General features: G+C 37.5%; 2 protein-coding genes across 6 annotated transcripts in view; both read left to right on the top strand.

Moving 5' to 3' along the window:
• Positions 1 to 1903, top strand: part of TMEM196 (transmembrane protein 196) — a 17861-nt gene extending 15958 nt beyond the window's left edge. For 3 of the 5 annotated variants that reach the window (XM_032182609.1, XM_032182608.1, XM_032182607.1), the window contains exon 5: positions 1044 to 1106. In XM_032182609.1, the coding sequence (XP_032038500.1) occupies positions 1044 to 1050 (7 nt within the window). In that variant the 3' untranslated portion in view covers positions 1051 to 1106. Of the gene's footprint in view, positions 1 to 1043 lie in introns of all 5 variants that reach the window. The other 2 variants (XM_032182611.1, XM_032182610.1) reach the window with 1 other exon arrangement.
• Positions 1904 to 23043: 21140 nt separating this feature from the next.
• On the top strand, positions 23044 to 30217 carry TWISTNB (TWIST neighbor). The gene is made up of 4 exons (XM_032183326.1): positions 23044 to 23255; positions 23379 to 23520; positions 26781 to 26989; positions 28383 to 30217. Exons 1-4 carry the CDS (start codon positions 23044 to 23046, stop codon positions 28777 to 28779), a joined length of 960 nt encoding a protein of 319 aa, XP_032039217.1. The 3' UTR covers positions 28780 to 30217.
• The last annotated feature ends 41872 nt before the right edge of the window (positions 30218 to 72089 follow it).

Here is a 72089-nt window from a genome sequence, read left to right as displayed (position 1 = left end):
ATTAGCATAACAGTGGCAACTCTACCTCATCTACGCGAATTCTAAAAAGAATAGCCAAAACTGCATTTTTATTCATGCCTATTCCTCTTGGCATAGTTGGATGTTCTCTGGGATCTGTCATTGGACATAAGCAGCAGATCACTTTATGTTTGCATCCTGATTCAATTTGGTGAGGGGAAAAAAAAAAAAAAAAAAAAAAAAAAAAAAAAAAAAAAAAAAAGAGCTTAGGACTGCTTAAAATTAGGCAGTTCTGAGCATAAACTCCACATGGCTTTGCAGTCTTGAAGGTCAGAGAAGTGCTTAATGAATGTAGTCATCTGCAGGCTTACACAGCTGCTAAGTAGGCATTGTTTGGACTGCAATCTGAGATTTAGAAAATCTAACTCCAAACAAATCTTGTTTTAGGTGCCTTAGGATTCGGACTCATGAGCAGGTCAGCTTACTTTGGGATGACTCATCTGCCACTTGAGCAGCAACTGCTGAACTGCTAAAATTGTAGTCTGGCATATTAAGGGAAAACCAAAATCAGTCCCATCCCAAGGCAAGCAGCCTTTACTCAGGCGTCAAAACCCTTAGATCCTATTTGGATCTAGACCTTCATGCCAAAATGTCTGTCCCAGCCAGCATCAAATGGCATCTGTTTGTAGTATGTCAGCATGGGAAAAAGGTTTGAACAGAAATGAAGACTTAATTACCATCTTTTTCCTTTGTAGATTACTACACAAGTTTAAGTTGAGGCATTTTAAAGGACAGCATCACAAAACTTGCACGGATGCCATCAATGCTGTGTATGTGGTCTGAGAGTAATGTCCGACTCAATCAGTGTCAATGAGTCTAGCAGCTTTCAAATGTACTTAATTTATGTAGGAAAAAATATGATTACTTTCTTTTACAGTGACATTTATGAAGCCAAATAAAAAATGTAAAGTTTTTCTGAATGCAAAACATTCAGAGTTTGTTAGGTATTACAACCTTAGCTAACTAAATTTCAAACATCATAAATTAATTTTAGTTTTAATCAATGTTTTCTATTCTTGTTGCAGGAAATGACAGACAACCTAAGCAATGGCGGCCCACATCTGATTTATAATGGAAGCGTATACTAAAGGGTTTTTTAAAGTTCATTTGAATGAAGTGGTTTTAGAATTTTCTTCAGGAAAAAGAAAATTTACTCCAAGAAGTTGAGAAAATGGAAGTATCTTAGCTTTTATGACTCCAGTCACAACTGTAGAACAGCACAGTTGCATTTCCCTTTCAGAAACATTCAAAATTTGTCTTCTAAACATTTTGCGGATATACAATATTTATTCACTTCCTGGCTACTCTTGTTTTTTTCTTTTTTGTTTGTTTGTTTGTTTGTTTGATGGACTTCTCAAGACTTTTCTCATGAAGACTCAAAAAACAGAAAAAAATAATGAAATAATTCAACTGGACAACTGGACCACATTTAGCCCAGTCACAGGATTCCTGAAGAGAATGGAAGAGGGCAGAGGAAGGATGGCTCAGGGCAATCTTCTTGTCCTCCCCAGTTAGCAGCATCTGATGTAACATGATGGTTTCAGATCACGTGGCATGGTACCAGCAATGCATATGCACAGCCCTCCTCCCCACATTGCAAATGCATCCAGCCTCATTTTGCCCAGTAGATTGTATTAAAAAAAAACAGTGCAAATTATTTCTCCAAAATGCTTCCATTTCACATGCAGAGTGTAAATGAACAGTGTGCTGAAAACAACACCAATGTCTTTGTTTTGAAAGACAGAATGCTCTAAGAACGCCATAAATCAAAACCTCAACAATGCCTTGTTGTAAAGAAATTGTAAATATTTCCAATTTGTGAATGAAGTATATTTCGTAATTTGTTCATAAAAGATGACAAATAAAATGAAGTCCAAAACAGTAATTTTAAATATTTTTTTTCTCTTTAGAAACACCTGTAAGGCTGAACCACCATGCTTGCAGTTTTGCATAACACATTAACAGGTTCCTAAAGGGATGAAACAACCTCAGAAAGGAAGTAAGGTAGTTTGAACAGAAGTATTACCAAGGTCAGGACATTCTGGCTGTTCTCAACACCCACAACAAAGTTTGGGGTCTGATAAATGTTCAGACAGAAACTTTTACCAACTCCAAACTCTATTGTGGGATCTACTGGCTCATATAGTCACAAAAAATGGAAGATGCTTTCTGTAACAGAACAAACAGAGCATAATGTACATATAAGATATTCCTATAAAAACACTTAAATGTTATGCAGTGAGTTTATGACAGCGCTGTAAAGCCCACAACTTCAGAGTCAGTTTGAGATGCAGGCATTGTTGATGACTGGCAACATCTGGTGATATATACCCACATGCCCAGACAGGTGTCAATAGAATCTTTCCTACTACTGGTGCACGTGTTGAATGGACAGCATGTTTTAAAGACACTGTCAATAAGGAATATTCAAAGTTGTATTTTTAGTTGTAAAATAAGTTCCTTTATTATTCTACCCAGGCTGTCTAGAGTAGAGTTCAATTCTTGCCATAAAAACCTGTAGGAATTATATTAAATTGTTTTGTGAATTTACAAAGTATAAATATTTAGAAAAGTAGAAATATTTAATTCAGTTATCTTATGATTTTCTAAGTCTTTAAGGGAGTTTTGCATTCCATTACAACATAAGAAACCACTGTTTTAAGAAACCATTTAAGGCTTTCAGTTATACTTCATGCAAATTATTTGAATAGCTAAGTTTAGGAGCCAAAAACTTGTCTGCCTCATGAGTCTTTCCCTTACGTATCTATCATCTCATCGGGCTTTTGAATCTTCTCTATGCCCCTGACATACTAATATGTATTTTAGCTATTGCTAATGAGATTGTTCATCAAGAACAGGAATACTGTCATAGCAAGCAAATTTGATGCTAAAGCATCTTTGCTCAAGGAAAGTGCTTCCTTTCCAAGGGCCCACCTTGGAAAGACTGCTTCTCTTCCTACATTCCACACTGTTTGGTCTCATTATAACTGCTACCTCCTCTTCAGCTTAATTCTTTTCTTTCTCAGTAACAGGAAACATGGGATATATTTGTCCCCAGCATCTGCCCCTTATGGAGGCACTTCTGCTGCTGTTATGGGCACAGCCTGTCAAGGTATGACTAGTGCCTAAGTGGGTTGTAGAGTTTCATACAGGTTGAAGAAATTCATAACAGACATAGAACCAGACAAGATGGTTCCATAAGAGTCCCTTCCTCATTGCATCAGTCTAAAGAGTGTAAAAGGCCCTTATCAAAGAAAAGCAAGAACAAAATAAAAATGACTCAGAAATCCACCTCAGAACTCTCTGGTTAAGGTTCCTCTTTATCTCTGTAAGACAACTGTAGTTCATACAGAGGCATTGTATGACACCTCAAGTCTAGGAATGGTAGCTTCAGATCCTAGAGTGGTTTGGAATTACAGTTTGGAATCTGCTCAGGAATGACATGAAAGACCATAACATCAACCATTTACTTACCACAAACACTTAATTTCCCAGCATGGTAGTAAGAGTATGTGATGGAGCAGGGAAATAGGTGACTCTTCTATATCCAGCATAGTGTAGTTCAGGGCAGGAGCCACTATCTCATGCATTGGAAAGGAAACGATAACACATTTCCCAGGCTCACAATGTTTGAAGCCTCACTGTAACTTAAGAAATACAACCTGCACCACTTCTGCTATTTTTCAGGGGGTGCAGAGTGAGAAAGAATAAATCTGGACCACAGAGAACAAAATAGTAGTAGTAGTAGTAGTAGTAGTAGTAGTAGTAGTAGTATATTTTTTATTTCTTTTGGTTCCAAGTTGGTAGAATGCAGAAAAACTGGCTGGTACCTGTATTAATAAAAGCCTTGAAAATGCAAAGCTGGAATTCAAGAGACCTATGAAAAAATGTCACAAAAAAGACTACTCCTATCTTAGTCATACAAAGAGAATCAAAATTCTTAAAATCAAAATAAATTACTATAATATACAAATATGTTAGGTAATTCTAGGAAATGTTTCAGTTCATTTAATGAAGTTTTGTTCTATTAATTGCATATTGAGTTCAAATGTAATAGAAGCATTTTCTGAAGGTTTTCTTTTCTGGTGCAGTTGAAAGGATACTCATTCAACTTATCCAACTGCATGAACAACAGAAATTTTCATTTTCATTTAATTTCATTTAAATAAATTTTTCATTTACACCAATAGTTTGAAAGTTGGGCATGCAAATCCATTTTAATCTAAAAAAGATGAAGCATGTATTGGCTTTGATACAGTTATTTCTGATTCCTGTGGCTGTGAAAGCATATACTGGCTCAGATTCCGTCAGAGATATTAATCTGTTATTTAATAGGCCAAACAATCTAACAATCTTCCTGAAGAGGGTTGCTTATTGAACTCTGTGTACAGGACTTAGCTGGTATGTCCTTAACGTGCATCTTTGCTTATATGCTTGTGCATCTTTGCCAGGCTATGCTTGGCATTTCATCGAACTTCAGCCTATGAGAGCATACACATGTTTTGAATTTACAACAGTCAGCAGTTCTTATTCCAAACTGTAGAGAAAATAAGCAGATTAGCACATATGTTAAAAATAATTTTCTTGCACAATATTTAATATATATTAATTGCGGTAGGACATATGAACTTCCCTTCAGATGGTCTGGGAATGTATGAAGAAGAGTGGGGAAAGACAAATTCAGTGTAAAATTTATATGCAGTAAGCCATAATCACTAGTAGTCACATTAATATTGAAATTTTCCTTGAGATTGTGATTTTGAAGATAGATTTAAAAAAGGAAAAAAAAAAAAAAAAAAAAAAAAAAGATTAAAATGGCTTAAGCGATCTTTCGATCTTTACTCATTTCAGGCCCCACAGAGACTAAGGGTTTAAAAGAGGATTTATATAATTTAAAAGCTCAAAGATACCTAAAAGCATATTGGTATCAGACTACTGCATTGTTGTAGACTTAACTTTTCTTCCTAAAATTGTTCTAGCTAGCTTTTACTTCCTGTATCAGAGGCATATCTTCAGCTCTACTATAAACTTCCAAGTTCCATGAGGTTGTTGTACTTGCATCCAGAGACATGTTTTAAATAATATTTTTAGAACTTGTACAAGGGTTAATCAAGTGGACTCACAATCTCCAGAAATTAAATAAATAATTAAGTAAATAAATAATAATAATATAAAATTATTATTAATATTACTACTAATAACAATAAAATTAGTATTACTAATAATAATAATAATAAATTTGGAATGTTTTTTTTGTAAAATAAAATTTGATTGGATTGGAGATGTGAAATTGACCTAATTTAATATTATCAGCCTGAGGAACTCTGAGTGAACTCCAAGTGATGCACAGGAAGACCCTTTTTCCTCCTAATTATAACATTGTGGAAATACAATTCAATGTTCTGACAGAAAAGAGTGAACTGAGTGGGATGAATCAGTAGCTGGAATTTCAGCAGAAAGTTATGTGTCTGGAGAGACTTGTTTGGCTATAGAAATGTGGTTCTGCTTCAGAAAGGAGCAGCTTTGATTTGGAGCAAAAACTCCAGTGAACTGCACCAAGGTCTCTCTTGTCATAGCTCATAGTCAAAGTCATAGCTCATAGCTCACAGTCAAAGAAATAACTAAGGCACAGGATAGACATACCTACTTCTGCCAAGGAACTAATGATAAACTGTGCAGAGCAGCCACCCAGTTGCTCTGTGATGCACATAGTTCCACTGATAAGAAACGGGCATATGATTCAACACAACTTCTCTTTGCATGCCTAAGAAAGCAGGCATGGATCTAAAATGAGCTAAGAGGCATTAGGATTTCCTGCTCACATCCGACTACTAATAGGTAGTGTGAGACACATCAAGTGATGTAACTGAGACCAAAAACTTGTGCAGCTCCTCCCACACATCATTAGGCAACCCCTTTATTCTCTCCCTCCCACTTAATTCCAGTACAAGGTAAGAGGTCATGTTTTGTATCTTCCTTTATCTCTCCCCTTCTGTTAAAATACAACTATATCTTTTAAAGTGTTTAGTATCGAATAAATTCTTACCTCCCCCATCCCAAAAAGGCAAACATAGATCACTGTCTTCATTTAACAGACTACAAACTAGTCAAATCTAAACCTAAACCATGAAGTCCAACCAAACAGATTAAGAACATTTAATTCCTGTAGTTTACACACTTACTGATACCATAGATGTCTTCCTCTGCCAAATCCAGGCATAAACTCCAGGAATGCTAAGAGATAATATTTTTCTTAGGACTGTTTATTAGCTGTGTACCCTGGCACAGTGTGTGTGTCAGAGCTCCTTTGGTAAGCCCTACACATGAAGGATGGCAAGCTAAGATTGGTACCAATACTGTGATAGCAGCAACAGAGATCTTGATGTGGCCCAGGTGTTCTGGATCTAAAACCCACAAAGAGCAGGGAATTCTTTATGATATTCATGCAAGGGATTGTTTGTTTTTATTTTATAACTGCTAAAAATAGGTTATGAAAAGATGAACAACAATGTTAAGGTTGCAATATAAAACATTAAAACATGAAATACCAGAACAGATTCTAAGCATAGAAGGCACCTGTTGACCAACCATGTTTTCCTTTTGTATAGGTCAAGACACAATACTTCATCTCATAATTCTTCTATCAATCACATAACATCTGTGTGACCAACATTTAGAATGAAATCTGCTCTTTATTTAAAGACTTCAGAAGATGGAATCTATCACCTCCTTTATTCCAATGAGTTGAAACTTTCCCACTTTAAAGTGATCTGTTCCTATGCAGAATTATTTGGCTTTATTTCCCAGGCACTGGCTCTCATTATACTATTGTCTGCTAAATTAAGAAGCTTTGCAGAAATTGAGGTCAAGTCATGTCTTAACCTTCTCTTGGGTGAGCTTCTTAAGTTCCCTCACTGTGGGGCAGATTTCCAGATATCACTTTTTTTTTTTTTTTTAATTTTATTTCTTTCCTAAACCCTTTCCAGTTTTTCCATGTAAACTTATTCTTCCCTTCCTGTGCATATGAATTATGACAGTATGTTTAACTAGTTGCCCCATTTATCCCTGTCTTACCAAAGTTACATTAAAACAACAACCAGCAGGCTAGGAACTTTCAACTCATGTCTTTTCCTGCTTAGTTTTAACTAACCTTTGTGCTACAAGGACTTTAAAATTGAGAAGAAATTCATACTCTCTCACTTCTCTTCTCAGTTTCTTCTCAGACAATTGGCTTATTTTACCCCTAGGAGTAATGAGGAAACTACAAAATTTCTTTATGGTTTAGAATCTGTCTCCTTCCCTGACTTCTGTCTATGGATAGGCAGATTTTTTATCTGAGTTTGTTTCAGGCTGGTAAGTTTACTTTAATACCAATGCCTACAGACCAAGGATCTCAAAAGGTTTACACCACCCAGTAAATATATACTAATGTGTAGCAACTCAATTCAAGTCAGTGTTGCAACACTCAACTCTGGTGATTCTATTGCTGTGATGACGAGATTGTGTAGGCACAAATGAACCAATGATACCCCTGTTGCAATGCTGGAATATTTTATTTTTTTTAATAAAAATAATAATTCTGAGAGAAATGGTATAGCTAAGTATTGGAGGTCATACTTTAATGGCAAGAAAAGAACAAAATAATAATTAAAAAAAAAAAGAAAAAGAAAAAAAAATGGAGGTCTGTTCAACATATCTTTAAATTCTTTAATTATAACAACATCTTATGTGTTCTTTTTTTTTGTTTGTTTAATGTGTGACTCCCCTATGCTGTACATAATTATATTCAATATTTTATTTGAAAATCCCACATAATAATTAAAATGATATAAAATTTGTTTGTGCTTTATGAACAGAGGACAGTATATAAACATATCTTGGGGCCCAACTTTTAAAACCCTAAATTAATGTCCATTTGGAGCATTAAATATAAGAAGTGCTTAAGGAAATGCCTACTTAGTCACTGAAAGCAATGGGGCTAAGACTTATGTTTAAAGTTAAACCTAGACAGATATCTCAAGAAAGGACTTTCCTGACTAGTGGCCTAACATTGATATGAGTCCAATGACTTTAATGTTTACTTTTGTTTTGCAGTGACATAAATGTGAGAATCAGGCCTTTAATCTGCATCATCCTGAACACTGCAAAAATAACAACTAGAAGTACAGTCCCCTGAGGTAGATTGCACCTTGCTTCACCCATCATGGCACCTACATTTATAGTTTGTAATATGTATAATTCCCTCAGATGACTCCTTTTAATGGTTCCTCCAAATGCACTGCTCTTAACCCCAAAGCAGAGGTTCATGATTGAACTATGAAGGTTTGTTTGGAAGAATTTACTTTTGATTTCAAATAAATGTACATTCTGGGGACTTCCAGACTATTATTGGGCCTGTCAAGGAATGGAAGAATAACAGATGCCTACCAGCCTACTTGCAAAGAGAAGATAGTCTGTCAAAACAGCATATTTATTTGTAATTAAGAGTCTAATTTTAAATCTCCTTCTTTGGTGACACTCATATCTTTGGCATTTACATTCCCAATGTTTATACTAGCATCTTAAGTACACTTAAGTAGAAACTTTATTTCCAAATAAAGTTTCATAATTTGGCAGTCTCATCTCACTTTATAAATATAAGAACTTCAAATCCTTTTCCATATAAACATGTGTAATATTTCCTACCAAAACTGTGTGACAGCCAAGAAGTTCAATTCTTCTCAATCTATAAATCAGTGCTAGACAGATCATCCAAAATAAAGGTTCAGCCCAGGCATTATTACAAATATACATGTCTAGTAAAAGTAAATAAATAAATATCTTCTAAGTATGAAATGACAGCGACTATCCAGCAAAATAATACTGTCTGTTAGAATGTTATGAGGGTTCATTGGAATGCAGTTGCAGTGAGAAATGACAGGAGGCCTTTACCTCCTAAGAGTGTGCGCTGTTCTCCACTGAGTTTGAAATTAGCAAAACAAGAAAGAGATACCCCAAGCTGTACTTTGACGGTATGGGAGAAGGGCTGGCAGGGAGAGCTGTTCAGTTCCTTCTGCCAGAAATTATTTGTGGAGATTGCCCAAAGATGCACAAAACTGACGCAGGCACCTTTCCTTCTGCTCCAAGATGCTGTCTGAAAATGCCTGTATTTTTCAGGCTGACACACTCAGTGCTTGGTGAGCAGCACTCTGTCACATGAACAGCCCCACTGATTGCACAGGGGGGATTGCAGAAAACAGCCACTACTCACCCAGAGTGACAGGGCTTTATGTTTTGAATTACATCCCGACAGCCAGAGCCTGTTTTCCTCAACCCAAATGCATTCAAGCTCCTAGTCCCATTTCTCAGGAGCCAACTGTCTTGTTAAAGGTTAAGCTGGGAGGCCCTCTTCTGTCGGAATGAAGCATGCATGATTTACTGGACAGGAGAGCACAGAAATTCAGCACAGCTCTGCAAACTGCTGCTGAGAACCGCCAGCTACAAGCCCTGGCTTCTGACGTCAGCATGCCGCAGTATTTCTTTCAGGGTTGGGTGCTGGGGGTGGTGGTTGAATCGGTTCTTTTCTCGATGATTGCTTAAGCAAACCTGAAAGCAGAAGGAGATTACTGACAAAACTAGCATGAGCCCAGAACCACCTCCTCCTCCTGCAGCTGCAGGACAGCTCAGTTTCACCCCTGCTCTTTTTTCCTGTCCACTCCCAGGCAAACAGCTGGGTTCTTACAGCACTCCCTGGTGCTGCAGGTTTGCATCTTGTGCTGGGAAGGAGTCAAACTAGTGGTCCCCAACTTGTGGCTCACTCTTCTGGCCACTGCACCACTGCATAAAATAAGGACTTGTCATCCACCTGCATTTGCAAAATACTATAGATGTATTGGGGTGGCAGTAAGGCAGACAGCTGGTGTTGTCCATGCATTTAACAGGTATTCTCACCAATTGTCACAGAGATCTCAAGACCTGTTCTGCTTAAAGCTTGGATCCCAGCAAGTTTTAGGATGGAGCTGGATGAGGAGCCTTTTGAAATGGGGCAGCTCAGCTCAGTGCACAATATTAAGCTTAAGGTAGCAGAGAAGAACTCATATGCACTTTTGTCCCAGGATTAAAATAGAGTTTCTGAATTGATACTTGAAGTCCATCTCAGTCCTGTTTTAGCTGTTGGAGTCTTTCATAGGGTATGATCCTTTCTGTACAAAACAGTTCAGATCTTTGTTTAATCAATGCAATGCAGCCTATCAACTGTTCCTGCGGAAGTATGTCCAGGCATGAACCTGTAGATCCTTTGTCCTTGCCACAGGCAATCCAGTGGGGGAAAAAAAAAAAAAAGAAAAAGAAAAGAAAAAGTGGGGGAGGGAACTAACATTAGTTGAAAAATCCATTTCAGATTTAACTAGCAAACTTTATTTATTTATTTATTTAGTCTCAGAAGATTTAAACTAAAATACGTAGATTTGTTATCTCCTCTTTCTTACCCTGGTTAAAAATCAGTATTATTATTTCCTGTCTCCATGTAAGCCAGGAAAGGTAAAACCAGACATGGCAGAAGAATCAGTTCTGACTGTCCAATAGTGAGACCCTTTCAAAACCATTCAAATCTCTGGTACTTGCATGAAATTAACTAGTGAGGTTTACAAGATGCAACTGAAAGAAGCACAAATAACTTGTGCAAGTCAGGCTCCTTCTTTCTACTATTTTCTAGGATGATGATAGGAATGACAATAGGGAATAAACGATGATTACCCATTACAGTGATTGGATAAACTGAGGGATTCTATTATTATGGAAAACATATTTCATTGGAATTATTTTAAAGATTACAAGTATATGCTTCTTCTACATGTGATAAAAAATAAAACAACTAAAACCACTTTGCATGAAAGAACAGACTTTGAGTTATGATAGTTTATTGCAGTAAACCTGATGGGAAAGCACCATTACTGAGCTGAAGCTTTTCCACAAGACCTACTGTTCCCAGAAAGCAACTCAATGTTCAAAGAGTTCATTTATTATTTATGTCTTTATTTATTTATTTTATTTTTTAAACTTTTCCTAGCTGGATAGGGGCTAGATAGATTTTTTTTTCCCCCATGGTTGTAGTGACAAGCTAGTTTTCCCCAAGACTTTGTTCTGCTGCTTGTTGCTGTGACACTATCTGATCCTTTGCATACTGACAACAACCTGAATCCTCCCATTGACTTCAGTTAGCAATTTTTTTTTCAAGTCTCAGGTTCTTCTTACCCTCATGTAATTGAATCCCAGTATTTGGACTACTGCAAAGAAAAGACCTCATTGTGTAGCCTTACAAGCAGTACAGCTACTGTGACATGGAAAAGTATGACCATTTTGATTACTGAGATTCATAGTGAGATAAAGTAGGTTTCTGTAATAATAATGCAGCTGTAGTTCATTCTCCATTACCAACAAGTACATATATAATCCCCTGCTCCAAAGGGAACCATGACTACACAAAATCATTGCTTTTATGCAAGGAACACTGAAAGATGGGGTGTCTATTCTATTTAAAGAATCAAATATACCTGTTATAGTTCTGGCTCAGTGGCTGAAATAATACTATGTAAAAATAGTACTTCCAAATAAGTGAAATAGAGCATATTCCATCTAGCAATCTCAAAGTACTTAATGAGCATTAAGCCTTATGCTACCTGTGTGAGGTTGATTGCACTGTTCCAAAATATACAAGTAATCTCAAATAAAGAAAGATACAGTCGAGTAAATGGGCCCAAAATATCAAATCCCATCACTACTAGGGCCCTGAGTGCAGTCTGCCCATGCTGCACCCTGGCAGTAATCAGCAGGGCCAAGAACCAAATGTCTAATTTTAACTTTAACAGTTAGGTCACATGCCTTACAGATACATGTACATGCATGTCAACATAAACACAAAGTTAGGTTTACAGAAGTGGTATTCTAAATCACCAGTTACATATTCATAATTTTTAAATAAAAAATTGTTGTATTTCCAGACTGCTAGATGTTGGAGAAAATCTTTTTTGGTATGAGCAGAAAGAACATGTTTTAATAGCAGTAATATACAGCTTCTTATCACTACCAGTAAGAACCTGCAGTGTGCTTTGCCACACCAGTTCAACAGGGCTATTATAACTTTTAGCTATTTATTAAGCTAAGCAGTAGCGATAAAAAAAAAAATATATATATATATATATATATATATATCACACACCATGAGCCTCTTACTGATCTCAGATAATGCCATAGTAGTAGCCAGCCACAAGAGGAATGCTTTTTACTTGATTTTACAGATAGAACACCCAGAAAATCAGATCATTTGTTTCAACGTATTTGAGCTCCTTTATTGAGGGGAAGACTTGCAATTATCACAAATGGCTGAAGATGTTTACAAGAAATTCATTTGATTAAACAAAACAAAATGAAATATTTTAAAAGCCATGCAAAACATGCTAATATAAATATTTAAAATTCATAATTCATTAATAATGTTGATGTACAAATTATTCTAATTGCACAATTCTATCAAGCCATCTGTAGATTCAAATTTCTTCTCAAAACATATGTATTCTTTAAATTCTTTCAGTATCAGCTCAAGCTTCAAATATAAACTTTATAAACAAATATAAACAAAAAGAAATACATTTAGCATTTAAGCTTCCCACTCATGTCTCTCAGTTTTCACATATATCTGATATACACAGTCCTTATCCTTGAAAAAATGCATGCAATGAAGAAGCACTCCGCAGGAAGTTATAATGCTTTCAGTAAAAGTTTTCATTGATATGTCTTACAGGACTTACAAGAATTTATAAGGGGAATTTAGGCCTGTATATGCATATATATACACATATACGTATATTCAAGAGCAACAAGTCATTAAAATGATTGCTTTGTGCTCTGCTGTTCTGGTCTACGGTCCTCTCCTCATGCTCCCCACCATCAGTGCTGTGGGGAGGCTGCAGGGTGTTGGAGGAGCACCATGAACACTGCATGTGGAAACAAGTAAGGCCCCTGAGTAAAACTGTGGGTGTGCCTATGTGTTAAAGAGCTGGGATTTAAAATGTTTTGCAATCAGGCAGTGTGACATTTCTAAATTTCCTTCAGCAACATCATATCTTGATCGTTAGCAAGTATCAGCAATGCCACAAAAGCACTGCAATTAGGGAGTCAGTGCTATTTTTGGAGCACAAAGTGGTTTGAAAAAGTCTATTTCAAAGTATGGTGACACAATACACTGCTGCTGTGCTGAGTAAACATGTTAGTTATGTTTTGCCTCATCCACCACGTGCTATGCAATCTGAAATACCAGCTGAAAAGCAGTTACAACAAACATTAAAATATCAATGAAACAACGGAAACTACACAATTGCTTCTAGAACATTTTTTTTTTCTGATTCAGATTGAGATGAACACTTCAGAACTCAGCAACTGCAGTGTTGTAACTTTTGGTGAAAGGAAGTTGATATTTTGAGAACAACTGAATGATGTCATTACCGTGATTCTAAAAATTGCCTTTGCATGGATTACAGAACCACGGAAAGGCCGAAGTGGGAAGGGACTTCTGAAGATCGTCTAGATCAATCCCCTTGCCAAGCAGGATCACCTAGAGCATATTAAATTGAAGACTGTAAATGATTACACTTCAGCCCATCTTATGGGTAAGTGAGGTATATAGAAAAGGTTGGAGGTACAAGAAGTTAACAGCTGTGCAGAAGGCCTAGGTATGAAGAGTGCACCTAGTGCATATCTCTACTTGTAGTGCACAGAAAATGGGGACACCTAACAAACATGGGATCTCTGGACCATTTGTCCATGACAAATTGACACAATAGAGCCACAGCCTATATTTGTCCCTGTATTTGCAGGAGGAGTATAGTGATGTGCACCTTATACTATCTTGTCTTGCAACTAATGAGAACTTTCTGAGCACACCTCGAGGCGTCTAGAATGCTTCTGTGGATGGCTGCTATGTAGATAGAGAAATAGTTGCTCAAACCAAAAGACGGATTGAGGGCTTCTCTGGGTCACAGTCACATCAGCTTTGCTTCCTCCAGCTTCTACTGGTATGAACATGGATTTAAAAGACCATGGCCCTGTTTGCATAACTGCCAAATATTTATTTTTGTGTAACAAAACTGTCACTTAATCTAGAAGCATTGAACATAGATGGGACCTTTGGAGGCCATCTGGTCCAACGCATTTTTTAGTATTTCCAAGATCAGGGATCCCACAGCCACTCTGGGCAACCTGTTCTAGCATTTGATAACCTTAACTGTAAAGAATTCTGTCCTTATACCTAGTAAGAATTTCTCTTGCTGCAACTTGTGTCTGTTGCCTCTCACCCTTTCACTGTGCCAAGACTATGGATCCATCCTCTCCATAGCTAATGACTGGTTGTCAAAGACAGCCAGTTGGCCTTCTCTTTCCAGCTCTCTCAGCCTCTGCATTATATAGCCATCATACATGTATGTTTATTTCCCTATTTCAAATATGGCACAGCAGTGTATTTCCAAATGAGTGGACATGCAGAGCACTGCATTGTCTGTGTGGCAACCAAACCCCACACTTACATCAAGCAGTTTTGCCTTGAAAAGTGGGTGTCATGTTGAGGGCCACACTGATGTACCTCTCTGATGAAGCAAGCATGCCATGGTGGTCTTTACTGAGACAAATTCAGTCAGCTTCAGTTGAACTTTGCTTAAGTGAAAGCTAGCAAATATCTTGGGATTTCACTATTACATCTTATTTGCTTCCAAGGGCTGGTGATGGTAAAAATAAGAACAATAAGAACCTTGTGATTAATATCACATTTAAGTTTACATAAAGAGCAATGCTGCACTTCAGAAATTTCTCATGCTCTTAGGGGATTTGGGTAAGTGAAAAGAGAATCTGAAATGAAAGCAGGATTTTGCCCACACTGAATTTATTTTTTTAATACTTTCACCAGTCCAGGGAAAATGAAAACTATATTTTTGTCATGATTCTCACACAATAGTCCCTGATTCTCATGTGTTGCTTTGTTTGGTCTGCTGGCTTGCTGTTGTTGTTGCAGGTTTTTGTTTTGTGGTGTTGAGTTTTTTTGTTTTGTTTTGTTTGTTGTTGGTAGTCGTGTCGTTTCGTTGGTTTTTGTTTTTACTATAACTATGACTTTTCTTGTCTTGTGATTTTTTCACGTGGGTGGATGGATGTGATGGCAAACAGTGAGAGCCCTGTGTGCTGCCAAACTAAACCATGAGCTCTGCAGGAAGATAAGGGAAAACAGAATCTTTTGTCTTCAAACTAGGACAACCTGGCAATTGCCTTAAAATTACGGCTTTGTTTGTTTGTCATTCAGAGATATCATTAAGGCTTCAATTGATACCTAGCACCGAACCATTCAGAGGTGAGTGACACTCAAATACTTTACAAGATAAGAGCTACTACAGGCACAGTACTTCAGAGTTTACCTAACTACAAAAGGTATACTTGCTTCAGAGCCTAGAGATGCTGGACTAAAATGCAAATGGCTATGTGAAGCTCCACAGTATTCTTACATATGGAGTGGTAATTCGTATCAAGAAAATGTTTGATATTAATAAAGAAGGGGGAGATTTGGGAGTGTGGCCTTGGGGAAAAAGTCCCGTGGTTGAGATAACATTAGACTCTTAATGATGAGGCCACCAGGAATATAAAAGAGTTTAGAGGGAACAAAGAAGGGTGATTCAGGAGACTCCATGCAGTCTCGGGTTGCTTGTTCTCCAGCCGTTAAGGCATGGAAGTTTCTGGGCGTTTGCCGTTGCTGTTATATTCAAAGTTGTTTGACCAATGAAAAGTTGTTTTGAAAAGAACTGCTGTGGAGAGAAGGGTATAAGAGGGGAGCCTGCCCTCAAGATAAAAAAAGGCAACACGATGAAGTTATGTCATCAATAAAGAAGCAGAAAGAAGGAATGAAAAAGAACAGGCTAACAGAATGGAGACGGGAAGGCAACAGGCACTTTGATTGCCTCATGAAGATGGGTTCGGCCAGATTCAGCAAACTGCTCAGAGAAGCTCATAGAGATAGTCGCTGGGAATAGGCGCAGTGGAGCTGGAGAGAAGCTCGAGCTGAGAGAAGCAGACCCGTGCACACAACTGCCCCTCGCTGGTAAGCAGCTGCGCATTATGGAGAATCATACGTCCTTAGGAATAAAGACTGTCCTGGTAACCTTACAGCTTATTCTCCTCATTAACAATCAGACAGTTTATGAGCCTGAAATACGGGACCAAATTGAGGTCAAGGTGTGGGACTCTGCAGCTAAAAATGACAAGGTTGCAGTGGGATTGCTCGGCACCTGGCGAGCAATCTCTGAGGCCTTAAAGAGCCCTGTGGGACCACAGTCAGAAACGTGTGGTTTGCCAGATAGTGAGGGAGCTGCGGGCTCCTTTACTGATCCGACTGCTACGCCACGGGCCCGTCTGCTGCTACGTCGAAGGCTTTTGCTCTTACGCCCTCTGCTGACCTGGACGTGCCTTTTGACCCAGGCCCTATTGCCCTTGAAAAGGAGATGGATATGCTTTTCTTCAATGTGGGAAGAACGGGATACATAAGGCCTGAAGGCCGAGTTGCTTGACAACTTGGAGCGAGACATATTGTTCAAAAGGAATGGAAAATGGAGACTTTTAAGTCATGGAACTTAAAGGATTGTTACCTTTTCTGATTGTACATATGTATCGGCATACTCGGCTTTAGTATGAAGTATAGACACCCCGCACAACCAGCGCTGTTTACTTGCCTTTTATACCTTTTCTACCTTTTATACCAAGTATAAATATTACTAGATTCAGATTGAGTTGAGACTTCATTTATAGCAGTATCAAGTCATAATAATGACTTTTTTATCTGAAGATAAATAATGCTGTTATTAATAGTCAAATATGGAATAAGGCTCAGTAAATCTAGGGACATTAAAAGGTTTCTGAAGTAGTATATGCCGCATAAGAAAGGCAGACGAAAAATAGTAAATCTGGAATTGTTCTATGCTGATGTCATTACTTTATGCTTGTTTTCAAACAGAGATTGAGGAAAAATTTATCCATCATTTAGGCAGATTCTTATTTTAAATAATTAAAAGCATATCTTCTAGTTAACAAAGGATATTCCTGGAAAAGGAATGCCAGTATTTTTGGAGATTTTGTTCAGAATAAACAGCTACATGGAATGATGCTTACTCAGCCTGCTTGGTTTAAAAATGAGAATAGAAAGCCATCAGATCTGGGGTATTTTTTTCATTTACATAAGTTGTAAATATAAAATGAACAACTTTTTTAATGACACCCAAACAAGTCTGTATCTGATCCTAAGCAAAATCACATAGTCATGATATGAAGACTAATAAAGCTTTTGAACATTAGGAAAGAACTGGCTGTCACTTCCATTACATTTTAGGTAAAGGCTTCATTTTTTTCAGTCTTTCAATAGGAAAAAAAGATACATACCTTTGACTGAAGAAGAAAATATAGATAAAAAAAAAAAAAAAACAAAAAAACAAAACAAACAAACAAAAAAAAAACATAATAATATCTTACCATACATACAGGTGACAATCTACCTGTTAAAGTCTGTAGATAATAAGAAAAAAATATCCACATAAGTGAATTCCACATCCTCCTTTTTCATACTTCTCAAGTATAACCCATGGTTACTTTGGATAGCTCCTAAATAGCAAAATCCTCAGACTAGGGATCTGGTATCAAGGCCAGAAACATTAACATTTTCCATATATATAGAAAAATAGAGATGCAAAATTGTGAACAGTACTGTAGAGTTAAAAAAAATCTGAAAGTTGTTTATTTCCTTATATTTTCACAATTGATAGTGCAATTCTTTATGCAATTTAACAAGACATTAACACTAAAAAGATGAAGAACTAGCAGATGCAGAAAACTATTTAGTCTTCTTCAGTATCTTGAAGTCCTGGAGTCATAAAGCAGGCTAGCAGAAAGACATTTTCTGCTCTTAAAATTAACACTTGGATTTTCTGGAGGTAATCCCCTGTGGACCCTTAATTCCTATCTTTCCTGACAATTTTTAAAAAGCTGGAGTAAACGTTTACTTGAAGTTTCTCAGAGTACAAACCACAAAATAACAGACAGGTTGTTCCGTCACCTCATTTACCTCATTTACAACCTGTGCATCCATCCGCTTTGTTAGCAGAATTTGTCAGAAGCATTTCCAATGTGGAAAAGCCTTGCTGTTCTTTATGTTGGCATAGGCTGCTTCCCTCCCATGTTTCTGTGTCCACACAGCACATGTATACACGGAAAAGATATGTCTTCACTTTATTTGCTGTACCTTCAGCCAGTGTCTGAACACACCTCACACACTGGATGGAAACATGGAAGGGAGAGTCATCATTATATCAATACCTCCACAGGTCACAGTGTCTCTATACCATTGAAAATGTGACTTGAAAAGCATTCAAACTTCAAAACAAAGCTGGAGACAGGCACCACAGCCACCAGTCCTCCCGATGCAGATTTTCTCATTTCCACAGATAAAAGGACAGGCAGGTACTTGGATACAGCTCCTTCAGCAAGATATTTATAGACAAGATGTTTTTTCTCCAGAATACTGATAACCAGCCGCATCAGCCATTTCCTGGCATACAACAACCTGCTTGGACAATCAAGAACCAAAGGCAAATCTAGCCAGTCCCCAGCTGTTAGGAAATGTTCATCCCAGACATCATAAATGTCACTACAAATCAAGATAAATTATTAACTGAAATAAATTAACATAATTGCTGTCTTATCCCATTTCTTTCCCTTAATGTTTCTCTAAGTCATTTCCTACCTATTAAAGATTGACCTAGTAATCACTGACAAAACAAAGCACAGTCTGCAATTGTATTACAGATTAAATTTCTAGCCTGCCATGCAGCTTCTATCGTTCTCTTGGATGGCTGCATTTTTCAGTATCGAGGCTTTAGTGTGCCATCTGGTGGATTTTTAGCATTTGATACATTTTTTACAAAAACAGTGATACAGGGATGACTGATATACTGACAGGAATATCTACCTTTTTGAAGGGAAATGTTATTAAAGAAAAAAAGAGTGTTTCTCCTCTCATCATCTCATATTTACTTTAAATATGTTTTTGCATGAGAATAATAACTTAATTCTTTCCGTATTTCCAGACAAGTGAGTTTTTAGTACTGCAACTAACGGATGTTTAGATAATCCTTACATAAATTAATTGTGTCTCTCTTGAAAAGGATTCCAGGAAATAAGCCTAAGAAAACTCCTGTTTATGGCCACAAGTTGACCCACTCAATGACGTCTATATGCCTAATTCTCACAGGCCACACAGAAAATCATAGAATAGAATCATAGAATCATCTAGGTCGGAAAAGCCATTCAAGCTCATCAAGCGCAACCACTAATCTGACCTACTGAGTCCCATCACTAAACTTTGTCCCTTAGTACCAAACTTCCTCAACTAGTCTCTTTTAGGGATGACAATTAAAGACATTGAAACAAATCTATTGCCACACAACTTCAAACAAAGTAGAGAGTTTGAGTACAGATTCTTCAGCCTATTATGTACCCCAACAACAGCTCACATTAAAGATGGTGTAGGTTTTTTATGATACCACACAAAAATGTAAAACAGCTAAAATATTTGAAAATAAATAATGAGCATGAGTTTTCTACTGTATCTTTTATGCCCTTTCTTTGTAACTGTGAGGCATTTCTTCATTTCTCTTTTTATAGAGCACGAGTTGTGTGTTGAGGAGCCTGGGATGGATTCAGTTTCAAAACATAAAGAGACCTTTGAGTGCATGGTACTAAGAGGGAATATATCTGCTACTCCAGCGTAGTGCCACAGGCACCCTTCCACAAAATGTGGCATATTCAATTACAACTAGGATTTACAGAATTTTAATGCTGGATGGAGTCTGCCCTCAGAATGAATGTACTGTAGTTGCCACAAATGAGCGTGAATGGGCAGTAGTATGAGGCTCCTCCCCAATATGATGCTAATCAATAAACCTGGACTAAAGATGGCAAGGACTGTTTTGGAATATAAGAAAAGTCCTAGCTGAGAGGTGCTCAATATATGGCTGTTAATGAATGTCCTTGCTGGAGTCTGGCCTTGTTTCCATAAAAACAAGACTAACACAGATAAAATAGAAAGGAAAAGAACAGCAGTGATTGAAAACACAGCTTTTGGTTTTGGTCCTGGTTGTTACTGGCAACCTCACTGCTAGAAAAAAACAAGTTCATCAGAGTTTTATCAGCCGCTGTGAGACTTGGCAAATGTACCAATGCTGTGCTGTTTAAGACATTGATTTTAGCTGCATTTTTGCACATAGGCTCACTGCAATGTTGCAAAAAGTTCAGCTAAGACAGACCGTTTTTAAACTGAAAGCTAACATCAAGGACTGAACAGAAGATAAACAACTATGGAAAATAAATAAAATAATAAATAAATAAATAAGGGCAATAAGAATTGTCCTTATTTATTGGTCCTGATGGTTTCCAGAACTGAACTGTGACTGGAGTAAGTGGCAGTAGCAGTAACACTGAAATTCCTCTCTTTGGTCAGGACATCTTTTACAATCAGGTAGTGAAAGCCCAAGTCATATGATGTGTCTAAAGTCCCTAGAAAACAACACAACAACCCTGTTTTTGGTCTAGATAGGCTATGTTGCATCAGCAAGCAGTGTGACTGGACAGGTATGGATTCACTGAGTAAAATAGCTGTGCTGAGACCAGGTATCAACACTATAAGAGTTTAAAGGAGGTTATACTGAATTACCTGTATTCCAATCCTGTAGATTTAATTACCATTAGGATTTAGAACTCATGCTCCAGATTACTTTAGTCTGAAGGGACTTCTGAAAGTCCTAAAGGCACTTGGCATAAAAAGCACAGCACAGTTGCAGGGATAAATGGAGATTCATTTAGCAAGTGCAGATAAGATCTGAACTAAAATACCTCTATATGGCCACACCACCACTGCTACATGCATCTGCTTTGGGGAGCAGGCCAAGTGGCCTGCTAAAACTGAACTCCCTTTAAAGGCTACTGGCCACGTCCATCATGTTTAAGTTAAGCCCACGCCTCTGCAGGCCCCCAAAAAACTATCCATAGGCCTGAAGACATTATTATTTTGTTGTAGGATTTAAGTTTAGAGAGTCTGAAAGAGCAAAGGAAATTTTGTAGCGTGACAGAAGGAGTGTGTGGTCTGGGGCACAGCACCTGAGAGTAAGGATTTTTCTGAGGACAGGCAGCCTGCGAGGATAGTACTGGATTCCTGCAGAAGGTGGACAAGGAGGGAGACCTCCTGGCACCATCTTGTCTGACCAGTGTACAGGGAGTTACAAGTCCACATTTTTGATTATATTGTCTTTCTATCATATTCGGAGCTTTTATTTAATGAACAGAGCTAGGTTTTTATTATCCTAGATAAAGCTGAGTATAGACCATAGCGGGTTATATGTTCTCATTGCAAACTAGATCTACTCATAAATAAGAGTTATAAAATGTATATTTCATTTAGGAATAAAAGCGCATGCAGTTATTGAACATGGTCTTTAACTGAGATTGAAAACACATTGCAAGGATTAAATATGACCTGAATACAGGAAACCAAAAATATAGCTATTTCTCCAGAAAGCTCAGAGAGTATAGCATACAATTGATTTCAATAGGCTTTAAACACTCTGGAGGATTAAAGCCACAAGAGAATACAGATTACAGTAGTTCAAGATACTTTCAAATCTGCAAGTTCAGTTATCTGAAAGCCATTTTTTTATGTCAGTTCTTTCATACTAATCCAACTTTACTTGCAGTAAAGTACCACTTGTTTCAGCTATGAAAACTAACAATGTCTTATCTGCGCTGTACATACAGTTGAAGAAAATCTGATATTTTAGTTTTGAATAGTTTCAAAAGGCTTTTGCATCACTTAACATTTTATAGGGAGTTCAAGGATTTCTGATATATGAAGTAAGGTTTGTCTTTATAGAACAACAGTGTTTCTGAGGTCTCTGTAATATAAAGAAAATTTAACACCTTTAATAAAATTGGTATATCAAAATCCCCATGTGGAGTTAATCAGTATAAAAGTGTACTTTTACTAATACAAGTTAAATTGACATAAATTAGATTTAAATCAAAGGAAGAATAGGTTTTCAAGGTTTTGCAGCAGTTCAGTTAAATCAGTTTAAAACCAAATCTTAAGCCAATACTGTGCAACATTTTTATTTTATTTTATTTTTTTTCATGAAGTCTTGCTGACTTTTCTGGACAAAACTTGTTTTTACCAACTAGCCATAAGTTCCATTGGTTACAATAGGACAGTAAGCTTTTTCTGATATTACTGCAGCTTACTTTGTAGGTCATTTTCAGTGTACAGTGCACCTGCACCCCTTTTTATGACTTTTATAACCTTTATCTTTCTTCTCCTTCCACCTTTTAATATGTGTTTAATAAAGTCTTACAAAATTTCTCATTATATTCACAAATTAGACTCAGGCCCTGGCAATAGAAAACAAACTCTGTTTTTCTTAACCGTGCACATGTGAAGAAAACCACTCACGATAATGTAAATATGACAATAGTTAATCCCTGTGCAATCTTAACAGCAGTCTTTTGATTGAACGTGTTAAATTTAGGACTGTGGAATAATTTCATGCATGGTAAGGGGCACTACAGGTAAAACCTTTCAGTTGAATGGAGAAAATATGCTATGCTGATCACTGAGGCATAATCTAAAGTGGAACTAAACAGTATAACTAACTAAGACTGTAGATACGGTTTATGGATATAAATCTCTGCTTCTAGCTGTTGGCACAGATAACTGTGTTTGGGCTACGAAGCTGGTGAAGGGCCTGGAACACAAGTCCTGTGAGGAGCAGCTGAGGGAACTGGGGTTGTTCAGTCTCCAGACTAAAACAGCGCCCTCAGCGCCCTCCCACATCCTCCCCCAGCCCCCAAGGCCGTCCCGCATCGCGCCCTCGGAATGCGTCACTGCCCCTGACGCCATCTCGCCGCGCCGCGGCCGGGCCCCGCAGCATGGCCGTACCCGGGGAGCCGCCGCCGCCGCCGCCGCCCGCCGCCGAGCTGCCGTCCTTCGCCGCGGCCCGCGGGCTGGTGGGGCGGCGCTACTCGTGCCTGGTGGTGGCGCCGCACCGCCGGCACATCGCGCTGCCGCCGCGCTACCTCGGCCACAAGCGCACGGGCATCCGCGCCCAGCTGGACGCCGAGCTGCTGCGCTACTCGGAGAGGTGCGGCCGGGCACCGGGCGGCCCCCGCGGGGTCTCTCTGCCGGGGGGGAAGCCCTCGGCCCGCCGCCTGTGGGGAGCACGGGGTGGGCGCCCCGCTCACGGCTCACTCTGCTTCCTCCCCAGCCTCCAGGGCGTGCCGGTGGCCTACGACAACGTGCGGGTGGTGGGGGAGCTCGGCGACATCCGCGACGACCAGGGCTTCGTGCACCTGAACATCGAGGCGGACTTCGTCATCTTCAGCCCCAAGAAGGGGAAAAAAATGGTGGTATGTATGTTATATATGGAGTGGTAATTCGAGTCGAGAAAATGGTTGATATTAATAAAGAAGGGGGAGATTTGGGAGTGTGGCCTTGGGGGTCAGAAAGCCCCGCGGTTGATGGTAACTTCAGACTCTTAAAGATGAGGCTATCAGGAATATAAAAGAGTTTAGAGGGAACAAAGAAGGGTGATTCAGGAGACTCCATGCAGTCTCGGGTTGCTTGTTCTCCAGCCGTTAAGGCATGGAAGTTTCTGGGTGTTTGCCGCTGCTGTTATATTCAAAGTTGTTTGACCAATGAAAAGTTGTTTTGAAAAGAACTGCTGTGGAGAGAAGGGTATAAGAGGGGAGCCTGCCCTCAAGATAAAAAAAAGGCAACCCAATGAAGTTATGTCATCAATAAAGAAGCAGAAAGAAGGAATGAAAAAGAACAGGCTAACAGAATGGAGACGGGAAGGCAACAGGCACTTTGATTGCCTCATGAAGATGGGTTCGGCCAGATTCAGCAAACTGCTCAGAGAAGCTCATAGAGATAGTCGCTGGGAATAGGCGCAGTGGAGCTGGAGAGAAGCTCGAGCTGAGAGAAGCAGACCCGTGCACACAACTGCCCCTCGCTGGTAAGCAGCTGCACGTTATGGGGAATCATACGTCCTTAGGAACAAAGACTGTCCTGGTAACCTTACAGCTTATTCTCTTCATTAACAATCAGACAGTTTATGAGCCTGAAATACGGGACCAAATTGAGGTCAAGGTGTGGGACTCTGCAGCTAAAAATGACAAGGTTGCAGTGGGATTGCTCGGCACCTGGCGAGCAATCTCTGAGGCCTTAAAGAGCCCTGTGGGACCACAGTCAGAAACGTGTGGTTTGCCAGATAGTGAGGGAGTTGCGGGCTCCTTTACTGATCCGACTGCTGTGCCATCAGCCCCCCCAACGCTACAGCCATCGAAGGCCTTTGCTGTTCCGCCCCCTGCTGACCTGGACGTGCCTTTTGACCCAGGCCCTATTAGCCTTGAAAAGGAGATGGATATGCTTTTCTTCAATGTGGGAAGAACGGGATACATAAGGCCCAAATACCAAGTTGCTTGACAAATTAAAGCAAGACGTATTGTTCAAAAGGAATGGAAAATGAAGACTTACTTATAATGAAGAAAAGGAATGGAAAACAGAGTGTTGTTTGTAATGAAGAATAGGAATGGAAAATGGAGACTGTTAAGTCATGGAACTTAAAGGATTTTTTGTTACCTTTTCTGATTGTATAGGCATACTTGGGTTTAGTATGTAAAGCAATGTTCTGTATATTTAGAATGTTTGATGTTCGTGTGTGCATGTTGGTAGAGCATAGACTCCCCACACACCCAGTGCTGTTTACTTGCGTTGTATACCTTTTGTAGCTTTTATAACTTCATTTACATGTATAACATGTAGATACACCGGCATCTCTCAGGGAATTTTTTGCTTCAGTTATCAAGGCTTGGCTTATCTCCATCCAAAGCAGTGGGCTGGGACTTATGTAGAGTTGTATTTTGGTTTAGTCTAGTAATTTCTGCGGGTAGTTTCTTACCATGCCAGTAGTTTATAATAGTTCACTGGTAGTTTATAGTAGTAATCAATATTGTCACACTTCTGTGCTTCCTGCCCCTAAATGTGTGAGGCTGGTGTGGACTCACCTCAACCATGCAGTTTTGGGCACCACAGTGCAAGGACATAAAGCTATTACAGAGCCTCCGAAGAATGGTGACAAAGATGGTGAAGGGTCTAGAGGGGAAGACACAATGGGAAGTAGCTGAAGTCTCTTGGTTAGTCCAGCCCAGAGCAGAGCAGGCTGAGAGGAGGCCTCATGGTGGCCTGCAGCTCCTTCACGAGGGGAGTGGAGGGGCAGGCGCTGAGCTCTGCTCTCTGGGGACAACGACAGGCGACAGGACCCGAGGGAACAGCATGGATCTGGGACAGGGGAGGGTCAGGCTGGGGGTTAGGGAAAGGTTCTGCACCCAGAGGGTGGTTGGGCACTGTTGACAGGCTCCCCTGGGAACTGGTCATGAAGCATTTGGACAGTGCTCTCAGACACATGATCTGTTTGTTTGTTTTTTATTTATTTATTTATTTATTTATGATGGTCCTCTGGGGACCCAGGAGGTGGATTCAATGGTCCTTGTGGATCCCTTCCAACTTGGATATTCTGTGATTCTATGATTCTGTGAAATTTATTAAATAGAAGTTTAAAGAGCAAATAATTCTTAAATGGATGAGTTTACTCTTATTTAATAGTGGTAGTAAGGTTTAGGGTGTAATGATGAATTTATTTATTTTAAGTACTAGAGCAGCACTTACACCTGCTTTTCAGTAAAAGGAAATACAAATCTGTGATTCTGTGAAATACATGGCTCAGGGAACAGCTTTAAGCAGAACATGTATTCAAACTCTAAACTTGGTTTTGCCATATCTGTTGTTATGCCATGTTTCTTGTGGAATAGCATATGCCTTTCTGTAAATGTCATTAAGAAGTAAATAGGTCCTTTTGATAGAAAGTGGATGAACACACCATCTCAAATTCATTTTTGAGGAGACATCCTCTCGGTGTCTTTCATTCTTCTCTGAGGAGAGCAAAGGTGGATAAGGTTAGATGTGCAAATGTGTCAGAAACCCACTGGATAGAGTACTTAAAGGCTTCTTATGTGTCATCTGTATCTTTAGCTGCTAAGTAGCTCTGTAGCAACATGAAAGTAATTTCAGACAAGTAGATAGGACTTAAAATGGCTTTAAAATAAAGCTGATGGCTGTACGGTCAGGAAAGAGGTAACTGTTTGATGCATGCACTCACTATAGCTAGATTCCATGCTTTGACTTTCATTTTTACAGATACAGGTTCACTGAACAGGACTGTATGAAAAGAATCATAGAATCACTAAGGTTGGAAGAGACCTCCAAGATTATCTGGTCCAACTATCACCCTACTACCAATGACACCCGCTAAACCATGTCCCTAAGTACCAGGTCCAACCTTTCCTTAAACACCCCCAGGAACGGTGACACCACCACTTCCTTGGGCAACCCGTTCCAATGCCTGACTACTCTTTCTGAGAAGAAATTTCTCAAAAATGGTTTTGATTTTAGTGTAGAAAATTTTGCTTATTTGCTAGATAAACAGACTTCTAACTTGAGTGTAGAAAGTGTCCAAAGTGTCTATATAGGAAACTGAACATGCATCACCTATGCATTCAAAGGGATAATCTTTAATAGAGCTTTATATGACATTGTTTTTCTTTTTTAGGGTGTAATTAATAAAGTGGCCCCAAGTCATATTGGCTGTCTGATACATGGATGCTTCAATGCTTCTATCCCTAAACCTGAACAAATGTCAGCTGTAGAGTGGCAAGAGTTAGGGTTAAAAGTAGGGGATGAACTGAAATTTCGAGTATCACACTTAGATTCTGATGCAGCTGGAGTGTTCTTCATTCGAGGAGGACTGACTAAAACAAGGTATTGTGCCATAAAAGAGAATATTTTTGAACTGTTTTAATGGATTTGTTATAAGCTAAATGATTTGATGTAACGTCTTAGGCTTTAAGCTTCCCTGTTTTTATACAAACTCTCATCTATAATTAGGTTGTATTAGTAAAATTAAACATCTTGCTGTTAAGAACTTGCATGGAAATTTTCTCTGGAAAAATAAATAGATTTTTCTGAGCTTTAAAAAAACTAACTGCTGTCCTGTGAACTGTTGACTGTGTATACATATCATACGTGTTCAAAGTAACACCTGAAAACTAGAGTGGCTTTCTTTATGAACATTTCTAGACTTTTCAAGTAAAAATGTTCCAATTTCTGAACACAGTGTGTATGTTGGTATTTCTACACACATACACATACTGACAGTTACATAATCACAAGTAGTTACATGCAGGTGACTTAATGCTTGCAGAAACATCTTTGATCTCAAAGATGATATGAGAAAATGCATGACCTTCATCTGTTCACTTATGCCTCTAGGTTTTCAGAGCAACTAGCTAAAAATCTTAATAGTGATATCTTTGAAAGAGTTTATTTAGATTTTTAAAATGTTTGTTTGCTGACCATTTTTTTTTTACCAATGGGATTAATTTTTTTTTTTTTTAATGTACAGTATAAATATTACTGATGAAATCATAACATTTTTGGAGATCCATAGAGTTGTGTTTAATCTGAAAGGATGTTCTGGATTGTCTTCATGAATTCAGAATGAAGTTTAACCATTTTGTCCCCAGTGACTCTGGGGGCATCTGTTCCTCTGTAGTTTTATCTGCATTCTTTCCTTATGAGTCTTCTTAGACGTCTTCTCCAGTGCTATTGCAGGATGCCTACTAAGGTTTTGTTTTTAGTGTTTTTTTTGTTGTTGTTGTTATTTTTATTGTTTGGTTTTGTATTTTTGTTTTTCTGGCATCTTCTTTGTTTTATCTGTACAGACTTCAGCAGGGCAATTGCTTGGTAAAACCAGCAGCATGTCTCAGGTATGATCGAACAGGTTGTAGTGTGTTTTTGAATAACTGATGAACCAACAAAAAGGGGTGCTGCACAGTGTGTAATTATAAATTACTGGAATGAAAGAAAAGAGTAAATAACAAAATAGTGTGTACAGGATGTTAGAGAAGAAATTTAGGCTAAGGTTTGGGAGAGAATATTGATTCATTGGTAAAATAAAAGGTGGTCAGGTAGTAGAAATTAAGTTGAAAGTGTTAACAGGCTTTATATTTTTTGCTAACTAGAGTGTCATATTTTCCATTTGTGTATTTTATCTACTTGGTGTAAATACTGTGCTTCAGAAAATTGTGACATTTCACTGTGTGACATGCCTTAAGATTTTCTATTTTATCTTATTTTGTATGTTTCCTTACAGTATGCAGCCCAAAATATCTGAGAGCATCACTGACTGTGCAAATGGAGAGGAAACTCAAAACCTTGAACATGAGAAAAATAGCTTGAATGACTCTGGGGGAGATAATGTCATGGAAGAGCCTCCAGATGAGACAGGTAACACTGGAAGGGACAATGCAGAAGAGCAAAGTGTTGTTCCTGTGAATGGAATATGTGATGATAAAAATAAGAAGAAGAAAAAGAAAAAACATAAGCAAGAAGAACAGCAACAGATAATGCCTGCCAGTGACTCTAGTGGTTACCAAAGTGACCACAAAAAGTCAAAGAAAAAGAAAAGAAAGCATTGTGAAGTTGAAGAAAGTGAATTAACTCAACTGCCACAAGAACCCAAAGCTAAAAAAAAAAGGACTGAAGTCTGAAGTGCCTGTCTTAAAAAAGATACCAGATATTTTTGATAAACTTCCAATAAAACCCTATTTTCAAAATACATGTGTATTTCTTTACTAAACAATATGTTTTTCTGTGTGGGATTGTTTGTGTGCATATGTGCATCAACAGCTTTACAGGCAGCAGCTTTTAAAGAAGTGTTGCAAGAAAAAGGGTGGAGGCAGTATGTGCATGTCTTGTTGACTGGAAAATAATGGATAGAATATGAGTATAGTATAATTGTAGGATCACACATATCACCTCTGCTTTCCAGCTCCATGCATTAACTAGTAGCTAGTTATGAGTTAAGATAATCGAATTTCATCATTGCTGCTGGGTGTCTTGATTTTTGTAAGAGGAGTCTTAATGTTCTAGGACACACTCCTGAATTTTCAAGTGCTGAGAAAAGAATTTTTTGTTGTTTTGTTTTGTTTTTTAATTATTGGAGGGGAGGGAGAAGTAATGGGCAGTGAATGCCTGTGAATGAATCTGTGCAGCCTGACTTAAAGGTTAATCTAACAGTGAGTGTAGCGGTTCATTCAAAACAAAGTTTTGTAGGTACTCTCTAAAAAACGAATAAACAAAAAGAGATGGTCAACATGACTCAGCATTGAAGCAGGGAAGAGAGAAGATTAATGTAATCCGATGTGATGGAATACCATTTGCACACTGGTTAGAATAACACTGGTTAAGCTGCTAGTCATGTGACATAATTTGAGAAAGTTCTTATTTTTTATGTATCAAACTCAGACGTAGCAGTTTTCATTAAAAAAAAAAAAAAAAAAGGTGCAACTCTAACCATTTAAACCTGCTATAACTTTAAAATGTTGGTCTCTAGAATAACAGGTGAGTGCAGTCAGTATTTTCCAGGCTGTTGGAATTAATGTTACTGGAAAATTAAGATAATGAAAAAATTATGGTCAAATGTTAACTAATGTATCTTTACTAAGACCTAATTTTCCTGGTGTAAATGCAATACAGTTTTTTGAATATCAGTATTTTGGTTCCAGCTCTTTTCTGTTGTGAAGAGTTTTGGAGAGCTGCAGTGTGACTTGGTCTATGCTAATTCTTTAACTGAGGTAGGAAGGCAATGCTTGCCTTGGTGCTATTGACTTGTGTAAGACATCACCAGCTCTTCTGAAACCTTGTAAGTAATCAGCATGTATGTGGGAACTTGCTGTTAACCCATCTGCTCTCTAGGTATTCTCAGACTAAACACTGCTGTAACAGTTATGCTGATGCTATTAGCTGACTGTAATAGACTTATATGCAGTGTCTAATCAAATAACCACAGAACATGTTCTGGATTTGAAGTATGGTAGTACTTGTTTTAGGGCTTAATTCATGCTGTATTAAAGATACTTAAAAAGACATTAAAGATCCAGGCTTGGCAGATCTAAGTTTCTGTCTTGTATGATTGATGTCATGTACACCATGGGAGTTTTAAAGTTAATATTGTAGTCCCAAAATTGGGGAAAAAAAAAAACACACACACACACACACAAAAAAAAAAAAAAAAAAAAAAAAAAAAAAAAACAGAAAATAGGGAGGCATGTATCTTTTGTAATCTTTCTGTAGCTTGTGTAACTACAGACAACAGTATAACACTACAAAGAACCAAGTTGAGTTTTTGCAAACTATAAGGGCAGCTTAAATCAATTTTTAAGGGCAGCAGAATCTTCTATATATTCTCTACAATTTGTCCCTATTCTGTTTTTATATGTGACGACGTTTATATTTGAACTAGATGCATTTTCATTGATGCTATATCCTTGGACTGTCCATTCTTCCTATACTGTGATAAAATTGAAAAATCATATGATCATATGATCATATGATGCATCTGTAATGTGTCAGTGTGCTGCAAGGTCAACTGAGGGCAATATTCTGGTGTGTTGAGTGAGGCAGAAAGTAGCAGAAAAAAAAAAATCCCACCTGAAAGTTTAACTATACAGGAAAGTCTGCAGATTGGGGCATACTTCACAGTCAGAAATGTTCTGTCAGCTCCCCTTTTATAATGGATTGATGTAGAAGGAAAAATTAGATGGATAGGTATGGAGGCTATATCAGGGAGGAGGATGGTAAGCGAAGAATCTTTTTATTGCTGTTGGAAGGGAAGGTTGGAGACAGTTACTTTTGTAGATGCACCAAAACCAGAATTACATGAGGTCATCTATTAGTCCTTAATAATCATTATAGCTTACTTTCTCGTTTAGAGAAGGGAAACAGATCTTCCAGTAGACCCACAGTTGGTGACTGAGGCATGAGTAGCACCAAAAGTTTGTTTTGCTTTGTTCCATCTTTTCATCAGCATGGACAGATGGGGATATTCTGGGGAAGAACTAAAGTTACAATTAGTGAAACAAGTAATAGATAATATAACTGCTTTCAGCACTTTGAGTTGTCCACTTTTGCTACTTTACTGATCTCTTACTGTATGAGAATTGTCTACTGTTGTTTTATGAACTATTAAAACTGACTTTTTGAGTGTATTAAGCAAGTTTTCTGAAAGTCTAATAATCTGTCTCAATTTTAAGTTTATTTAAAGCCAATATTTTTTGGCATGCAAGTGTGGCCAGCACCCTCTTCTGTCATTTTTTGCTTTTCTTTCTTGGCTTACAACAGAGAAAGGCAATTACAAATAAATCAAGTGCAGGAGTTGGCAATTCACAGTTTCTGAACAAGTTTTTGCTCCAGTGTTCCAAATAGTGCAACACATGACATTAAATTGTTGCTAGGTTAGTATGCAAATAGCAACTGTGCAGCAAAATGAATTTGTAGATTCATCCTCCTGACAACTGTGCAAAGTAGTTGACTGTTTTCTGTCTTTGGAAGGAAAAAGGTTAAGAAAAAAACTTTTAAAAGGGAAAAAAAAATCACAGTTGGAACCAGTATTGGCAGCCTCACAGCTGCACTGTTGATGTTGCTGTACACACTGTTTCAAATTAGCTAAATATGGCAAAGAAAAAAAAAAAAAAAAAGGATTTTCAAAAGTGAATTGTCACTCTACTCATGCCTTTTTTTTTATTCTCCATTAAAAGGGTAAAATTTTCTAATAGTTTACTTTAGTTTACTTTAACAAAGAAGCCTAACTTAAGACACTTTCCATAAAAGTTTCTCTGAAGTTTCATCATTATGACATGAAGTCTGATCTGAAGTCTAGCTTTCCCAGAGAGCATTTTCATAAAATTCACGCATGTCACATAGAAAGAGAAAGTCAGAAGGCAAAAATTGTAGTTTTTTTTTATAACTATATTGACAGTTAAACCAATATTTCAAGTGATCTTAAGAAAATGTTTGTTTTTCCCCCCTTCTTTTAGTATTAATTTGGTAAAGAAACCAATATTCACTTCTATCTGTGGCTGATAATCTTTTGTTTGTACTATGCAAAACATAGTCTCAACCAACTATAAAAGTTTCTAAAGCTGGGAGTGCTTCTTCGTAGTACTATACGTATTTTGAGTCAGAGGGCTTATATTCCTTGGTGTATCATGTGCAGAAGAGGAAGCATTCATAGAAGAAAAAAAAAAAAAAAGTATTTTTAGTTGTCTTTAAAACAATTGTTTTGTATTCTCTGAAACCTGAAATGAGCTGTGTTGTTAACTTCTGTTCTTCATCTTCTCCTTGCTCCTCTTAGAGACAAATTTTGTGCTTTCAGCTTGGCAGTTTTCTGCTTCTTAAAATATGCAGCCTGAACAGCACAGTGGATGAGCTTTACGAAAAGGATTTTCAAAATGTCCGAAGTAAGCTAGCTGCCTTTTGGAAAACATGAGCCTTGATCAAATCTGCTTCTAACTGTTTGTCTTTGGAAGCATCCCAGCCTTTGAAAGCCCTCAGACATACAGACCTTTGCTGTAAAATGCATGGGGTTGCTACATGCCCAAACTGTTGGGATTATGTGCTTTCCATGTATCGATGGAGAGGTTATATGATCTGTTGCTCTCGGGATGATTAGACTTGGCTATGGAAGGACTGAAATAGTTTCATTCTAATAACTCCTGAAGACATATTTCTCTTTCCATAATGTTGATTCAATTCTGCTGTTTAGCTTTCAGAAATTCCATAATTTTGATAATGCCTGAAGGACTTCAGTATCCAGTAGACTTAGTCTGTTTACAGAAAGAAGGTATTTTGTCTTCTGGAACAAAAGTAAGACTGAAAATTATGCTCTGTGCTTTTTAAATGTCATCAGGAGTAAGTTATTTATAGACATGAATAATATTTTTTTGTGACCATTGTCATGACTTTATGCATAGCTAGGGTTATAGCCAAGTTGAATTCAGCTGTAAGCCTACTTCTACAATCTACTACTACAATCTACTGAATTGACCTAATGTTAAGCAATTAGGAATGATTGCAGCTTGGCAATGGCTTTAAGTTACCCTGGAACCAACTGTCCCAGGTAAGGAGTGTAAAGATCACTTAGAAAGAATGAATTTCAGTTTTCCCACTTTACCTGTCCTCACGAACTTCAAAAGGACCTCTGCTCCAAGACATACAACGAATAGATGATCCCCTCCCATCCCCCAAACTGATATGTTTGTTGTGTATTATTGCTGGGGGAACACTTCTCTTGTCCAAAGACACAACTCAGCCCCACAAACACTTTTTTGAGAAATCTATCTACAGAAACAGCAAAAATGATCTTTTGGTACAGTTAGTGAGCTGAACTGTAGCAATTCTTAGTACATAGCAAAGAAACCTTATGAATGGAGATAACAGTTTTGGTAAAAGTTTCATTAACAATGCATCCCTTTTCTATGGGTAATTTTACTGCATTTTGTGTGACTAGAAGGTTAAGCTGTGACCCTTCCTCCCTAAAGCTATATGGATCGGGCCATTAAAGGCGTAGGCACAAAGATATGACTGACCTGGAAAATTTTCTTGTTCCTTATCCCTGCACTCCTTCCTCCTTTGTGCTTTCTTTCACTGGTGCCTTTGGTGGAAGGGGGAATTATAATTAATATATATAAATAGTCTATAAATAGTGTTGCTACACCTTAAACCTGGTGCCATACAAGACTAGGATTTCATTGTGCTGCACAAATTGGTTGAGAGCTGTGTGTTAAGTAATCGTGTTGTTTAAAAGCTCATATTAGGCATGGTTGATTCACTAGAGTTTTGGTCACAAAAAGAAGTAGATCTTTGTCAAATACTTTGGGTAGCAAATAAGGTTAAAGAATTCAGAAATACTATTGCCATTCTATCTGCAGAGCCATGATCGGCGGACATGACTTCATTGTGATACATATTTGTACAACATACACAAATTTGGCTAAAGATTCAGGAACACAGCCATTAAGTGGAATGTAGGCTGTGAAAGTATGGTCCTGGATCTCACCAAAGGTATTTTGTCACAACTATCATGAAAGGACTCCTACCCATTCATGGAACTGGCCAGAGTCTCATGGCAAGGCCCGAGTTGTCTTGCTTTCAAAGTGAGTTGAACAGGGCTACAACTGGCCTTGGGAAAGTCAGCCATTTTGGCTTCTTTGGTACTGTATAAGACACATTCTGTGCTTTTTTTTTTTTTTTTTTTTTTTAAAATTAAAAAGTGTTAATATATGGATAAAAGAAAAAGTCTGTAAAAATCACTCAAAAATTTAAAGCTAGATTAAAAAGACAGACAATTTATGTCGCATCAGCAATCATTAATATAACCCTCAAGATAAATCTGGAGTCTTGGAGCACTATTAAATTTTTGCCTCGGCTCCTTTTTTATTTCAGATTCAAAGCTAGGTCGGTAGTGGCTTTGTGAGGTGGGGATGCACCTTTTCTTCTAGTGTTCTCTGTGCAAAAAGTAGGTTAAGAGTAGATTAACCTCTGCCTTTCTAAGAAGTTCCATGTATTGTAGCTGAAAGTAAACACACAGACCAACATCAGTGTTGATAAATAGTATATGCTGATGCTTTGGTATGATTTTCTCTATGTGAAACTGAATATAGAATGTGACTTACTTTTAGGTGTGTCATTACCAAAACCAATGTTTTGCTAGTTTTCTTAGAAAGAGTTTAATTCCTGTTTCATATGTATAATTTCACAATTGATCTTTTCATTTGTGACAGGCATTATTTAAACCTCAACTCCTAGTTTTATTGGGCCAAATGAATGATATTATGAACACTTGGAAGCTTTCTGAAGTAGTGAAAAGAGTGTGCATGCATTATAGATTCAATTACCCAGGAAATCTTCATAATGTACTTACAAAAATATACAGATGCATGTAGATGAGTTCTGTAGTTTTTTGTACTGCAGTTATTTCGATCTCTTATCAATGCCTGGTTTGTAAAAAGCATTGTCAGAAATGTTCCCAAGATTGAGCATCATCTTATTCATTCATGAATTGTATTCAGTAAATCTGTGGTCGTACAATAATAGAATGACAAATGTGAGGACAATCTGCTGCAAATTATTTTTTTTTAATCTTCCTATTAATTAAATACATTAAATGTCTCTTCTTAGGCAAAACAAATTCCCCAAAAGCTGTTTTCTCATTTTATGAACAAGACTTAGAAATAGGGACATAATTACTGTATTTGTGGCACAGTCATTCAGATTTCTGAATTACACTTGAAAGAAAAGATAGTTGAAAGATGTGGACCAACTGGATTAAATTCAAATGCAAATAACAGCAGTAAAAGAGAGAGGATTCTTTCATGAAGAAAGAAGAAAAAGATTAATAATTTTAGTTAAATAATAATTGTGGATGCAATGCGTCTTGCCTTCCTCTGAGAGTTCTCACAGGGCTTGCAGTTTTAAGCACCCTCATATTGCATTGAAGCAAGGCACTTAAATGTCACTAGTGAGGGACTGACTGTAGATACAAGCAGTGCTTCTTCATATCATAAATATGTAAAAAAATGGCAAAGGATTGTTTCACTGTTCAATTTTTCTATTGAACACTTCCAATTCTGTAATGAGAAAGGTAACCGTATATCTTCTGTAGCACTTTTAGTTTGGTAATGACCTAAGTGATGCTGTTTTTTCTTGTCTCTGGTCAAAATTGTTCTTTAAATAATAGTTCTAGTGGTTAGGAAAATGTGAGACTGAAACTTCAGACTTTTAATATTTAGAGTTACTTAATGTGTCTTTAGAGTACTATGCTTATTCAGTGAATTTAATGGAAAACTGAGTAGGAACGAAGGGTAAAATAAAAAAAAAAAGGGGGGGGGGGATTCTTCATAAACCTGGAGTACAAAGGATAAAATTTCAGTTTAAAGAAATGTTTTTTAATTTTCAAAATCTTTCATAAGAACAGAAGGAAATTTGAAGGCTTATCTTTAAGAAAATTTCTATCTTCTCTCCACCAAATATTTTTAGTCCATTCAAAATGCTTGCAATTTTTTGAAAGTGTGATATACTTAAAATGTACAACTAGACATTTCAAATTCAAAGCTAACTATTCTATTCTAAGCATCTGATTGTTAGAAAAGGAACCAAAAGTGTTTTTTCCTCTCAAATTCAGATACTGGTGACATCAACTGAAATTCCTTTTTAGTCAGGCTACAATTCCATAAAAATGGCACTGATACACTATAAGTTTGCACTTTCTATTTCAAATCAGTGCAAGACTTTGGAAAGTCTGTCTTGCAGAAGACTTCTGTCTGTTCTCATGCAGTGCCACATGGTGGAGTATTGCTTTTTCTGTATGGGTTTTTCACTATGTCTGTCAGCTAAAGAGCTCAAAACTTCTGTGAACTAGTGTTTAGTTAGCGCAAGTTTTTGGGAAGTATTTGATGTTTCAGATTCAGAACATAACTTTATAGTAGTGCTGTACTACTGGAGAAATTATGAAGTTGCTTGTCAAAATGAAAGGTTCTAACTGACAAAAGTTTCAGCTGCACTTCTGTACTTCTTGATTGCTGCTGTTCCTCTCTTGGGCTACTTGCATAATGACTCTTAAAGTCAGTGAGAGATTGTAGAATTTTTTCATTCTTTCCTTTGTCAGGAAACTTCTGTATTACAAACCACTGTAAAGAAAACTTGTTTGTTCAGGTGCAAAATGAACCAGTACATAAAGCTGCATTTTTAAATCTAAATATTTTAGCAGGGTGACATATAGTACAACTACAACAGAGAGAGCTAGTGAGTTTACTGAAATAGATCTGGAAAAGGCAAACAAAATTTGTATGTGCTTGAATGTGTTCTCAGTATCAAAACCTTTTTATCTACCCTAGTTCCTGTGACCATGTTAGTTTAATTTATTTTTTAGTTTTCATGTACTTGAAAATACAGTTAATACATGTATACATCCAGTTTTTCACTGTTTGTTTTTCAGATTCTTTCCTGATTCCTTCATGCTGTGAATACAACCTGAAGCAAATATGATGATCAGCAGGTGGATTTGTTTGTCCTACCATAGTGAATGTTTAGCTATTGGCCAGTTCACAGAATTCTGTCAACTTAACTGAAATATTGAATTACTTTAAGTTTTATGGAAATGGATCATGAACAGAGGAGAGAAACTACATTGGTTTTCCTTTTTGAATAAAGGTTAAAAGGTGTCTTAATCCAGTTTAGAATGATGAGTTATATTACCACTGTACCTGAACACAACTCTATTTTACATGTAAGCAATGTAACCATTAGAATCTAGGAGAAAAAAAAAAAAAAAAAAAAAAAAAAAAAAAAAAAAAAAAACATAGATAATGTCTTTACCTCTAGTAATGAGTTGCATTTGGAGAGCAAACTGAGCTCTGCTTTATGGAATGGTTTTGGGGATTTGTCTTCAGGAGGGATTTCAGGGTTCGGTCCTTTCTGTGAAAGCCCCTGGAGAGGCTCTGTATTGGATCTGTATTGCCAGATCTGGCTCAAATTGCTTTAGGCTTAGTCATGAAAATTATCCATTGACTTAGTCTGAGAATTGCATGATTTTTAAGACTAACTTGAGAGTAGAATTAAGGGGATTCTCCAAAATCTCAGTTATAAAAAAGATTAACTCATAACTTTAGAGGCAGCATTGAATAAATCTGATATGAAAGACAGCTAAGGGGAAATAATAGACCTGTGTACTAAACTATGGAAGACATCCACACTGCTTTCTAATAGGATGCAATGTTAAAATAAATGCAGGACTCTATCAAGAAAACTGATATGTGGGACCAGTGTTCACACAACTGTGCTTATTAATATTCTAGAGCAGATTCTCTTTCACAGATACCACCCATGCTTAATGACTTTCATCCTATTAGTCTTACCTGAATGTGCCTTTCACCACTGAGTGATTTCATGTTCTTTTAGTCTTGAAACACCCACAATATACTTTGGGGAAAAAAAAATAATTTAATGTGTATCTGTAAATAATCTTTAGTACTACTAAATTGTCAGTGTTTATTAGTTTTCAGGTATAAAATTTCATCCAAAATGTTCATTTTTTTTTGCTCTTAGTTGGCATATTTTGTAGTTGGAAAATCTTTGCACATAAAATTAAAAGGAGAGTAGTTTGCTCACTAGTTCAATATAAAATTAACAGACCATTTGTGAGATCAGTACTAAAATATGGTTTAAGTGACAAATAACATAAACTCTTATTTTTGCTTATCTGTTCAATTTATGTAGTGTGATTCATAGCACTATGCAGAAAGGCCAGGATAGGGAATAGCAGAAGCTCCACTGGAAGGCCTGAAGGTAAGACAGGAGGTTATGGTTAAGAGGTTTGAACAGGACAGTAAAATGTTGATCTTGGTGTGCTCTGTATAACATATTAATCTTATCAGTATTGGAAGAAAAAGAAATTGCATCATCTTAATATTTTCTGCTAATTTAGACTGAGTGTCCTACAATATTATTTTGGCACTCTGCTAGTGGTGTGTCAGCTGTCTCCAGAGGCCCTTGTCAAAAGAAGAGGAAAGTCTCCTGCTGTGCCAATACTGTAAAATAAATAACATTCTCAGAAGATTAATATGGAGCTTGGAGCACAGAGTGTTACTAGTTGTCATAAACAGACAGAAAATGGTTTTTGTGTTCTGAAAGGGAAGACTTAGAAAATGACTGATCCCAGAGAAGGATAAATTTGTTGATCTGGAAACATCATTTAAGAAAAAAACGATGACCAAGTGTCCAGTAGTTTGGAAGTTATGAAGGGACATGTGTCCAAATCAGAGATCTGTAGCTGAACTTCTTCCAAATACATTTAACCTTGTTTTGTCTGGAAACCTCATGAATCCAAGTCGTGTTTTGAACTTACTCTTATCAGTCTTGGTTTTGCTTAGGCTGTATAGTAAATAAGTTCTGTCTGGAAAGCCTTTTCAACCTATATTGATATTCTTAGTTCTAGCTGAATCTAATGAAATAAATAGTACATTAATAACTCAAAAAAAAAAAAAAAAAAGTCTTAAATGACAATGTATGTATTGTGGGGACAACTAAAGCCCTATGAAGTCCTCTTTGTGAGTTAAGCTTTATGTATACAAACTGCAGTGAGAGTAACAAAATTTACATCTGTCTTCATCCCTCTCATAACCTTGTATATCAGAGTGTGATTAGTAATTCCAGACTGCTTTCACATAAGCCCCATCTCAATCCAGGGAAGGCTTGTAGCTGGAGGAATGTATGTATTCCAATTTCATTAAAATTTTGGCATGATTAAAAAAATAAATAAAAACAACAAATACTCCCACCCCTAAACAAACAAGTAAACAAATAAAAACTTTAGAACTGTCATAAATTTGGAGGGGAGGTGGCCAATTGATGTCCTTGTTCATATTGCACTAAACATGCATGGCATCTATGTCTCAGTAACATAAGTGGAATTCCATCATGTTCCAGTCATTAGTAGCTATTCTTGAGAAAGGAGTGGACTGTTGGGTGAGGCAAAATGAATTTTTGAGACTTTCAAGGAAGGTTCTTACCTAGGTCAGGCCAAGGGCAGACTTTCAGGGTAAGTCAGGGTAAGTCATATGTACAAGCATTCTGCATGCAAGAAGGAGACCACAGCTTGGACCCTGCCCAGACCTTCATGAATCTCATCTAGCTTCAGTCAGCAAGTATTAGCTTTAGGAGATTTTGGCAATAAAATGTGTTAGACTGCCTTCAGATGATGACTTTTTGGCAAGTCCTCTGACTTTTCGTAAGTTTGTCCAGTATCATACAGCTTTTTTATGTCCACTTACCTCAAAGGTAAAATTTCAGTAACCATATTCACATTCCCATTGTTTTCTAGTCCCCTGGTTTTATGACCCATGCTCATCCTTGTTTCAGCTGAGGTATAGCTGAGTAGAGGTTTATGGTGCTTATGTCTGAAATAACAAAATGCCTGCCTCTCCTTATCTTGGTTTAAATCTCATCAGGTTCTCTCCTTTTATGCAATTTATCTCTTTTCTCCCTCAAGATTTTTCATCCTCTTTTTGCAATGTGTTTTTACTTATAATTTTTCCCTTCTTATCTGATGTTATAGTTGCTGTTTAGAGCACAGTATGTTAAAATGTGTATTACATTTGTATACTGGATGTCTTCTCAGCTTTTTGCTTACCGGTTCCTCTGTGCATCAGAAGTCAACACTATCGCCAACTCACATTTTTGGTCCTGTTCACTAGGTGCTCTTTCTGTCACTCTATTCTTCTCAACATGATCCCCCCCCCAAAATAATCTTATTTTCTTCAGAGAATCGAATATTTTCTTTTATGTTTCTAATCATGAATGCTTGGTTTCTGTAGCTAAAGCAAAAATTAAATGGGAATCTCTGTCTGCAGTTAATGTGCACTTGGCATAATGCCTCTATTTTTTCTTTAAAAGTATTTCTCCCTTTTTAAAGGCAAGGTTGAAAGTCCACCCTTGATCAAGTTGATAGAAATTTTTATTTTATTTTATTTTTTTGCCATAGAGTTGAGGGACTACTGAAATCAACCCCAGAATCAGCAGAAATGTTTTTATCTTGCCTTTTTTTTTTTTTTTTTTTTTTTTTTTAATAAGTTAGCATCATATTGTCTCTTTTCCTTGATTCTCTCATTAATGTCTCCTTATTGTACAGGATCCTGATCTTATCAAACTGATTTAAAGCATTCATTTAGATTCCAGAGGCTTCCAAATAAAGATAATAGAAACTAGCTTATTTCAATTGCTTCTGTTCATGCGGAAAGAGTTTTTAATCTTTATGCATAACCAAGAAAATGTCTCTTCTGAGTCTTCCAATGTTTTATCTTGTTTTAAGTAGCAACATTTTAGTAAGGGAAACCTTGCAGATATTCTATATTTACAATGTAAATCTACCAATGTCTCAGTTTGCATACTTTTTCATCTTGCTTTTCATAATTATCAAATGCGTTTACAGAAGAACTGTTTCCTACATTCTGCAGTCCTTCAAACTGATCATGCATGAAAAACAATGCTGCTATCAGAGATCACAAGAACCTAAATAGTGAATGTGGAGGTCAAAACCAAGGCTGTGTGTCTGAGGATCCAACAAATAGGGAAAGAAGGCCACAATCTTCATTAGAAAGTACCAACAGAGCCAACATTACGAACAGTGCTAACAGGGAGTGTAATTCCACTTGGGGCGAATGGAGACAGTAAAAGGTCAGTCGTTGTGGTTCCCTATTTCAAGACATTAGCTGGGTAGCAGAATAAAATCAGCTTTTTTGTTCCTTTTGAGCAGTAGAAAATACCTCCATCCCCCTTGCAATCAGGAGCATCAAGCCATTAAAAAGCTCAGAGAAAACAAACAAATAAACAAACAGAACCTCTGCTGTCCCCATTCTGGTGTAACATGATGTCTTTTATTCCTGAACAGGAACACATAGGATATTACTTTTATTTTGCTGGAATAATAGCTCTTGGAGAAAGATGAACATCGGTAAAGTTTGTTGTTGTTGTTGTTTGGTTGGTTTTGTTTGTTTGTGTTTGTTTGTTTGTTGTCAAAAATATGTAATTTTATTTAAAATGACTTCAAGTGCATGTCAGAAAAAAAAAATAAATTGCCACCACTACTTGCCACCAAGTAGTGCTCTTTGACAGACATTTCTGATGATAGCTTTCTTTCAAAATAACTTTCTGATTATTTCCATGTACCAAGTGCAATGGAAGGTATGGTTTAATGTCTGGCTGACTTCTCAAAGTCATTTCTTGTACAGCTTTCCCATCCCCATGGATCTGTCCTGAAACAGAACACTGTACTTAAAACAGAGCTTCCTCTCTCTCTCTCTCTTTGTTTTGATCTTGATTTTTCATTCATATTTAAGTTGGACATTATTTTGACTCTCCAGGAGGAGAGTTTGTGCATCAGGCAATAAAATCCACTGAGCTCTGCATCTCTGTGTAACAGTGTCTGATACAAAGGAAGGACTAAACAATGGAAATAATCGATATTTGATGTCAGCATTGTTCAAATAAGGTAGGTGCCAGCAAAAGTGAATGTGAACCTGAGAGCCCAGAACAGGCTTCTGTGCAGCTCATAGCTTTGTCTCTTTGGCAATTTGAGTGTCTTAGCAACCTTGCTGACAAACCTGTCAGTTGTGTTGTGAAGCTGGCCAGTACATCACTCATTCAGTTGCATGAATTTTCTCAGATGAGCATGGGATAAGAAAAGAAAACAACAGATGAATACAAAGAACTTGACAAACCTAGAAAAATAACTAATACTAAACATTTTCACTCTCCGTTTTTTTTTTTTTTTTTTTTTTCTTAAAGCTTGCTTTGTTGTATCTTCTGTCAGCTTTCTCTTTTAATTCCATTTGTCCCTACACAATCTGAGAATGTTCCTTATTTTCTCTATTTTTTCTTTTTCCTTCTTTCCCTCTCTCTCTCTCCCCCCCCCCCCCCCCCCCCCCCACCCCCCCCCCCCCCCCCCCCCCCCCCCCCCCCCCCCCCCCCCCCAATTTCTTCTCTTCTTCCTCTCCTCTTTTCTCTCTTGCATTCTGGAGAAATAAAAATTGTAAGTACATGCATAGATCCTAGGCATGGCAGGGACTTTTCATTAGTGGTTATTACATTAAGAGGAAACTTAAAAACAGTTCTGGGATGTTGGCTGCTGTAGCAGAGAGGATCATGTAGGGTACTAACATCTCTCTTTGCCCATACTTTTAGGAGACCGCTGCAATCTCAAAAGTTATTTTTAATGTTACTTTGGGTCTCTGTTATAAACAAAAGGGCTTCTGGGAGCAAAAGTAGAAGAAGTAGGAGTAAAAGGATTTCATTGTAGACATCCTCACTTGTAACATTTCTATTTTGTGATCCTAAAGAATACATAAACAATAACACCTAAAAACTTCATTTATGTAACAAACAAATAAACAAAAATAAAGAACAAAAAATAAATAAATAAAATAAATAAAATAGAAAGCTTAGATCATCTCTTAAATTTGCTCCGCAGCAGATATTTGGTACCTATACGCTGGTAAAATTCTAGTGTAGTGCTCCAGGTTACCTCTTGCGCCTCCATAGACTTTGTAATTGAATTTGACCTAGAAAACCAGCATCTTCTTGTCACTGAGATCTCCAAAATGTAAAGCAAGGCTTTATACAAAGGAATTCCCAAGTGAATATAATGAAAATATTATATATGTATATTGCTAAATTTCAGCATGGTCTCCTATAAAACCATAATTTCATATGTTTTTCTATGCTTGCAGGCTTCAGCCATTTGGTGTAGTAATAAACATCCCCAAATCTTACGTCATTGATTATTTGGCTTCAGTGATGATGAAAAATGGAAAACAAAATGAAGAACGTAAGCCTGTCTGAGATTATTTGGAGACTGTTTGTGAAGCATACCTAGCTTTTCAAACTTATCATGGCACCTGACAAAAGTGACACATTCAGCCTTAGCCATGTCTAGTTTATCTTGTCAGTGTCTGAAACAGACAGGGGAAACCTTTCAATGTTGTACTTCATAAAATTGTAACCAGACTGATAAATCTGTTTATTTTTCCTTTAAATATGCCCTGGTTTCCATAACAGAGACAGCCTGCATGTATGCTGATGAATGGTTATTCTCCCATCACAGACCTTTATGGACACATTGCCAAGAAGCTCGTTTTGTAAATTCCTCAACTTTTTTTTTTTTTTTTTTTACTTTTTTTTTTTCCTTCTTTTCCAGCACCTGAAAACTTGCAACTGGCCTGGCTTGAAAGCTGCCTTGGCAATTTTACTAAAGCACTTACTTTGATAGCTAAAAATGACATTGAAGAATGATTAATACTGTGTGGGGGTTGATGACATAAATCTGTTAAAGTGTGCCTGATGTACAGCTTCACATGCAAGAATGTTATAGCCATATTCCTGTACTAACACAGTGACATTGAACAGACTGTAGCAGATATAAAATCAACCAAAAAAAGGAGCCCCCCGCACCTCCAAAGGGTTTGAATTATTTTTATGAATTTGTTACCAACAAAATGCTTCTGGTTAGAGAATATAAACTTAATGAAAAATAACAAGCAATGGTATTAAGGCACATTGGGACATACTGTCTAAATCACAGAATTCCAGGGGTTGTTACTGAGAATGCAGGTACTTGACTCAAGAGTGAAAAAGCTTACTCTTTCTGAACTGTGCTGTTTTTAATGCAGAACAAGATACTGTTAACAAGGGAATAAAAGACCAGTTCATCCTCTGTCTTAAATGTATCTGTGCAAATTTGTCACTTACTAGCCATTTTGGATGTACATATTGAGAAGACATAGGTTGATTCCTTCTTAACCTAATACATAAATAAATATAGTATAAAATCGTAAAAGAGAGAAGGAAGGATATGCTAGACTGTTAAGAAATTATATAATGTTGCTATCCCTAATCAGAGAACAGGTTTGCTTTATTATTTTACTTTTACAACTGTGGGAAATTACCAGAGTAATTTGATTTGCAGAGAAGCAATTGTGGACATTTTCTAGTGGAGAGGTCTCAGTGGTAGCTCTTGTTGTGCTTCATCCCAGGAAATTACATTAATGGTCTTTTTCCTGTGTATTGGTAATGAGTTTCTATTGAACACTGCTTTATCAGAGTGATTTCTTTTGCCTTCAGAAAAATTTTGAATGGGCTGGTAAGGGGGAGACAAGTCTCCTAGAAGTACTTAAAATGCAACACTTTATGCCAAGTCATTTTTCCATTGCACAGATAGCCAACACACTTCCATTTACAGACTCATCCCTTTCACCAGCTCCTGCATCTGCCAGCGTTACAGGTTTTCATGGCTGCACAATGCAGTTGAGCTGGAGAAGCCTCCAACTGCAGTTTTAACAATAAAATAAAGTAAACATTCTCAGCACAAATAGACTATTTTAGTTTCCATGGCTGACAGTTTGGCACCTTTCACAGCACTAAATTAACTTAAAACATTCATCACTACACATGCTTTGAGAGAAACAAAACAAGTACTAAGTAGGATTTGAGACTTGGTAAACTTTCTACTTAAGATGAAACAATCATTTAAACTGACAAGAAAAGGCTGTGAAAACAACTCGGAAAAATACCTTATTTCTATTTAAGACTCGGCAAATATTAAGAGAACAAGTAGTGGTACTAAAACCAGTGTTGTGGTCTTCTGTAAAAATAATTAAAAAAAAAAAAAAGACAAGACTGATTTAAGTGAAACTTTGTAAAACCATTCTGCATCCCAGCCTTTCCCAAACCAGACCTTTTTATGCCAAGTTTCAGCTTGAATTTTTTTTATTTTTTTTTAAGGATATTGTTCCTTAAAGTATGAGGATTATATAATGAAGTAGTCATATCTTAATCATAAGCACAGTGACAAGTGTCATTTTTTAATAGAACAAAGTATAATATAAAAAAACATTTGAGTGCAGAAAGAATGTACACATTCTATTAAAATTGCAGCGTATGCAGAAACTTAAAGAACCTTAATACAGTAAAGTTTTAAATCATGCTACTGTATCTATATCCCAGGAGATAGATTCCTACAATACAAAACTAACATTAAACATTTTTGTTAATGCTTACTAGCCCGGCAAAAAGCTGCAGATGGTTTTATGGGAGGAGAAGGTAAAAAGCCATTTGTTGTATGTTTTTGTGAGAAGTAATAGTTCATAAATTAAATGTAAACATAACAATACCTTTTAGAAGATGAATTTGTGTGGCTCATGACAATCCACACACATTTTGGCTGTGTTTAAGATTTTCCAAGTGATTCAGGCTAGGTGGAAGTGCTCCAATAATTTTGTCTTTAATACACTGATATCAATTTCTAGAGACCTTGTCATGCTTTCCATGGCCAGAGACTCTCAGCTCAGCTTGCTGAAACTGCATTCCTCTATAGTACAGATGAATAGTATGACTTGTCAGACTCTAAAGAAAAAGAAATAAAGAAAAAAAAAAACAAAAACAAAACTACAGTTTATTTGTATTAAAACATAGGTGGGTTTCCAATGTAGAAACTACTAATCAGCCCATGTACTTATCACAGAAGTTAGTTTCACTGAAGTTTGAAAGCAATTTATCATACTCATGTTCATGTGGCTTGTTGCAAGGATTTTTAATTTTTGCTATTATCTACTTGATCTCTATGTTTATATTAGAAAATGAAATGAAGGTGACTAGCACTACTTTTATTTAGCCTAGAATTCTTCAGGGGTGCATTACAAGGAACCATGGATTTGGATCTTATCCTAAATTCTGGAACGTGACAAACACACTTGGAACAGAGAGCCGAAAATCTGTTTTAAAATGTGTTATGATTTTCCAAGTTCAGATATGAAAAAAGCAGGCAAACAGGATGAACAGTGAAAAATGTAGCTAACAAAATTGTTTTCTCAGTATTACTAAAGTGCTAGGGCTATTTCATGTATTTCTGTGCCACTGATAATAAAAAATGTTTATATTGTTAAAGAGAAGGATACTTTGTCTGAACTGTTCATAACACCTTTTGTGACAAGACCTTTCCTTCTGGCCTCTTTTGGCCTAACTTGCCTTTCCTGTGATTCTTGTCTTAGCCAAAATAAAATATCCAAATATGTGGAGGTTCTACTTCCTCTATACCATCTCCAAACCCTGAAACATAAAAAACAATTTGAGAGCCAGACAGAAAATCCTCTCCAATTTTTTTCCATAGCCTAAAGATCATTACGCTGACAGCCTTATTCATATAAAGCACCAGATTCACACAGTAGCTTTAATTCCATCTCACAGTAGTGTTTGATATCTATCAAACACTGTTTGTGATTTGCGTGGATTTATATTCTATCTGACACTTCTGTCCAACCTTGCTATAATCCACTTCTTTCCTAATCATTACAAAAAAGAGATAATTTATTATAATCATCGGGAGGAGAGGGAAATAATAATAAACAGTGACATCTGTTCCTAAATTTTTCTTTTCTTTAAGTTTCTCTATTGCTGCACTTTCCAGTATGTTTCTCTTTCAGCTTAAAACAAATAAAGACTCTGGATTTTTGTTTTGTTTTGTTTTGTTTGTTTGTTTTCCTCATTCTATATAATTTTATATTTTTGGAGCCAAGAAACAGAAATATATGTTGCTGCTGTTTTTGTTTGTTTGTTTTGTTTTCCTTTGCTTTCTAAAGAAAACAAGGTAATACAACTGTGTGGTGCCATGCAAGATAGACTAAATATCACTTGGCAATTTTTGACTGCATTATTGAAACCATTGTTAGGCTAGTATTTCCACTTTGCTGATGTACATCTAATATTTACCTAAAATGTTTTAAAATCTCAATTTTGTGTTACTTATTAAATATTATCTCTCTTTGGTCTCCCTCAGCAGAAAGAATTTGAATTATTTTGTCAAATTCGTGCCTAATTCAGTCCTCAGATAATGAAAGGTCACTAGGATTACCCAGATCAAAATAGAATATGCGAGTCATATAGGAATCTAGTCTATCTTTTAAACCAGTCTTATTTTATGTCAAGGTTTTAGTTTTGATCCTTTCTGTTTTTTATCCCCATGATGTTACACTTAATGATGAAGTCCACAAACAAAATATCCTCTTTCTTCAGATTTTTCAGCATTAGGTTTTGGAAGGACTTCCTTTTGCACAAAACCTGTACTATGTAGAAATATTCCTGTCTCCTATCTGTCAGGACGCTGTGCCACTTCAATCTAGGCCACTGAAACCATCAAAAAATATTTTTTGTTCAATGTAGATGGGTGAGAAAAAGCAGTAGCTGGTAGAAGTTGGCCAACGATTAAAAAATATTCTATCTGGGAGTGGATCCACTCTCAGTAGAGGGCAGCACTGGTACCAGTAAAATATAAACTGACCATAAATTGCTTGCCATATCATCCTGCCAAATGAGTTAACCAGTCCCTTATAAATCCAAAGCAATAAAAGAAAAGTAAACCTAGAGAGGGGCTTCTGAGTGCATTTGTACAGGGCACCTCACACATGTTCTAGCTGAGAGCAATGTCAATTTCTAAAGGCTTAGTTTGTGAGCACCCAGAGAGATGAAGTAGCATAGCTGGGAAGAAGTCTCCAGCAGCAGAGATTTCTAAATAGTAGATGTGTTAAATAAATAAAGTGGTGGGTCTCTAACACACCACACACTATTCAATTAACATTAATCCTATCAAATGGGACATTAACTTATAACCAACCCACTTAGGAACAGCAGGAGTCTTTCAGTATTGTCCTTTCTTTACATCAGTAATCATCTTGTCAAAGTTTGGTTTGCTCCAGAGGCCCCATATTTTCTAATACTTACTGAACTGCACTGCACCCCAGTGTACACTTCAACACCAGATCTGTGAAATTAGAGGGTTTCCAGCTTCAGATGTAAATAGCTAGGAAGAAAAAATGAACTAAGTCAATTACAACTGTCCCACCAGGGAGGCCTACTGCTATTATCCACACCAGTAGCATTCAGCAAACTATCCACTTAACTGGCTATAATTTTAAAACCTCCTTCCCCATGAGACTGGCTGTAAAATCAATATGTAACAAAGCACCAACCTTTAGCTCCACAAACACACCAGAAACTCAGTGAGAATACTACATCTAAGCTAGATTTTGAATATGAATATCAAATGTCCCTGCTTCACCATTATCACAATGCCTTGGTAACAACTGATTTTGAGCTATACAGGTGAACAGGAAGCATGGATCTAGCCATATACCCAGCCAAGGGGCTGCAGACAAGAGTGCAAGAAGTGGACTCCACCACTTGTCCCTGCAGAACACAATACAGCCAGCTTTCAGTACTCCTCCATGCCATTTGTCTGTAGCTGGGGCAAGCTGACTTTTCTCATTGCTCTCACTTTTCCATTCCCATTTAGAGTCTTGTCTTTAAAGAAAAAACGTTGCTTGAAGAAAGAAGTCATTTTTTTCTTTTTCTTTTTCTTTTCCCTGGACAATACCAGGATCCAAATTGCTTAAACACATGCAGAACTGCAGGTCTCTGACCAATATAACTGACAAGCAACCTTACTCATATATGTAACAAACTCACCAGGTTTTAAGTTAAAGTGAGAAAAGCTAATTGGCTGAAGGGTAAGCATAATAAATCCTGGGGAAAAAGTGTAGCTGATCCCATCATAAAACAACCAGAATGAGAATGTGCTACATAATAAACTAAGTGTTACTGTTTTCTACAATCACTCATGCCCTGCATTTTGATTAATTGCAGATTCCGAATTACTGAGAAAATGGCAGTTAATTACCCCTAACACCTTTGCAGGAACAGCTTGGAGGGGACTATGAAATTAGCACTCTGAAGTCTGAGTTAAATATATCATTTTAGCTTAATGGAATTTAATAATTGTAATTCAAATGCATGTTGCACAAAATTAATAGCTTTTAATACCAAAATACCTTTATTTGATCTGTCCCATATTTTACACACACTGACATTTATTGATTTCTTCTGAAATAACCATCACTTCCAGAAGCTGGAGGAGAACCTTAGGAGCGTGCGTGTCAGTCTGGGTATTACTCAGAAATCAGTGGCTATGATCGAAGGCTGATGTGCTTGTCCTGACGGCTTGGCTGGCTCTTTTTGCCTTGTCTTTAACAATCTCCCAAGGTGGTTGTCTCCAGTTGTGGAGGAGGGTCAGGCTGCAATTTTGCACCAGAGCCACTGTGGAGTGGAGCCAGGCAGGCTACATGGGACACACCAGTGCCCTTGGCTGTGACAGAGGAGCAGCCGGTGCCATGCTGTCACCTCAGCGTGCCACCAGGAACCCTCGCAAGGCTTTGCGACTTAAAACAGTGATGTGATAGGAATAGTAGGATAGTAGGAATCCTCTGGGGCGTAAGAGAAGGAGGCTGCGGTAAATCCCACTCATTCCACAGCTGCATCAGTGATGGGCTTGGAGTTACAGCTGGCCGTGGAAAGTCTTACGGAGATTTTTGTTTTAACATATCCCACTGGGTGGCGCTAGGCTGTGCTTCCCGCAGCTGTAAAACCTGATCCTCAGTTCTGCTCCGGTCCAGTTAAAAACTGCACGTTATTCATTAAATGATAATTTGTTTGGACGTGAGGGAATAGAAAAATAATATCTGATGTCTATTTACAGTTTGATAGAAATTAGAAATGAATAACTAGGCTAATAAAAAACATATGCACAAGAATTATCAAATATGTCAGTTTAAATAACAAAAACCCTCAAGGTAGTTGGGTTGTCTGAAAAATATTTTACTAGATTTTACACTTAGGAAAATCCATTTACAAACTCAGGAAAAAAAATAGAAAAGTGTGTTATGGTACATCCACATGTCCAAATCAGGATCACGTTCACACAGTACTGAATGCTTTTCAAATTCAGGATTCCATCTTGGCTGCAGAAGTTTTGCAGAGTCATCGCAAAACCAGACACACATTATTTTTGATACCTATGTTATCCTTTCAGTTCTCAGTTAAAGAAAACATTATAAGTCTTTAAAATAAAATTGCTTCCATGTCTGAAATATGTAAAATGTTGGATGAGGCCTGGATTTAGGTCTCTTAGTTCGGAAATAGTATCTGTGGTATGTGATACATTTGAGCAAAGAAAAGAATAATAATTTAGAAATAAATGAAACACGGTATTCACCCCACAAAATCTGTGTACAGCTTCCAGCAGGGAAAGCAATGTACAAGCAAGCATGCAAGCCCCCAAAATCCCCTACATGATTTGCTTCCACACATCTATCTTTGAAATCAATGGAGTAAAAAATCACTGAGGGCTAAAAGAGGACCAAAGTTTAGGAATATATTATATATGTAAACAAATACATACACAGAAAAGTGACAAAGTTTAAGATTACTTACCAGGAGTAAGAGTCTCTCAGAAATGTATTTAAAAAGGCATTGGCACAAAGGGTATCAGATACCCAGGCTGTATTTTATATGTTTTGAAATTTGCAAAACATACTGACAGAAACATAGGGATAGTGAAATATATTCAGTTTTATTCCCAGACTTATTTCTGAGTCTTACACAGAATTGTGTTAGTGGAAGAAGATTTATAATTTGTGTGTCCAAACTCTAAAGACTGCATCAGAGTCCCTTTACTTCATAAGCTTCTCAGGTTTTGTCAACAGTAACTCTCCTGTCTACAAATAAGTATAAACTTTTTAGGCAAAAACCAACAATATCTTTTACCCCATTCTCTACCTCCCCCGCCCCCCATCATTTTGTAGATAGGACTGGTAAGTTTTAGGACCTTAATTCTTAGTTAAGTTTGATTAGTTCCTGTTCCTATCCCTTGTTTCTTGCTTGTTGCTATTATTTTTATTTTATACCTGTTTCAAAGACTATTTGTCCAGGTGTTATAAACTCAATGGTGGAAAGAACTCCTAAAGTACTGTGCTCCTAAAGTTAAAATAAATATTTTCTTTTTCAAATATGCGAGGTTTTTTGTTTGTTTGTTTGTTTGTTTTTCCCTTCAGAACCCGGAGATGAAAAGTATTCACAGATTTGCTGAATAGAAGATATATATAAATTATTCTAAACTAATTTACCTTTCATCGACCCTTGATTATGCTATTTTTTTTTCCTTCAAACTGAATAGAGCAGTTTACATTGTATTATATGAAACACAGAACAAAATTAAGACAGATAAAACCAATTTAACTTATAAATTAACTTAACCCTAAGAGAATTGCTTCCCCCAAGCACTGAGCAGAGGAAGAGTCCATCCACCTCAGCAACTCTGACATGGACAGACATTGGTCCCAGAGACTGTTCCTGCCCTGGGCCTGGCAGCGCATGAAGATACGCTTGCTCCTGATGCTCTTCCACTGACAGCTATCAGTTCAAGCCAATAACATTTTCATCCATTGTTAATCCACTGCTTTTTTATGCTGGGCCACTCTCTCAACAGAAACTCTCCTTGAAAATTTGGCCCATGTTTTTACTTTCCTCTCAGAATATACATCCATAATGCACTCTGTAAGAATGCTCATCTTTAGTTAAAGCCTTAAAAGCAGAACACTGTAGAAATATATACATATATTTTTCTTCTGATAATGTTAAATCTTTGCTGTATACCTCATCAAGTACTAATCTTGAAGTGTTGCATTTAATTTTTTTTTCCATATTTTATTCAAGCTAGAGGCTACCTCTCATGTCAGGTGAAGATACAAATGAAAATCTTGTACCAAGAAATGAAGTATTCCTTAGCAAGTTGTAAAAACAACATCAAGAACAGTTGGTAAAGCAATCAGGGTTCCAAGCTGAAGTGTACAGCAAACACAATGACCTTAGCCTTTCTCTTTTGATTTACAGCAATGTTGGAAAGTAACTTAACAAGGTGCCATGGGGCTTCAAGAACAGTTGAGTTAATGTATCATCTAAATTTTTATGGATGTTAATTAGATTAGCAATTTGATGTTGAGACTTGCAGAGGGCAGTGGGTGTGCTCTTTTAAACTCATTCCTTCAGACTGAAAATGCAGGAAAGATAAAGATTCAGACTGCAGAAACCTGTAAGATCCTACTGAATCCCAGAGTCCTTACTGCAGCAGCTATGAAACAACAAAGGAATGATCAGATATGGTTTTAGAAGTGGCATGCCCCAGCATCTTGAACAGTTCAATACTGGCACAGTGATTGGGACACAAAAGACATGCACACTGGTAACTTCCAGTATCAGGTCTCTTATCAGGCGCTAATCATCTATTTACTAATGGAGTGATGTGAAATCAGACATTTATTAGATGGAGTTGCCACCCATCTTACCCACTGCACTTCACCAAGTAGCTGAGCTTACTTGGTCCCAATTTATCTTCCTTATAAATTGGGACCATTAGCAAAGTCTTTAGAAGATTTCAAGGCGTCCCTGTCACTCTGATTTTCTATGCTGAAAAGCAAGAAAATAAGCACAAAAATTCCCATAATAAATACATAATACTTTCATATAATAAATTCATAATAAATTCATTTTTTAATCCCATGGAATTACAGTCCTCTTGCATTTTTGGCAAATACTATATCTGACTGCTTTAATAATATAATGGCAAGGCATTAGGCTTTGTACTTGTAATCCAATTTATGCCTTTTCCAAATTCAAAGTAATTATACTCCCTCTAAAATCTTCAATCGAATATATAATCTTTGTCACTCAGTATCCACAAACTACCTTTTGAAGTGCTCATATGTATACTTATTTTGCTGATCTTGGGCTACAGAGAGGAGAGAGAGATCTAAATTGCAAGTTCTTATTGCCACGTGGGTTCCTGCAGAGATCTGGCAGGCCTGATCTGATTCATTCCCTCAGAGGCCAGAATAGGTTTCCTGCATGTCGCTGGTGCAACTATAATGAAGGCTGTCAGACAAGGCTGGATCTTTAAACCAGCCCAGCATCTGGAACTTCAAACTGGCTACTTTCTGTGAAAGAAATTACATTGGACTCTGAACTACACAGGACCTTACAGAAATCACTCAGCTCATCCTAAGTTCTCAGCAGATAAAAGCAGTGCAAATCCACCGATGTCAGTGCTCTGGAGTCCTTTTCGTTCCAGCCGAGTGTGTGGTGGAAAATTCCCTTATGTCAAAACACCCAAATTTTGCAGAAAGGGACATGATATGATAAATTCTCTCAGCTCCTGGAGGGAAATTCTGCTTCCAGAGATTAATTTATTAAAGACAAGCCATATAAGCAAACGATTGATTTTCTTATTTTTCCTGGGAGAAAACAAAACAAAAACAAACAAAACTGTTAAAAAAAATAGAGTAGGAAATAGCAAATTTCTGCACAGGACAGGAAAGCTGCTTTCCCCATTCTTGTGCTCCTAGGTGCTCACAATTCCCCGTGGATCCACCATGTTCACATATGAATTATGAAAGTTTACCCTTGTGACTACCATCAAAGAGATAAAAATGATACAGTACATTTCAGTCCTGCTTCTCATCCACAGGCTCTTCCATACACATCTCTCATAACCATCCAGAAGATCCTGAGCCATCTTTATCTGTAGAAGGCATGTAAAAATGACTGGTTTAGGAAACTCTGATGAAAAATAAATAAATGCCTTAGGCTACCTTCTGCGATTATTCTAAGACTAGCAAGTGTGAAATACTGAAATGAGAAACATTCGCATCAGCACCATATGGGATTGGTCTCAACTGCAAGAAAGAAATTTACAACACCTGTGCTAGGTTTAATCAACATGAAGACTGTGGATAGCTTTTCTTTGGCATTTTCTCATCAAAACATATTAGAGTAAGCTAAATCCACACTATCTCAGTTTGCCTTTGTATCAATGGAAAAATGTTTCTGCAATAAAAAATATGAACACATTTGAGGGAACACTGTTTAATGCACCGAAACTATGAAGGTCAGTTACAGTTAGTGCTGCCAAGAAGTGTGATGGCCCATTATAATCACTATTTCTGCACAGCCTTGAGTGTTGTGGACACATAGGATTTGTCCAAATGTACATGTACAGGGGAAAGGCTATGTATGTCTTTTGTAACTGCAGTAACTGCTTTGGGACAAACTGCACTTTCTGCAGTACCATTGAATGTGTTCATTCAATCAGTGGATGTTTTGGCTATGTCTGAGGCAAAGATGTATCTTTATATATTGTTCACACAAAATTTGTTGTTTAGAAGATCCTCCATTCTGAAACATAATCCAGAACATGAAGGATGAATTGTCAGCCACCCAGGCACTGAGTAAGTGAAAATGAAGCATACATCACTGTTTAATTTTATTTCCTTTGAAACAACTCCTGGCTGTTCCCACTCCTTCCAAACAGGCTGCTAACTAGCTAATGATTGCATTCCAAAATGCAATTATTCCAAAATGCATGCCTTATATATGTACAGATGTATAATATCATCAGTCTATCTGAGAGCTACTACACCCGATAGAGTTAGGAATCTTTACTCTCTTTGACTGTTTTCATCTGCTTTATTCATACTTTTACTGCTTCTACCTCCTTCTCCTCCACTATTGTACATGTGTGCCCTTTGAAAATAATTATAGAGTAAATAATGTTGGAGTAATTCCAATAAAATAAGCTTTTCCTGTGTGCCTCACATCTCACAACTAGTGTTTCAGGTACATATGGATAATATTGCTGAATGACCAGTAAAAGGTATAAGAATTTGTGTGTGCATATCCATGCACAGCCAGCACTAAATCCTTGCTAGGAATCTCTTTCCTCAGTGGAATTAACTGTAGTTTACAACAGCCAAAGAGCTCTCTTTTATGTACTTGTTTTGACACTTCTCAAGGCAGCTGGACTAACATTCATGTTTTAATGCACCTTTTCTGTCCAAGCAGCATTCAAAAACAATACAAAAACATGTCCTGGTTTGGAAAAAAAAGAAAAAAAAAAAAAAAAAAAAGAAAAGAAAAAAAAAGAATTAAGAACACTGTAAAATAATAATAAAAAAGTTCCGTTATCAGATTCTCTATTTTTATGTATTTATAAGCTCCTGAGAAAGTGGTACCTATTAATGGAAAACCACAGTTTAAATGCTAAACAACAGAGGTTGTAGATCATGTATATTGAGTGTTTGGTGTCTGTGTTATTGCCTGCTGAGACCTGCGGTGAGACAAAAAGATGCTCAAGGATTACTTAACAATAGTAAAAAATAGTTTTTACTTTGAATTTTTATGTTGTATGAAAGGGCGTATTAAACAGAGCTTTTATTTAATGAAAGATTTACTTGGTAGCAATGACAAGATTTATCCAGCTACTCCTACATATAATTCCTTTTTAATTGCAAAAATTGAATCTCTTGTCATCAGGAAACTGAATCATTTTGATGAGCAGTACATCAAAACTGGGAACCTATGGGAGTAGCAGGATGTGAGCTCTCAGGAGCAGCAGAGTATGAGGGACACACGAGGAGGAATGAGCCTCAGTGCCGGCTCATTGGCAGAGAAGTGTATGAGGCTGAATAATAGTTCTCTGCTTGAACTATGAATAAACTTTGGAAATGTCTCACATAATATTGCAGCACTTGAGAAAAGAGAAAAATCATGGTTTACATCATTACCTAAGGCACACCCAGAACCTAACAGGTACTTAACAAGTAGAGAAGTCAACCTGGCAGGGGCTAAGAAGCACAAACCCCTCTGGGTTCTTGGGGTTTGGCAAAGAACTGATCACAGACAAAATAAAAGTGCATCAAGTGTGCAGTGCATGCTTACTGCCCTGTAAATTAGAAATTAGGTGGTTGCAATGGCATAAACCAGCTGAGGACTTTTCTCTTTTTTCCTGACTTTAGATTTTTACATAGCCCTTGGCAGAGCTTTTATCCTCCCTTTCTGTGACTGCCCAGTGAAAGCAAAAGTGATTTAGTGAGAGGGGAAAAGCACTTATTTCCTACCACAGTGTTTATACCTGCTGCACATTAAGCCACATATATGGGGCAGACAAACAGCTTTAATACTGAAAGAGTGTGCCAAGCATATTCTGAAGGCTGTTTGCCACAGCTGAGGTTGAAGCTTTACCCACATGGCTGAAGAGGGTAAGAGGCGTGGGCAGGGAGTTAAGTTTCACAGTGTTGTTTAACATTTCAGGATACACTACTGGATTTGCAATCAGTTTGGCAGTGGAGTCTTATAACCATACAGACTTTGCTTTTAAGAAAAGCTTTGTATGTCTGAACAGAAAAGGGTTTGTCCTCAAGCAGGAAGCCTAACAGAGAGCTTATACAGTGATATATTTTCAGTCATGTGGCCAAGACAATAAACATGCATCTTTTGATCTGCGTGGCTACGGTGTGTGAGTTGTAGTTTTTGCTGGGGCAGAACGAGATGCAAATCTGCCAGGAGTGAGTCAGTGCTCTGGCGTGTTTCTGCACATCCTAAATTTCACCAGGCTGAGATGAGGGGACTTAAATATCTAAAGAACCCATAAAAGTATTCCAGCAAGTCCAATGGTTTAAGTCCTGATGTCAAAACACAGGAACATGCAGTCTACTTTGTATAAAATATGTTTTGGTGTTCTAACTATAAATTAAACCTCTTTAAAAAGCGTGCTTCTGTAAGCATACATTTACCAGCAGTCTTTTCCTCTTTGTATGATGCAAAGAGGGGCCGTAATACCTCTCCTGGGACTACAGAGGGCATGGGTAGAATTTTAAAGTACCATTAAAAATTATCTCTTATTAATCGTTGTCACATTCAAATATAAGCAATATTCTCTGGCCACTTAATAGCAGCGCTACTATTATGCCTTGTTGTCTTACAACATTACATGGCTAACCGCACCAGCACATTATTTCCTAGACCGCCTCTGTTTACAAATCAAAGTGCTTCGCTCCAGCACAGCCTGCTGAAACACAGTGCTGTTATTAGGAAATGTGAGTGGGCTGAAGTGGGGATCCCCGCAGAGTTAACTTGGCAGTGTTTGAGAGCCTGGCTCAACCCGATATTAAAAGTGAGTCATCAGATTGCCCCCACAGCAGGCCCTCGCTTTGTACTTTCCCCTGCGAGCAGTTCCACAGAGGGCCAAGAGATTCAACATTTGCTTCTCTAATTAATAACCAGCTGAAAGGAACTCCTTGTTAAAGGAGACTTTTTGTTGTTGTTGTTGTTGTTTGTCAGTGTTAAATGCTGATAAATGGCAAAAGCCCAAGTCAGGTCTACCACCTGGAAGGCCAGTTTACCGTGTGCATTAGTCATCCGACTCAGACAGCTTCGTTTCCACTCCAGGACCAGAGCTCTGCAGCTGGCTCAGCTCCTCACAGCTATTTTTGTATCTGCCAGGGCCAATTTCATTTCAGGTCTTTCATTTACATTGATTTGGAACCAGCCTGTTTTACCAAGAGTATCCATGGCCTGTCTTTAGCTCCTTGAGGGCTTCAAGCAGAATTCAGCTTCTCTACTACTTTTGCCTCATTACATCAATCACACCTATATGCTTCTCTGTAACTGAGGTAATGATCCTGTTTCCTTTCTGTCTCCTAAAACAAAAGTTCATGATTTATGTGTCCACTTCTCTGATTTATAGACATACTTTATAGAAAGGTATCTCCTGCAGCCTGTACTTTTTCTTCCCCTTCGTGTCCCCAGCTTAAGGAAACATCTATATGAATTAAAGTTAAAACAGGTGAAATTCTGTGAGCATCTAAATATAGATGCTCCTTCAAGTAGAGACTGTGTTTTTCACACAGATTTGTCAATGTTTCCTGTTTCCAAGGAGAAAGAAATCAGTATAATATTTCACTAATGGTCCTACAATAACTGCATAGCCTTATGGGGAAAAAATAATGTTGGAAATGTACAAAATAAGTCAATGCCACAGTTATTTTGACAGAAGAAATTGCATTTACGAAATTCTATGTTGCTTGAATAGATATTTTTCTGGTGTCTCTTTACTATTTCTTTATTTATTTCCAGATCCACTATTCTCAGTTTGGCGTCATCCTATTTATACCTGCAACAAAATCATTGCTCTTTATGTCATGACAATTCTGTAGTCTTGTTTCATGCTACTGCAGATTCACTGAATGAAAAAGGATCCTGATACTCAATTTTGTTGATACTCAGGACAAAAGACTTTTTTACTTTATTTTTTTTTTCTGTTTGTGTAGATCTTCTGGAAGGCAAGGTAGTGGAACAGCAGGTAAATTAGGCTTACGTTATGTATGGAACCAGTAGAAAAAGGGAGGGAAAGAGGCTGAAGACAAAGTAAAACTTCCTGAACAGCAAGATGATTTGGATTATGAAAGCAAAAGTGTCTTATGTCAAGTGCCTCTTCACCCACTAAGTGTGTTATGAAATATGATCACTTGTCTTGAATATACTCAGTCCTAACAGCAACATTGTTAAAATTATAAACACTATTAATTGTGTCAGACTTGGAATATGAATCCTGCAAATCCTTCCTACGTTCAACTGAATGGACCTCGTTCATAGCTGGGGGAGGTACGAATGGACTCAGCATGGTTATGTAAGGCAGAACATTTTTTTTTTTTTTCTCATGAATAATGATGCATTCTTTTCTCAATATCTTCTGAGTTAAATATTTTGAAGTAGTCTTGCTGGCAACAGGAATCTGTTTCTGCATGCCACAGTTTGGCTGAGAAAGTCATGTATCATAAGAGACCACCAATGATACTGAATATTCCAAAAGGGACAACAGTACGTAGTATTGCTCTCTTGCTTTAAACAGCTGTGAAAAGTTGTCAGAAGTCTTTCCAGGCACTGTTCTCTGTTTCTCCATTTGTGCTGCAGGTAGAGCATCTGCTGTGGGGTGGAATACAGCTTTTGTACCTGGAAACAAGATCAGTATTTTTTACATCTTGATTCAAGCATATTTAAATCCCCACCCACCAGATAGTGCCTCTCTGGATGGAAGTGGGGTGAGGAAAGCAGCATATATCTGTGCCTACACCATAACCACAGTGGAATCACAGTGGAAATATTCCCTCTGCACCTGGAGCAGACAGCAACAACTGATCTGGGGCAGCATCCTCCCCATCTATGCTGGGGAAGGGAGCCACTCACCCTGTGATGGTCTCACGATGTCACAGCTGTCATGCAGGGCAATGGGGACAGTCTCTTGCAGTGGTGCAGGGTACAGGGTCTGATCCTGGCCCAGGCAAGGCACCTTGCCCTGCATCAGTCCTATGCGTCTGCTCTCCAGCAATTGAACTCTCTTGTGTCTGAAAATCTTTGAAAATCTACCTGCTTTTTTTTTTTTTTCTTTTTTTTTTTTTTTTTTAACTCCTTTAAAGACACAGGTGGCCATTGACCACCCAGACTGAGTCACACAGTATGTAATGCCAAGAAATCCAGCTGTAATTTTGAGGTGAGCCTATATGTGATGTATGTTTAAGGGCAGTAAGGCTTGTATGGAGGAGACACCAAGCCTGCTTTGCCGTTGCACTCAGAAGAAGAGGGAGCATGATGTATGAAGCATTTGTTTAGCTCCTGGAGGGCTAAGTGTAATGTGGGCTGGGGGTGCTCTGGGGCTCTCCCAAGGCTTGTGGGGAGTGCAAAAGGCTGTCCTCCACAATAACACTGCTTCTTGCATCTTCTGAGCACCAAGGACCCCAAGGGCTGCTGAACTCTCTTGTCCAGGTGGCAAAAGGTTTGTGCCATCATTACTCAGCACTGTTCTGCTTCCTTTGGGTTACAAAGCCCCTGCCCATGGCCTTGCCAAGAACACAGTGCTGTCAGTGCAGTTTCCAGAAGGCCACGCAACAAGCCTCAACAAGATCAGAGAATCACAGAATCCAATATTGAATCACAGTATCATAGATCAATAACAAGACATTTCAGAAAACCAATAAATCAACACTTATGTTACACTTTACATTTGCAAAATGTTTCTTAGGCCTAAATGAATGAATATACAAAACACTCATGTCAGAGTAACTGGTGGTTCACAGGCTGGAAGGATGATGAACAAGCACCTTTAAACCAAAACCATATTGTTTAAAACAAAGACCTGGTGCAAGATTACTTACAAAACTCAAGGGTAAATCAGTGATCAGCCAAAAGCAGATAGATAGGGCTAAATGGTGAGTTTGCAGGGATTTCCTGGACTTTCCTGGGTGGCAAGCAGATGTCTGCCACTATTGCAGAACTCATGGGCACCTTCCTTTTAGTAAAATCACTGACACAACAAGATGTATCTCGGTCTTTGTAAATGTAGCACAATTTCTTCCGTTTGCTTTTAGTACGTAGTATATAAGGTCTCATACATATGTAATAACAAGGGCCAAAAGTTCATTACAGAAAGAAAAGTAAAGCAAGGTGGAGTAAAACTCTTGGAAAATGAAGAGAATGTGACTATGTGGGACTAAACAGGAAAGGGATCTTCCAGGCAATTGTCTAGCACAAGAGATGAAAAGAGGAAAATATGAGACTGTAAATGAAGTTCTGCCAGAACTACAGAGCGGACAGAGGGAAAGTGGTCCCTGGATTCTTTGGCCAGTTTTGGTCCTGGCCATGTCCAAATCCAGTAAGTACACTTTCTGCAGGACAAGATCATTAAAGCTCATTTCTGAAGTCTAATGTTAAAGTGCTAAGTGGATTGCTCCACTACGGCCACCTGAGAGCATTGCAAGGAGTGCAAATTAGGACTGCTGTAACAAAAGCCTGGCTAAAGAACAGCAGAGTTGGAGTAGGTGAAATAAAGTGCTGAAGTAGTTTAATAGACTAACCTGAACACCAGGCTGTGACAGAACAAAAACCAGATCACTTTGATATTTCTGAATTAGCAATTCTGTTTCACATAAGAAGGAATATTCAATCATCATTTTTCTTTAAAAGTATAACCAGATGGGCAGCCACCCTAACAGCCAAAAAACATGTCTTTTGAGAGTCATTCTGGGGCATTCCATAGAATAAAACACCCTTTTCTGTTTGTTTCTAGCAGCTTTAGTTTCAGGTTCTGACAAAGGCATACAGGACTAACTGTTACACATGGAAAATGGTGTAATGGGAATACTAGCATATTGAACTAGCTCCTGTGAGCAGCTGAGTTACTCCACTTTTACTCAAGCGAAGATCTTGTTAACCAGGTTTTGATCTGAGCAGGGATTTTAGAATTGGGGAATAAATATCAATAAGGGGAACATTTTTCCCCATTCTTTTCTTCACTGTGTATTATAGGGCAAGGAGCAGATTTATTTCAGATGCAAAGTGAGAATCTCTGGGGAAGAAGAAAAAAAAAAAAGGGGGGATCTAGTTCACCCTCCCTCTATTTCTCCTTTCATCTAACTGCCCTATACATACATGTATTATTCAGGTGTCTCTGGTGTTTAAATATACAACGTCTGTGTCATGGAGGAGGAACAGGTCATTGTTCTACCCCTGCCCCATCTCTAGTCCTTGCATTTAGTTTAGACCATGAATTTCATAAGCCTCAGAAGTCCCCAGCCCTGCTTTGGACACATTTATACAAATTTTGTACAGAGAAGTGGAAACTGTTCTGCTTCACCACCACTGAATCTCTCCCATTTCAAATTCCGCAGGATTAGAGGAATGGCATGAAAATGTGGTTGTGATATTGTGAAGAGCCAAAGTGATCTTCTTTTATAATGCATGGTTTTATCAAGGCTGGTCCAAGCCTAAAGTTTTATCTGAATATTAAGTCAATATTTTGAAATACGAAGCTACTGGAGGTATAAATCACTTCTAGGGAGAGAGTTTACAGATAGAACATATGCACACACACAAAGAAAATACAGAAAAGCTTATAAAATTAAAGCTAATTCTCACTTAAAAATTACAAAAAATCTCACATAAAAATTACAAAAAGGTACAGTGGAAGAAGTGTTTTTTAGAAGGTTGTCAGTCTCTTTTTGTTAAACAGCAAAAGATACTTCTATTTCTAAAAAGAAATTATTATATTCCTGTAATGATTAGAATAATGAGATTTATTCCTGTTATTGTAGCAATTACTTTGGGAAACCTCTGACAAAGGGAATTAATCAATAGTAGAAGTATTTATCAATAAAATGCACAATGGATAAACTGTTCTAATTATGGTAAAACTCAGGAGATCTGCAAGTGTAAATGTGCAAAAACTAGCAGCCTTGTATTTGCTGACAGAGAATTAAATGTTGTGTCTCCTTAATATACATTTATGCACAAATACATACAATAAATATTGCATGCATGTGTGTGCATGACAGTTAATAACTTTGCTGGTATCACAAATTCTTGTTTTGGTATGCTTATGACCAAGAAAGTAGTTGAAGGAACACCAAACCGCTGTGTGGATCTCTTCTGGTATCTCCCCTGCTGCAAGTTAAGAGGGACTAAGGACAATGTTTATATATGAAAGTCTTTTAACTGTCACTTCACTTATTCTGGAAGAGCTCCACTAACTTTAGTTAGCAGATAAAAGTCTGTAGTCTAAAATTAGGGATTGATTTAAATGGACTGAAATGCAAAAAGAAAAAGAAAAAAAATCTCATGAATGTGTGTATTAAGGGAGGGATAGAGGTAGGCAGCTACACAAGGTAATGAATCTTTCCTTTTTGTACAGTGCAGTTCTTTACAAGCAATTCTGTGATTGATAAGCCACCACCTATCCCAGCTTTAGTGAGAATCTGGAGCTCATGAATGTATTTCCTACTCTGTTGGATGATTTCTCCCTGTAGTTCTGTGAGACAAGGACAATGCTACATTATTTTCCTTTCATTTTCCAGGTTCAGCACATAGTAAAATCCTTGTCTGCAGATTTCAGATTTTTTTTTTTTGCATGGTTAAGTTATCAGCTTTCTGTCAGGGTTGCACTATGTTTTTTGAAGGAGGTGGAAGAGATGGGGGAGAAGGTTTATTTTACAACCTGCCAGTTAAGATGTGTCCTAATGAATCGAATTTGGCTAACTCTCCATCCTCTATCAAGCTTTCCAGACTTGCAAAGCTTTGAACCTTGCACATGAAAGAAGGAGGTATTTATTGGAATCTGCTATGACTGAAAACTTTGCTGCTCATCTGAAGTTATCGTTTGTATTCCACTTCATAAAATAATGAACACTGGAGCTGTCTCTTGTGAACCAGACCAGCAGTCATGTCCAATTTTAGTGGCAGAGGTCATAAGAGTTAAGTGTTCCAGCAGAGAGACCTGCGCTACGGTAGTCTTCAAGGGACATGCACGTATGAAGGCCTAATTTTAACTGCATTTCCTTGTTATAAATGTCAACTGAATCTCTATTAAGCATTTAGGAGGCCTGAGTGACATTACTGTGAGATGAATAATAGGTATGAAACATTTTCCAAACAGATTTAGATAGGTTTAAAGCCATGAGTTTTACTGCTTTATTTTCATTTTGTGTATTTTTCTTCCATCTTATGATGAAACATTAATCTATTTGCAATCTATATAATCTGTTTAAAATGCATTTTATGAAAACAAGTAAAAAATGAAATAGAATTTGCAGACTGATTACTGGTTCAAATAGATAAGGCAGATATTTTCTCCCATGAACTACACTTCATTTAACTAGTTTGCTGATATTCTTTCATCTTTTTGCCCCAATCTTGTCAACTCTCTCAAAGTAAATGATCTGATATTTATTTCAAACAAGGAAAGTCCTTCAAAAAAAAAAAAAATAAATAAAAAATCCATGTCATGGAAGAAGGTCATTCATTTAGTAGCAAGTTTGTGCCACAAAAAGATATAGTGAAAATTTAGTTCATTTATACCAAGAGTATTTTTCTTAAGAAGACAGACCTGGTATACATTTTCCTAACACTTGATGCATAAATAAATTGCATGAAATGAGTTACTTATTTGCATGAAACTTTTTTTTTTTTTTTTTTTTTACTCACACTGTGCACATATTTATCAGAAATTATTCTGATTTTTATAAGTAGTTGAAAATTCATCATCTGCTTATACACCATTTCTAGCAAATATGTATTCAAGTAAAGTCAGTTAGCTGTGATTGGTTATCTTGTTTCTGAAGGATACTCATATATTAACATGATTGATAAAAATCCCTTTTTAAGGCAAATTTAATACTCAGTGGAAAATACTTGTGCCAGTTGCAGAAATATGTCCAAAAAGACTAAGAGTATAAAATCTGCCGTATAGGGCCAGACTGAAGATTGAGATAGCTCCATATGTTGAGAGAAACTAAGTACAATGTGATACTGCAGTGGGTGTATCATCCTAGCATCCAGCAATTATCAATTTTCTTCAGCAAGAAAACAGATTTTGTGAGCAGTGTAATGATACTTTTACAAAGAATGCAGCCAATACTTGCTGCATTTGGCATTCTTGATCTGTTTGCCAGTATATACATGAATGTGCAGTGGCTGTGCAGACCTCTTATGCTCTGTTAAAAACCCACTGTGTCCCACCACAACCCTGGCTGCATCTCTCCAGAGAAGGGATTTCTCCCCCAAGAGCCCTGGAGCATCAGGCACAGGAGCAACCCAGTGGCAATGGTGTGGCACTGCTCAGCACTCTGCATAAATTCTCACTTTGACTAAGAAAATCACTGTCAAATAAAACCTAAAACTCGAACAAAATATTAATGAAACCCCTTTGATAACACAGTCTCTGTTAAAATTGACAGAGCCTCACGATCTGATGATCTGGGCATCTGAAAGCATACCTGAGGGAGGAGAGCATTGGACCCAAGCAGGAGTGCAGATAGAGAGCTTGGATGCGTCTCTGAGCAGCATGGGGTTTCTAGCAGAGATTAAGAACTGATGTGGAATTTTTGTTATTCTTTAATGAAAATCTAGTTCCTGTGGAAAATGAGTATTAGACCAATAGGATGACAAATACTGATGCACATTTTCCACTGTCCTGAGAGTTAATTCTCCTTTCTCACATTCACTTCTCTGGTTTAATCATATGATATAATAAAATAGTATTTAACTTTCAAAAACATCAGGCAAATATTAAAAGCAGTATGCAACCCACAGCACAGTATATCTTTCCATAGTTACAAAAAGTCCTATGCAATCCTACAATTAATGTCAGATTTGATTTCTCTTGTGCTTTTCTGTCCTTATTGCAGCAATCATTTCTGTTTTTCCTCTCTCTAGTCTTTTCTCAGGCTCTCACAGAGATATTTTTCATGATCGCTTACTTCATTTTTGTATATTATTCTAGTTTTCACTTCACTTTAGTGTTATTGTTTCAATATTACATCAAATTCATTTTTTTCTTCTGTTCTACCTCCCACACTCCCATATTGATATCACTTGTTCCACCCTCATTTCCTCAATATTCTCGGATAGTGGTTTATGGATAGAGTCTTCAGCTGAGTGGTGTTTGAACATGGTCACTGGTTTGTTTGTGAGGTGTCTACACCATGTCTGCTTCAACCACTTGATAGAGATTTTTTATGGCCATGTTGGCTTGGCAGAGCTCATACATATTTCAGCATCATTTTTACATGGAATGTTGATCTGCTTTTTCTAGTCTGTTCTAATACTCCAAATGGACTAAAGAGTGCATTGATCACTGAACAAGCCTGAGAAGGGTGATTTTAAGCAAGAAGTAACACCAAAAGTTAGTACCTTGGGATACATATAAAACAAATAGAAATGAAATAAAAATATTTTCAAATCCTGAGTCTATTTGGGGAACAAAAATGAGGATTCTTTGAATTCTGTTACTAGCTAATTATTTCTTGCTCTGATCTCAGGCTATTTTTTCTCAGACCTATTGGCTATATTGGCTTTTCCCCAAAACCTGCAAAATATTTTTGAATGAGCATTTTATCTTAAATTATTCCAAAAATTTCCAGTTTATTATTATGGCTGATATATATATTATTATTTTGTTGTCTTAGGATGGCATTCTCTTTGCCCCCAGATACATTTGTTTTTACTTCCCACTAAAAAATAAATAAATATATATATATATAAATAAATAAAATATATATATATAATAATTTAGAAGCTGAATAACTGTTCAGTAGACTTGTCACTGATGTTCAGATTCCAGTTTTACTGCTGCATAAACATAAACCCACATTGAAAAGAAAGTGTTGCGTGGATGCAGCATGGGTGCTGTTACAAAAGCTGGTGGCTAGAGGGAACTCTTTTTCCTTGCTGGAGAGAGCGGCTCTAACAAGGCAATGACTATTTTCCTACAGCAAAGCAAAAGAAAATTTAAAAGAAAAAGAGGATGGGAAAAACCCTTGAAACAAAAACATTAGCATTAATCGAGACATGCTTACAGTGGAGGGTAGGAACCAGGAGATGTTTTCAGCGACATCTATCATTTCTACAGCAATAAAGAGAGCCTTTGGATGTCCCCATTCAGGGACATTCACCAGTCACACATGGTTGAACACCTCCCTAGGTGCCATCCCACTGGCAGCTGTTAGACTGGTTATGGCAGTATGGGTCACCTGGCTGCAGCAGAGCATGTTTTGGTTTTGTGCACGGGCAGAAAAAGGGGACACAGACCACAAAGAAAATAAAAAATAAAATAAAATAAAATAAAATAAAATAAAATAAAATAAAATAAAATAAAATAAAATAAAATAAAATAAAATAAAATAAAATAAAATAAAAATAAAAATAAAAAAAAGAGCAGGCAGTTCAGACAGCAGAAATAGGTAAGATGTTCAGGTAACAGCTACTGTGCTTTTAGGCCCCTAGCCAGCAAATTAATTAAGTGCATGCTTAACAGTAAATATGAGCAAGTCATAGCTTTAGCTGAACTATCGGTATGCTGAACATTAAGCAGATTTAAAATGTACAGGCATCAGGTTGCTTAAGCTTGGGCGTTTTGGCTCCCACCATGCCCCTGGGCACGGCCTGGGAGGGGGTGCTGGCTGGGTGGGGAGAGCTTTTGTTTGGAGAGCATGTTGGGTTGGTTCTTGGCGAACGCTGAGGCGTGGGGAAGGCTGACATGTGCACAGTCTCACTCCAGTAAGAAACTGGACTGCAGCCAGCTTGTGTACCTTACCTAGGAATTTGGAAGCACTCCTGGTACAGTAGTGTGGTCTCAAAGGTGTATTTTGCTCTTGCCTGTTACTTGCAGGCAAATATAATACCCTGAATAACCATGTAGTAAAGCAAATTGTGTGAGGGGGAGCAAAGCAATGATGGAAGATTTGGAGAGGAGATAACATTGATTAGTGCTGAAAATTAACATAACTTTAATGTCTGACTTAATGCGGTGTTACTCTAGTTATGTGTCTGTGTAACTACACTGGGATCCATGAGGATAGTAAGAAAGCAAAATAAATCTTAACATACTCCTCACTGTTAATTGGTTAAATCTGAAGTCATGGATACTCCATGGACCTCAACTGTCCTTATATGGACTAGCTTCTAGAAGCCAAAGCCTGTAGCCTTTTTACGGGGTCACCATTGCAAACACAGTAGGACCCAGGTGTAAGCATTTTAGCAAATGTTCTTGCAGATGCTCTCCAAATGTTCTCAGCTGTGCTCCAACAGCACAATTTGCCAAGAGCTGTTGAATGTATCTTGCATTCAGCAGCTGTGGCTATACAGTTCAAAAAAAAACACCGTATTTGACAGCTCCTGCCTGCCCTTTGTCTACGCGGCCAGTTGGCTTGGGCACACTTGGCCCTGAGATAATGTGCATGCAGACAGGAGTGGCCCTAGGTCTCCATCCTGTGTGTTTGTGCCAGGACACAGGGCTGACCCTGAATGTGGTGTCTGGTTGGTCCCTGGCACACTGTATATGCATAGAACTGGTCAGCACTGGTCAGTCATGTTAAATCACACCAAAAGTCCATCTAACAAAAAAAAGTCCATCTTCACAGAGGCAAATAGAAGATGGTAGTGGAGAATAAAATGATTCTTCCCTGAAATAGTCACATCCTGCAGCAGTTCATGCTTCAGCAACTTAGCCATATGTGATACCTTTTCAGTTAAAAGATTTCTCCTGACACATATCTTAGCGATATGGTTTAGTGGAGGACTTGTTAGTGTTAGGTCAGAGGTTGGACTCGATGATCTTGAGGTCTCTTCCAACCTAGACAATTCTGTGATTCTGTGATTCTGTGACATCCACATCACCCTGCAGTAGGGAGCTCCACTTCTGCTTTGTGATTTTCAAACCTGCTGCCCACTGGTCCCTTTTGTTGTCCTCTGATTCCACACACAAGGCAATGAATAGAGGTTCCCTGTGCTAGCACGCTGCCCTGTGCATGATTTTGTGTACCTCTATAATGTACCTCTCCTCAGGTGTCTCTCTAGAAGCTAAAGGGACATTGTTTTGTACGTTTGATCAGCCCCATTTCTACCCTCTGCTTTTTTTTTATTCCTTCTTTTTTTTTTTTTTCTTTCTTTTTTTTTTTTAGTTCTACTATGTCCTTTTTTTTTTTCTTTTTTTTTTTTTCTTTTTTTCTTTTTAAGATGTGTGTGCTGGGGGAGGGAACCATAACTGCTGAACTAGGTCACATAAAACCTTGGATGGATTCCTGGGTTTCTATTTTAATGTCTCTGAAGCTTTGGCAATGGTTCAGAACTGTTCAGTTTTCTTCCTTTCTCTCCCTTCAGTAGATCTACTCCTATGATTAAGGCAAACCTCCCAACCTCCCAGCTCACTAGGCTGAAGCTGGAAAACAGCAGAGCAGCTAGACACACACTGATGAAAGGATCACTACACTTGGGTCCTCTTCTAACTCAGGCATCCTTACCATATGTCATTCATAAACTGATAAAATTCCATTTTAAAATAAGTTAGTGTTTTTGCCCTCACTTCTTCCACCAGAAGGATATCCCAATCTACCTTTCTCCTTAGACATGTTATACACATTTTTTTTTCTGCTCTTTCTTTCATTAATGATTATTTCCCTAGTACATTTATGGACTGCAAACCTGTTCAGAATCATCACATTTAGTTATTCAAACCAGTTCCTTCCAGTCTCTTCTTGCATAACAGAATTTCTATTTCTCCATTAGAGCTCTTACTTGCTTATGCCTCAGTTTAATATCAGCATTTATGAACACCAAAGTTGTATACAATATTTTATGAGGACTCAGCAGTGCCTTGGCTAATGGCATCCTTCTGGAAATACTGCACTTTATTAATCCTAACATCACAGCTGCATTTTTCATTCTGGTGACTTCCATTACCCTGATGTGATCATCTAATGAAACCAAATGAATCTTCTTGTCTGTACAGACCCTTCAGTTTGTGGCAGAGATTTCTGTTAACAGTTCTCACCTACATAGACTTTCATTTATGCTGTTGAAATTTATCCTACTTCTATTGTTCCAGCTCTCAGTTCTGCTTGGTGATACTCTGAACTTCCTCTGTGCTGATGGAAACATTGACGACTGGTCTTGAGACAAATCCTTGGGAGATTCAACTTGAAGTCTCTCTCCAGCCCAACACCTCCTTTTTGAGAGGTATCTGACCTCATTTCTGTTTCTACCAGTCCCTTATGCATACCATACCTCTTCATTATTAATCCTGCCTATACCAAATGAATAACTTCAGCAGTACAGTAAATGTGCCTGACTGAGGCTGAATTCTTTGTGTCTGCAAATTGTGGTAATTTTACCAAAGAATGTTATCAGATTAGACAGATGTGATCATATTGCGCATCTCCACATATTTTTGGGTATTCCCATGCGTTTAATAATTTTGTCCTCTAAGCTTTGTTCTAGAGTTCTGGACATCAGCCTCTGGATGTACAGCTAATAGACCTAGCTGGGTTTTCCTCTCTCTTCAGTCCTTGCACAAGAGAAGAATGTAGGTATCTAACTTTGCCACTGCCAAATGTCATATATTGCTAAAAATCCTTCCATGGGATTTTTAGTTCTATGTATTAATTCTTTCTCTGTTCTGAAGATGATGTTAGTATCTATTCATGCTCACTACATTTTAACTTAGATGTAATCATTTCTATTTGTAGTCCCCAATTTTCTTCAGGTTTTCTGTCTTAGATCTTGTATCCCAAATAATTAATCTGAGGACACCTATAGAACCTTTTTAATATTGGGCTCTTTTCAATGTTGTCCTACCTCTTTTTTGTTGTTGTTCTTTCTTATATAGTCAAAATAGTATTTATAGTTTACATTCTTCTTCAGGTCCTACTCAAGCTATCTTTCAGCATAATGTGAGTCAAACAACGAAAACATGGAAAATCAGTGTTTTGTGGTACTTCTTGCCATAATGGGTACATTGTTTAGGGATTTTGATTACTTTTTGACCACTCCATTAAGCATATTCTCTTTTTTGCTTTGTTTTGTTTTCTCTCATGGTTTGAACTTGGTCTCCTTTGATTCGCAGTGCAGATAACAGTCATAGAGTGAAAAGAAACCCCTACAATTCCTACAGTGATTTTATTTTGTTGTAGCTGCAAGATGGAGAAAAGTGACACATGCATTTCCACTGATGTCTTAAACATGTCTCACAGAAGTGAGATGCTGAGAGTTGTTAATACCTTTGTCTTCTGCACACTGGAGAAAGGGATAGAAGAACCCTTGCAGCAAAGGAGAGATTTATGCCATAGCGGCACAAATATTCTGAGGAACAAGGCAGTGCCAGTAAAGGCATCTTACTTCTGTTTAATAACAGCCTTGCCTTCATTGTTAGATTTTCAGAGTCTCTTAGCTAAAACGTTTTTAAATTATGGGTTTGCAGAAGTGCATCCTGGCTGCAGAACAGAGGCTGTGTTCTCTGAAGGCTGTGAAGCACCCAGAATTATAAATAGGAGAGAGAGAGTTGAAGACATTTAACAGTAACCCAAATCCCACCCTAGAACACTGAGGAAGGACTCCTCTTTCTGTTTCACCCATACACAGTTAGTTTGGAGCATTCAGTGTAACAGTGGTCATCACACAGTGAAAGCACTGTCTATACAATCTGGCACACGACACCTCTGGTTTATGAGGCTTTAGGTTAAACACACATGTCAGTATTTTCATGCTTTGCATCTAAATCTGTAGCTGCTATTAGAGCTCATGGATTACAAAAGCTGTGTTATCAAAGTGCTAAGTCACTGGGACAAGTCTCACCATCAGCTTTTTTTTTTTCCCCCACAGCATGTAGCTCCACCACTCTAGTTTATTCCTGAATGTCCTAATACAACCAAACCCTGCTTAAGAAAAAGATAGACAGCAAAGTAGGTCTTTATTTATTGACAACAATATACCTTTTTTTATTTTTTTTTAAATATGTGTCATTCTCTTTTATTCTCCATTGTAGCCACTCCACTTTTCAGACAATAAGAAAGCAGTCAAACCTAGCTGTGTTCATGGAGTGGTCTCTGTCCCCTGGAACTAAATGACATTTACAACTTTCTGTCTTCCAAGGAGTGATCTTTGGGTATTTTCATACTCCAGAAAATTATTTTAAATATTTTTAGTCTCGGGATTGTGGGAGGTGATTAAAATATTTTGTGCCAAGTTTTTTGGAAGGTGAATTGCCAAAAATGTCTGTGTAGGAAGAGGAGAAAGTACTTAAATATAAAGATATTTGGTTCTTTTAACCGAAATTTCAACTGTTACATGCATGCTCTTTTTCAGTCAGAAATGTCATACACCAACATGCACACACGTTTTAATTTTCCCAATCCAGATGCTTTTGCAAACATGTGGC

The sequence above is a fragment of the Aythya fuligula genome, chromosome 2 (assembly GCF_009819795.1).
Source record: "Aythya fuligula isolate bAytFul2 chromosome 2, bAytFul2.pri, whole genome shotgun sequence".
Classification (NCBI taxonomy): Eukaryota; Metazoa; Chordata; class Aves; order Anseriformes; family Anatidae; genus Aythya; species Aythya fuligula.
The sequence above is the reverse complement of the archived record's forward strand: the minus strand, read 5'-3'. Positions and strand labels throughout refer to the sequence as shown.

Coding starts and splice junctions, on each gene's coding strand:
- TWISTNB (XM_032183326.1), top strand. CDS start 23,044: ATGGCCGTACCCGGGGAGCCGCCGCCGCCGCCGCCGCCCGCCGCCGAG. Junction 23,521..26,780: donor AGAAGGGGAAAAAAATGGTG/GTATGTATGTTA, acceptor TTTCTTTTTTAG/GGTGTAATTAATAAAGTGGC. Junction 26,990..28,382: donor GGAGGACTGACTAAAACAAG/GTATTGTGCCAT, acceptor GTTTCCTTACAG/TATGCAGCCCAAAATATCTG.